The 72,089-nt window shown below is 44.5% G+C and overlaps 1 protein-coding gene across 1 annotated transcript; it reads left to right on the top strand.

Moving 5' to 3' along the window:
- Positions 1–38,912: 38,912 nt before the first annotated feature.
- LOC311116021 (dual 3',5'-cyclic-AMP and -GMP phosphodiesterase 11A-like) lies at positions 38,913–70,140 on the top strand (the record flags this gene model as incomplete). Its single annotated transcript, XM_084191148.1, has 21 exons — positions 38,913–39,692; positions 41,873–42,031; positions 43,261–43,350; positions 45,964–46,104; positions 46,442–46,506; positions 48,263–48,383; positions 48,887–48,962; positions 49,090–49,157; positions 49,448–49,540; positions 52,499–52,549; positions 52,737–52,883; positions 53,237–53,344; positions 59,439–59,548; positions 59,729–59,819; positions 59,933–60,033; positions 60,304–60,381; positions 60,486–60,549; positions 60,679–60,753; positions 64,973–65,056; positions 65,289–65,469; positions 69,896–70,140. 21 exons carry the CDS (start codon positions 38,913–38,915, stop codon positions 70,138–70,140), a joined length of 2,928 nt encoding a protein of 975 aa, XP_084047274.1.
- Between the last annotated feature and the right edge of the window lie 1,949 nt (positions 70,141–72,089).

Here is a 72,089-nt window from a genome sequence, read left to right as displayed (position 1 = left end):
CCACTGGCCTAAAATGGAGGGTTGGAGGGAGTGTGGAGGGGTGTGCGGTAGCGAGGGTCTCTTAGATTGGATGACTAGCCCTTAGTGTAAGAGAGGGCCAAACTGACTGGGGCCAAACCAGACTTAGAGCAGTGAAGTGGGCTGGGGCCAAACTGACTGGGGCCAAATCAGACTTAGAGCAGTGAAGGGGGCTAAATCTGTGATGGAAAAGAGAGAGAGAAGACTGGGGCCAAAGTCTTACAGATGAATGGTTTCTTTCCTCCCCTAAAAATAGCCTGTTCTACATGTTAAGTAAACAGTAGTGCACTAAATAGGGAATAGGGTGTCATTTGGGACTCATCCAATGTTAAGTAAAGACGCCTGGTGTTGTTGGCACTGGACCCATAACAATCTAGTTAGAGATCATCTACCCAGAGACAAAACAACACATTCAACATCCAACTTTGTGATTCAGACCATAAAGTTATTCTATGCTCAAAGTAAATGCTTAATCACGTTTTTTAAAAGGTTGCTCTAGTCTGGTGAAGACTAGACAAGCACAAGTGGTGTTGCCTTCCACGGCACACGTTCAGTGTGAGGGACTTTAATACAACCACCCTGCTTTCTGAGAGCAAAGGATTTACTCTCACTGTTTCTGTGTGATAGTACTAAAGGCATGTGTCCAAAAGTGGGCTGTTTCAGTCTGTTTTGTAGTAGGCAACACCCAGCCTATGACTCACAGAAACACACATCTCAGAGAAGAACCACCACAGAACAGCACTCCTGGGAAACAGAGTGGTGTTTACAAAAATGACAGGGCTTAAGCTCTGAAGGCAGCTGCTGCTCCGCTATTACGTGCAACAGTTCCAGGGATGTAAAATAGTATACTCCCACTCTGAAGACACTGTGAGAAGAGAGTTACAGGGATGTAAAATACTATACTCCCACTCTGAAGACACTGTGAGAAGAGAGTTCCAGGGATGTAAAATATTATACTCCCACTCTGAAGACACTGTGAGAAGAGAGTTACAGGGATGTAAATACTATACTCCCACTCTGAAGACACTGTGAGAAGAGAGTTACAGGGATGTAAATACTATACTCCCACTCTGAAGACACTGTGAGAAGAGAGTTACAGGGATGTAAATACTATACTCCCACTCTGAAGACACTGTGAGAAGAGAGTTACAGGGATGTAAATACTATACTCCCACTCTGAAGACACTGTGAGAAGAAAGTTACAGGGATGTAAAATACTATACTCCCACTCTGAAGACACTGTGAGAAGAGAGTTACAGGGATGTAAAATACTATACTCCCACTCTGAAGACACTGTGAGAAGAGAGTTACAGGGATGTAAAATACTATACTCCCACTCTGAAGACACTGTGAGAAGAGAGTTACAGGGATGTAAAATACTATACTCCCACTCTGAAGACACTGTGAGAAATAAAAACAGCAGCAGGGTTCACTTTGTGACCTTTGAGGTAAATCCACTTTAAAAATTGACTCACAACACTTTCAGAGGAAAAAAACATATACGGTTGCTTTCACAGAGAGAGAGAGAGAGAGATACAGGAAGTGACCTATTTCAAATCAAATCACCAAATCAAATCAAATCTTATTTGTCACATGCTTCGTAGACATGCTTTCTTACGGGTCCTTTTCCAACAATGCAGAGTTAAGATAATGCAAAAACATTTAATAACAAATATAAATAGTGACACGAGGAAAGAATACACAGTGAAAAACAATAACAAGTAAAAAATAACATGGCTATATACAGGGAGAACCAGTACTGAGTTGATGTGCAGGATAAATACGATGTAATTGAGGTAGTTATGTACATATTACAAAAAAGGGTAAATGCAGGTAGTCCGGGTAGCCATTTGATTAGCTAGCTTGCCGTGCAGTATCAAAGAAAACAGTCTATGGCTTGAGTGGCTGGAGTCTTTGACAATTTTTGGGACCTTCCTCTGACACCGCCTGGTATAGAGGTCCTTCCTCTTCTCTGTGTCACGGAGGCTCTCCGCACTGCTAAAGCTAACTCTCTCTCCTCTGCTCTTGTCCTTCTAGACCTGTCTGCTGCCTTTGATACTGTGAACCATCAGATCCTCCTCTCCACCCTCTCCGAGCTGGGCATCTCCGGCGCGGCTCACTCTTGGATTGCGTCCTACCTGACCGGTCGCTCCTACCAAGTGGCGTGGCGAGAAGCTGTCTCCGCACCACGTGCTCTCACCACTGGTGTCCCCCAGGGCTCAGTTCTAGGCCCTCTCCTATTCTCGCTATACACCAAGTCACTTGGCTCTGTCATATCCTCACATGGCCTCTCCTATCATTGCTACGCTGACGACACACAACTAATCTTCTCCTTTCCCCCTTCTGATAACCAGGTGGCGAATCGCATCTCTGCATGTCTGGCAGACATATCAGTATGGATGACGGATCACCACCTCAAGCTGAACCTTGGCAAGACGGAGCTGCTCTTCCTCCCGGGGAAGGACTGCCTGTTCCATGATCTCGCCATCACGGTTGACAACTCCATTGTGTCCTCCTCCCAGAGTGCGAAGAGCCTTGGCGTGACCCTGGACAACACCCTGTCGTTCTCCGCTAACATCAAGGCAGTGACCCGATCCTGTAGGTTCATGCTCTACAACATTCGGAGAGTACGACCCTGCCTTACACAGGAAGCGGCACAGGTCCTAATCCAGGCACTTGTCATCTCCCGTCTGGATTACTGCAACTCGCTGTTGGCTGGGCTCCCTGCCTGTGCCATTAAACCCCTACAACTCATCCAGAATGCCGCAGCCCGTCTGGTGTTCAACCTTCCCAAGTTCTCTCACGTCACCCGCTCCTCCGCACACTCCACTGGCTTCCAGTTGAAGCTCGCATCTGCTACAAGACCATGGTGCTTGCCTACGGAGCTGTGAGGGGAACGGCACCTCCGTACCTTCAGGCCCTGATCAGTCCCTACACCCAAACGAGGGCATTGCGTTCATCCACCTCTGGCCTGCTGGCTCCCCTACCTCTGCGGAAGCATAGTTCCCGCTCAGCCCAGTCAAAACTGTTCGCTGCTCTGGCACCCCAATGGTGGAACAAGCTCCCTCACGACGCCAGGACAGCGGAGTCACTCACCACCTTCCGGAGACATTTGAAACCCCACCTCTTTAAGGAATACCTGGGATAGGATAAAGTAATCCTTCTACCCCCCCTTACCCCAACCCCCCCCCCAAAAAAAAAAAACATAAAAAAAAACAAAACATTGTAAAGTGGTTATCCCACTGGCTATAAGGTGAATGCACCTATTTGTAAGTCGCTCTGGATAAGAGCGTCTTCTAAATGACGTAAATGTAAATGTAAATGGATGGCAGGGAGCTCGGCCCCAGTGATGTACTGGGCCGTACTCACCACCCTCTGTAGCGCCTTGCGGTCGGGTGCCTTGCAGTTGCCGTACCAAGCAGTGAAGCAGCCAGTCAAGATGCTCTCAGTGGTGCAGCTGTATAACTTTTTGAGGATCTGAGAGCCCATGCCAAATCTTTTCAGCCTCCTGAGGGGGAAGAGGCGCTGTCGTGCCCTCTTCACAACTGTGTTGGTGTGTGTGGACCATGTTAATTCCTTAGTGATGTGGACTAAGTTCTCGACCCGCTCCACTACAGCCCCATCGATGTGGATGGGGGCGTTCTCGCCCCTCCGTTTCCTGTAGTCCACGATCAGCTCCTTTGTGTTGCTGAAGTTGAGGGAGAGGTTGTTGTCCTGGAACCAAACTGCCAGGTCTCTGACCGCCTCCCTATAGGCTACCTCATCGTTGTTGGTGATCAGTCCTACCACCATTGTGTCATCAGCAAACTTGATGATGGTGTTGGAGTCGTGCGCGGCCACGGGCACAATACAGGAGGGGACTAAGCACACACCCCTGAGGGGCCCCCGTGTTGATGGTCAGTGTGTTGTTGCCTACCCTCACCCACGAGGGGCGTCCAGCACTCAGTTGCAGAGGAAGGTGTTCAATCCCAGGGTCCTGAGCTTGGTGATAAGCTTGGAGGGGACTATGGTGTTGAATGCTGAGCTGTAGTCAATGAACAGCATCCTTACATAGGTGTTCCTTTAGTCCAGCTGGGTGAGGGCAGTGTGGAGTGCAATAAAGATTGCGTCATCTGTGGATCTGTTGGGGCGGTATGCAAATTGGAGTGGGTCCAGGGTGTCTGGGATGAAGGTGTTGATGTGAGCCATGACCAGCCTTTCAAAGCATTTCATTTCTACAGATGTGATTACTACGGGGCCATAGTCATTTAGGCAGGTTATCTTGGCGTTCTTGGACCACAGGAGAGAGGACCACAGGGTTACTGCCAAGATGAAGTTGTTCAATCTGAACTGACCATGATTAGGACAGGCCCTCTGCATAGCTAAGTAAAGCATAATGTCAACCTCTGTAGAATAACAGTAAATAGACCATGGTGTGGTTTCCAATAATTGCTGGCTCAAAATGCCTTTCAGGCTCGAAGCTTGATCAGGCCATAAAGAACTACAAAGGGGACGGTGGCCCACACATTTCCAATTCATGTAAGACTAGATCACTCAAGAGTTCACTCAAGAGTTGACTGCATTATTTAAACACCATCATTTTACTGACTGTCTGAGAAAGAAGGGAGTTTTCCATCCACTACAGACTGACACTGGAGCGGACATTCCAATGTAGCTAGATTGTGTCCCAAATGGTACCCTATTCCCTATATAGTGCACTATTTTTGACCAGGGCTTTTTTAATGAGTTTAAAATCACCAGAATCCAGGGATAATTCTCCACTGGGGAAAAAACTCACTTAAGGAGCTTATGTGCTTTACACAAGGTGTGAAACGTTCCCTCAGGACTACATGTAATCCTTGATGAAACGGTATTGTCAAAATGAAAGGAATTCAATTGAAATGGAAATTTCCTCAAAGAGGCCAACTAGCCTGAGGCCTTTATATACGGTCTTGTAAGATGTGAGGACAATTAAAAACAGCAACGTGGGTGGCTGGCAGGCTGCAGCATTCACCAAGGCTGACAGACACGTTTGTCGTGGTAACTAACCACCTTGGCAACATCCCAAATGGCACCCTATTCCCTATCTAGTGTCCATAGGGCTCTGGACAAAAGTAGGGCACTATAAAAGGAATAGGGTGCTATTTGGGACATAACCCTTATCTCTGACAGCTCATCTGTCTACTAACAAAGCTATAGGGGAGGAGGAATATAAGACAAAGCTATAGAGGAGGAGGAGGAGGAGCGATACAAGACACAGCTATAGAGGAGGAGGAGGAGGAGCGATACAAGACACAGCTATAGAGGAGGAGGAGGAGGAGGAGGAGGAGGAGGAGCGATACAAGACACAGCTATAGAGGAGGAGGAGGAGGTGGAGGAGGTGGAGGAGGAGGAGGAGGATGGACACAAGGCACAGCTATAGAGGAGGAGGAGGAGGAGGAGGAGGAGGAGGAGGAGGAGGAGGAGGAGGAGGAGGAGGAGGGATACAAGACACGCTCAGACCAGAGACCACAATCTGTATCTGCATAATAACCGGACAGAAAGCTTTCCTAAATACAGCTGTGACTGGTCTGGTACCAGAGCTATAGGATCACAGCTGTGACTGGTCTGGTACCAGAGCTATAGGATCACAGCTGTGACTGGTCTGGTACCAGAGCTATAGGATCACAGCTGTGACTGGTCTGGTACCAGAGCTATAGGATCACAGCTGTGACTGGTCTGGTACCAGAGCTATAATATCCCATCTGTGACTGGTCTGGTACCAGAGCTATAGGATCACAGCTGTGACTGATCCCATTAGCTACCATCTAACTGTTCCCACTTTAATAACACTGGATATCCCATTAGCTACCATCTAACTGTTACCATTTTAATAACAGTCATCTCATTCCTACATTACTACAGCCTTACATTACTGTGCAGGGATAATATCCACTTTGTCTGTGCTATTACATTAACACAGAAGCACTGCAGAGAAACGAGGAACCCATCATTCCTTTAAGAGGAGGGTCGGAAGTGTGTGTGTGTGCGTGTGTGTGTGTGTTTGTGTGTGTCTTTGTGTGGTGTGTGGGAAGAAGTGGGTGTCCGGCATCCCAAAAAGCAGTAGGCTGTCAAACCGGCGTACACAGACACAGACAGACAGACAGGGAGGGAGGCAGAGGGCTGGAAGCAGAGTAGCTAACCGTTGAGTGCGGCACTCTTTTAAGAGGTTATTACTGACCTACAGCAATATAACTCAATGTTTTTTCCATCTGCTCAACAGCTGATATCGATGTTTTCATAGCCAAGATGGAGATCAGGCCAGAGTGGTCATTAATTCATGGCATTATCTGCTCTCTCCGAAGGATACAACTTCCCACTTCCCAGCCAAGGCCTTGTTATGAAAGTAACTTTTGGAGTCCAGATACATTATGGAGATGTTCAGAGAATGAGCCTGCTGACTGGCTGACTGGCTGACTGGCTGGCTGGCTGGCTGGCTGGCTGACTGACTGACTGGCTGACTGGCTGACTGGCTGGCTGGCTGGCTGACTGACTGGCTGACTGGCTGGCTGACTGGCTGACTGACTGACTGACTGGCTGACTGGCTGGCTGGCTGGCTGGCTGGCTGGCTGGCTGACTGACTGGCTGACTGGCTGGCTGGCTGGCTGACTGACTGGCTGACTGGCTGACTGGCTGGCTGGCTGGCTGGCTGACTGACTGGCTGACTGGCTGGCTGGCTGGCTGACTGACTGGCTGACCGGCTGACTGGCTGGCTGGCTGGCTGGCTGGCTGGCTGACTGGCTGGCTGACTGGCTGACTGGCTGACTGGCAGACTGGCTGGCTGACTGGCTGACTGGCTAACTGGCTGGCTGGCTGGCTGGCTGGCTGGCTGGCTGACTGGCTGACTGGCTGACTGGCTGACTGGCAGACTGGCTGGCTGACTGGCTGGCTGGCTGACTGACTGGCTGACTGGCTGGCTGACTGGCTGACTGACTGACTGGCTGACTGGCTGACTGGCTGACTGGCTGGCTGGCTGGCTGGCTGGCTGGCTGACTGACTGGCTGACTGGCTGGCTGGCTGGCTGGCTGACTGACTGGCTGACTGGCTGACTGGCTGACTGGCTGGCTGGCTGGCTGGCTGGCTGGCTGACTGGCTGACTGGCTGGCTGGCTGACTGACTGACTGGCTGACTGGCTGACTGGCTGGCTGGCTGGCTGGCTGACTGGCTGGCTGACTGGCTGACTGGCTGACTGGCAGACTGGCTGGCTGACTGGCTGACTGGCTAACTGGCTGGCTGGCTGGCTGGCTGGCTGGCTGGCTGACTGGCTGACTGGCTGACTGGCTGACTGGCAGACTGGCTGGCTGACTGGCTGACTGGCTAACTGGCTGGCTGGCTGGCTGGCTGGCTGGCTGGCTGGCTGGCTGACTGGCTGGCTGACTGGCTGGCTGCTGACGTCTTCTAAGATTACAGTCTATATTGTTTCCTCTTTCCTGACCTTTCCTCTCAGTCCTGAGTCTGACCACGTCCCAAATGGCACCCTATTCCCTGTATAGTGAACTACTACTAAGTAGTGCACTATGTAGGAATAGGGTGGAGGTGACGATAACGGCAGTGCCAAGAGATCGATGGGAATGGAATTCTGAATGGAGAACTGCAGTCAGATAATTCTAGACGAAGCCATTATGACTGGGGCCTGTAGTGATCCATCCAATACTGATGTGATTACGGCTGAGGAAGAGCTATAGGCTGCCATCCGTCCAACCGTTCACAACACGACACATTACTCCCTTATTGTTGCATCTCACCAAACTCTGACTAAAAGTCCGGCCCATATGTATCAAGTGTCACAGAGGAGGAGTGCTGATTTGGGATCACCTTTGGCTGATCCCCCAGATCAGAAAGTGTGTAAAGTCCACCTGAGCTTTCAGTAAGTTACTGTATGTATCACTGCAGCTACCTCGCTCTCCAACCAAGGTGCATGAACTGAGGAGCAAACTGAAGTGAATAGGAAATTCCTCTTGAAGGACAGTGGAACTTGATAAAAATACATATTTTTATTTTTAAACTGACGCATTTCTACACGTTCCATTGTCCTCCAAGTGTTGCACTATGCAGTACTGTATCAATCTCTACAGAAGCACAGCTAGATAAGTTTTGTTCTCTCCCTGTCTGTCCCTTGTGGGTGGAGCCTGTCGGCTACACCTGGAGCACTCATTAATCACACCCCCATCCATCGCCTCTAACCTCCTCTGTCCCCCTCTCTGTCTCTGTCGGTCCCCCTCTCTGTCCTCCTCTGTCCCCCTCTCTGTCCCTGTCGGTCCCCCTCTCTATCCTCCTCTGTCCCCCTCTCTGTCTCTGTCGGTCCCCCTCTCTATCCTCCTCTGTCCCCCTCTCTGTCCCTGTCGGTCCCCCTCTCTGTCCTCCTCTGTCCTCCTCTCTGTCCCTGTCGGTCCCCCTCTCTGTCCTCCTCTCTGTCCCTGTCGGTCCCCCTCTCTATCCTCCTCTGTCCCCCTCTCTGTCCCTGTCGGTCCCCCTCTCTGTCCTCCTCTGTCCTCCTCTCTGTCCCTGTCGGTCCCCCTCTCTGTCCTCCTCTGTCCCCCTCTCTGTCCCTGTCGGTCCCCCTCTCTATCCTCCTCTGTCCCCCTCTCTGTCCCTGTCGGTCCCCCTCTCTATCCTCCTCTGTCCCCCTCTCTGTCCCTGTCGGTCCCCCTCTCTGTCCTCCTCTGTCCCCCTCTCTGTCCCTGTCGGTCCCCCTCTCTATCCTCCTCTCGTCCCTGTCGGTCCCCCTCTCTATCCTCCTCTGTCCCCCTCTCTGTCTCTGTCGGTCCCCCTCTCTGTCCTCCTCTGTCCCCTTCTCTGTCCCTGTCGGTCCCCCTCTCTATCCTCCTCTGTCCCCCTCTCTGTCCCTGTCGGTCCACCTCTCTATCCTCCTCTGTCCCCCTCTCTGTCCCTGTCGGTCCCCCTCTCTGTCCTCCTCTGTCCCCCTCTCTGTCCTCCTCTGTCCTCCTCTCTGTCCCTGTCGGTCCCCCTCTCTGTCCTCCTCTCTGTCCCTGTCGGTCCCCCTCTCTATCCTCCTCTGTCCCCCTCTCTGTCCCTGTCGGTCCCCCTCTCTGTCCTCCTCTGTCCCCCTCTCTGTCCCTGTCGGTCCCCCTCTCTATCCTCCTCTGTCCCCCTCTCTGTCCCTGTCAGTCCCCCTGTCTGTCCTCCTCTGTCCCCCTCTCTGTCCCTGTCGGTCCCCCTCTCTGTCCTCCTCTGTCCCCCTCTCTGTCCCTGTCGGTCCCCCTCTCTATCCTCCTCTGTCCCCCTCTCTGTCCCTGTCAGTCCCCCTCTCTATCCTCCTCTGTCCCTATCTGTCCCCCTTTCTGTCCTCAACACAGACTAAACCAGTCCACCTGAAGCAGGAAGAAGGAAGTAGAGCAAATAAAACTCTCCACAGAACCCACCTGGCTGGTGAGGACACAACTTTCCAGTGAGGGCACAACAAACTGTGTGTCCCGGCCCCGCATGAGTAGGATTACACTTCCTCTGTTAGTCTAGGTAAACACTGTGCAGGCCAAATCACACAACAGCATGATCCTAACATAGATAGGCCTTGATGAGCACACCCACACACACACAGACACACAGACATAGACACACACACACACACACAGACACACACACACACAGACACACAGACACACAGACATAGACACACACACACACACACACACACACCAGACACACACACACAGACACATAGACACACACACACAGACACACAGACACAGACACACACAGACACACACACACAGACACACACAGACACACACACAGACACACACACACACACACACAGACACACAAACACAGACACACACACACACACACACACACACACACACACACACACAGACAGACACAAACACACACACACACAGACACACACACACACACAGACACACAGACACACACACACACACACACAGACACACATAAACATAGACACAGACACACAACCACAGACACACACAGACACACACAGAGAGACACACGGAGACACACACATTCACACAGACAGACACAGACACACACACACACACACACACACACACACACACACACACACACACACACACACACACACACACAGACACACATAATGACAAACAAGCCAGGTCCCACCATGTTATGCTGCATATTTCCTCAGGACATATCTCTTGACCAGGGGGGATAATGGCGTGTGTGTGTGTGTGTGTGTGTGCGCACGCGCATGTGTGTATCAGCGAGAGAGAAAACTCCTGAGGCCCTTCGGTGGGCGCTGCGCGTGGACAGTCTGCGGGACTCATTCCAATAACCAAATCAGACTACTGCCGGCTGACTGGAGAGCTCAGTGTGGATACTGCTTTTACTATCACATTTTAGAAGTTTTAAATGCAGTTTTTCAAACTTTCAATGTCTGTTGAAGGGTTGGATGATGTCTCCAGTCTTCAGCCTAGAGAGGGTGAGTATGGTCATATTTCATCTACTATATGTTTCTCAGTCTCACATGGAACAGGGGGTGAGTAGGGGTGAGATGGGGTGAGAGAAACAAAGAGAGTGTCTTAGTGATGTCTGGGATGCCCTCTGATGCATGATGGTTGGGCTGGGAGTCACGATGCTACACAAAGCTGCTTCACATCCTGTCAATGAACCACATCCTCCTCCCCTCGTCTCTGTCTCTCTGTCTCTCTGTCTCTCTCTCTCTCTCTCTCTCTCTCTCTCTCTGTCTCTCTCTCCGTCTCTCTGTCTCTGTCTCTCTCTCTGTCTCTCTGTCTCTGTTTCTCTCTGTCTCTCTGTGTCTCTCTGTGTCTCTGTCTCTCTGTCTCTCTGTCTCTGTCTCTCTCTCTATCTCTCTGTCTCTGTTTCTCTCTGTCTCTCTGTGTCTCTCTGTGTCTCTGTCTCTCTCCGTCTCTCTCTCTCTCTGTCTCTCTCTCTGTCTCTCTCTCTGTCTCTGTCTCTCTGTCTCTCTGTCTCTGTCTCTCTCTCTGTCTCTGTCTCTCTCTCTGTCTCTCTGGCTGTGTCTCTCTGGCTATGTCTCTCTCTCTGTTTCTGTCTCTCTGTCTCTGTATCTCTGTCTCTCTCTCTCTGTCTCTCTATCTCTGGGAAACATATGTTTTTTTGCCAAAGCAAGTGAAATAGATAATAAACAATAGTGAAATAAACAATACAAAAATGAACAGTAAAGTTTCAAAGGAATTGAGACATTTCAAATGTCATATTATGGCTATATACAGTGTTGTAATGATGAGCAAATAGTTAAAGTACAAAAGGGATTTGGTTGGGTCTAAATGTGTTGCTGTCCTGGGGCTCTGTTGGGTCTGTTTGTGAACAGAGCCCCAGGACCAGCTTGCTTAAGGGACTCTTCTCCAGGTTAATCTCTCTGTAGGTGATGGCTTTTAGGTGGTTGTAGAATTTAACAGCTCTTTTCTGGATTTTGATAATTAGCAGGTATCGGCCTAATTCTGCTCTGCATGCATTATTTTGTGTTTTACGTTCTACGCGGGGGATATTGTTGCAGAATTCTGCATGCAGAGTCTCAATTTGGTGTTTGTCCCATTTTGTGAATTATTGGGTGGTGAGCGGACCCCAGACCTCACAACCATAAAGGGCAATGGGTTCTATAACTGATTCAAGTATTTTTTGCCAGATCGTAATTGGTATGTCGAATTCTATGTTCCTTTTGATGGCGTAGAAGGCCCTTCTTGCCTTGTCTCTCAGATCGTTCACAGCTTCTCTCCCTCACTTTCTCTCTTCTCTCCCTCACTCTACCCACACCCTCCCTCCCTCTCTCTCTCTCAGTTTGACTGGTCCTCCTCTCCTTTGTTAGACTCAGGGCTCATTACAGACTCACACAGCTTAACTTACACTCACTCACTAATAGACGAGTGAGAACAGAACCTGTCCATTTCAACAGACAACAGTGTCCAGATTTCTCTATTGAGGCTTCTGCCAAATGTAAGTGAGAGCTGGTCTATATATATATATATGAGCTGGTCTATATCACACACTGTAGTTGGAGAAAACGTGGGAAGTTATGCTGCTTTAAAAGTTGATCAACTTGTTATCCCACTGAAAAGACAAGCAGGAGAATATGCCTTTTGAAAGATTTTGGTCAGATTTTCACTCTTCCTGGAGAGTTTTTATTTTGTTGTTCATACCAGTTTTTAATTAAGGCACATGAAAGTTCACATGTTCAAGAAGGCCTTTCTGCAACAAACAAACAAACAAAAACAAAAACAAAAAAAGTATATTTAAAAAAATAATAATAATAATTACGGCCCTACTGTGAAGTAGGAAGCAGCGTCAAACGCCTCAGATCCGGTAACCAGTCACGTTGTGTTGTGTTGTGTTGGGTTGGGTTGGGCTGTGCTGAGCTGAGGTGTGGTGTTGTGTTCCACTTATGACTAAGCAGGTGCTCTCAGAAATGGGCCTCCACAACTCTCATTGAGTTTGACTACAGTCCTTGCGTGTCATTCTGAGTTGTTAATAGCCTAAATAAATAAAAACCTTCCAGAATGTAAGATTAGGACTTAGGGATTCTGCAGCTGTAGCTTTCTGACTTTCATTTCCACTAAGAAGGTAAAAGGATATTGGTCAATCTGTTGAACCATGACAGGCAGGGGACGGAGACACTGAGGCATCACAAATGGCATCCTATTTCCTACATAATGCACTGCTTTTGACCAGAGCGCTATGGGACCTGGTCAAAAGTAGTGCACTATAAAGGGAACAGGGTGCCATGTGGGACACAGATCCTGCCTCTGGCCTCTGGATCCTGGTATGAGAAACTGGCATCATCAGGCAGTCAGTCAGTCACTGTCCTGCCCTGCCTGAGGCCCTTCTGTCTGTTAACAGCCCTGTTACTGCTGCTGCTCAGTGCTCAGTCACACAGAGGGAAATGAACGGTGGCTGGATGGCTCACACATCAACACAAATACCCAGAGACACTCACAGCATAGTCTCCATCCATCCTGACCCTGAACCACCCTTCAAGATAACTTGCATGCTGGATGTATTGTCACAATGGCAGTTTCTGCACCCTCAAAACCTAATAACCTACTTTTGTTTGACTGATCTACATTGGTAATTTGATTAGCTATTGTCCTCTTGAAATCCCTTTAAGAGTACAATAGTAGTTACAAATCCACTTAGTTTCAAGTATTCTTTTTCAAGTGTAAACGTGTTCTAAACGATCACAGAACTAGGACGGAAGAGCATAGAATTGAAGTAAAGTGGAGCAGTGGAAATCATCTGTAATGCTACCAAATCCCCCCTAAGTACTGTAAGTAAGCAGTGATAAATGTAGTATAAATAGAATCCATTTCCTTTTCCAATTCCGTTTCTGGACAGTTAGTTATTTACATAGCCTGACTGACTCAGTATAGTATTTCCCACATCTTAAAGCTGCAATATGTAACTTGTTGGGCGACCTGACCAAATTCACATAGAAATGTGTGTTATAGATCTGTCATTCTCATTGAAAGCAAGTCTAAGAAGCGGTATATCTGTTCTACGTGAGCTATTTCTATGCTTCCCGTTCTTAACTTTTAGTTTTTTGCGTCTTTTACTTTCGGTTTTGTACAACAGTTTGTTATTGAAAATATATTTCACAGCGGTTTAGATGGTACAATGATTTTCTACGCCATACATTGCTTGTTTTGTCACATAAACTGAAATTAGGCAAACTATAATAATTTTAGCAACCAGGAAATGCCATTGCGATTTCTGCATATTGCACCTCAGTCAAGCGTCAAGCCTTAGGGCTAACAGAAACTAACTGCCACTTTTCTGCAGTAGAATATTTAAATGTTGTGACAATGGGAACTCTGTGAATCCGAAAGTCGGTGCTAACCCTACTCTGGAGCAGTTCCTTTGGCTAACGGTGGTGTTATCCCACTTTAGCACGTGCAAGGTGAACAGTCGCTTAGCCCTGGGCTAAGATCTCTTTTAGCTCCGGGCTAAGTGTAAGAAAGCAAAGAAATTGAAAATCTCATTGGGATGCAGATGTTCTTTTTGAAGGCAGCGTTCTATTTGCAGCAGTTGTATTGCTGTTTCAGGTAGTGATCAGATCCCAGCACTATGAAGCAGCCTGCTGTGGCGTTTCTCTTCCTAGAACCACCGTCATTCTTTTCTCTCCATTTCCATCACTTTATCATCCCCTCCAAAGCCCAGGGGCTGCGTCTCAAATGGCTCCCATCTACCTATTTAGTGCATTACTTTTTTTTATACCCATAGGGCTCTGGTCAAAAGTAGTGCACTATATTGTCAGAGCAGCTTACAGATCACTGCACCTGTACACAGCCCATCTGAAATTAGCCCGCCCAACTACCTCATCCCCATATTGTTATTTATTTTGCTCATTTGCACCCCAGTATCTCTATTTGCACATCATCTCTTGCACATCTATCATTCCAGTGTTAATCCTAAATTGTAATTATTTTGCACTATGGCCTTTTATTGCCTTACCTCCATAACTTGCTACATTTGCACACACTGTATATATATTTTCTGTTGTATTTTTGACTTTATGTTTTGTTTACCCCATATGTAACTCTGTGTTGTTGTTTTTATCGCACTGCTTTGCTTTATCTTGGCCAGGTCGCAGTTGTAAATGAGAACTTGTTCTCAACTGGCTTACATGGTTAAATGAAGGTGAAATAAAAAATATAGGGAACAGTGTGCCCAAGACCTCACTCTGATGCAGATAACAAGACGCAGAACTGAAGAAGCTTCCTTCTAGCAGCGTTCTGAGTGACTCATTTACATAATCTACTGCGCTGGCTGGAGATACTGGGAGGGAGTGGTCGCTTCACTTAGCCTACAGCTTAATAACAATCCTACCGCCTGAGGGATCACACAGTTCAAATATCGAAGAATCTGAGTGAAAATACTGATATTTTCACAGAGCTAGAAGAAGTAAATGTGAAAATCGCCCCTTCTGTAATTCCAACTCTGCTTAATACAAATACTGTATGGCTGATTCAGTTCCAGGTGGCCATGCAGGGTCTGCTCACTGCAAAGCTTTTCAAAAACCATCTACAATACAACAGAGGTTGTGAGACACACTTTTCATTAAAGTTTCAATATGGTTTTATAATGGTAAAGTCCTAGAGGTGAACTTATGTAGCCTTTTTAAAGTACTAAAAACTCTACATTATTGAACAACTTGAGAGCTGGAATCTTTTAATGTCTTTTAATAATTCAGAAGATACTAGTCGTGGAAAACAGGGGCCAATTGTGCGCCGCCCTATGGGACTCCCAAACACGGCCAGCTGTGATACAGCCCAGGATCCAACCCGGGTCTGTAGTGACGCCTCCAGCACTGTGATGCAGTGCCTTAGAACACTGCGCTACTCGGGAGGCCCATAGTGCACTATATAGGGCAGGGTGGACATAACAGACTGTAAAGCTCCACGTGATTTTAATTTTGGAAATCTGTTACCAAGTATTCCCAAGCATAATAGAAAGACGTGATCGCATACAAATGTAAGCAAGATTTGAAATTCTACTTTTTTTGTCAAACATTATATCTGTTTAAGCTTTTTGCGGTCAATTTGTAATCTACAAATTATTTGTTATTATCTTCCGACCCCCTGACCATCCGGTCAATAAATAAATATACAGTAGTTGATGATCCCTAATATAGGGAATAGGGTGCCATTTAGGACAACAACCTTTCACTCCACAGAGTTCAGGAGAGGAGAGCAGCCTGTCACTCCATAGAGTAGAAGAGAGGAGAGCAGCCTGTCACTCCACAGAGTAGAGGAGAGCAGCCTGTCACTCCATAGAGTAGAAGAGAGGAGAGCAGCCTGTCACTCCACAGAGTAGAGGAGAGGAGAGCAGCCTGTCACTCCACAGAGTAGAGGAGAATTGAGCAGCCTGTCACTCCACAAAGTTCAGGAGAGGAGAGCAGCCTGTCACTCCACAGAGTAGAGGAGAGGAGAGCAGCCTGTCACTCCACAGAGTAGAGGAGAGGAGAGCAGCCTGTCACTCCACAGAGTAGAGGAGAGGAGAGCAGCCTGTCACTCCACAGAGTAGAGGAGAGGAGAGAAGCCTGTCACTCCACAGAGTTCAGGAGAGGAGAGCAGCCTGTCACTCCATAGAGTTCAGGAGAGGAGAGCAGCCTGTCACTCCACAGAGTAGAGGAGAGGAGAGCAGCCTGTCACTCCACAGAGTAGAGGAGAGGAGCGCAGCCTGTCACTCCACAGAGTTCAGGAGAGGAGAGCAGCCTGTCACTCCACAGAGTAGAGGAGAGGAGAGCAGCCTGTCACTCCACAGAGTAGAGGAGAGGAGAGCAGCCTGTCACTCCACAGAGTAGAGGAGAGGAGAGCAGCCTGTCACTCCACAGAGTAGAGGAGAGGAGAGCAAGTGATACCACCACCACAATGTGACTGATAAGCTTGGACTGAGCCATGAGGCAAGAGGAAGAATTACTGGATGTTTATGTGATCGCTCATATGAATCCTAATGAGTAGAAATATGATTATGACTCCCTCACTAACAGTGGAGGCTGCTGAGGGGAGGACGGCTCATAATAATGTCTGGAACAGAGTCAATGGAATGGTATCACCACATGGAAACCATGTGTTTGGTGTATTTGATACCATTCCACCTATTCCGCTCCAGCCATTCCAACGAGCCTGTCCTCCCCAATTAAAGTGCCACCAACCTCCTGTGCTCACTTATCACATTGGTGTAGGCCTAAATCTCCATTCATTAATCACAAAATGAATTGAGTCACGATAACAGATTTCACAGATCAGAACTTCAACAGATCAGAGTAGCAGCGGTAAGTTACACCCACGCATCCCTCCCTAGCGAGACTGCTATCCACCGCCCTGAAACCACACTCACCTGTACGCTTGAGTCCCAAATGGCACCCTGTTCCTTATATAGTGCACTACTTTTGACGAGGGCCCACAGGTCTCTGGTCAAATGTAGTGCACTAGGTAGGGTATAGGGTTCCCTTTTGGACGCGATCTACATTTCTGACCGCCATGCACCCACCCTCACAGAAGAAGGCAACACCTGCCACTGTGCATTACGGTATTATTGTCAACAGCTGCTCTGCTCATCCACCTGCCTACACATCGGCCACCTACATTCACAAATATCCTTTCTGTCTCTTCAAATACGCAGCATGGACACTAGAGTCGTGCTAAGCTTGTCACAAACAGTTTTTTATTTAACCTTTTTTAAACCAGGAATAGACCCTTGAGGTTACAAACCTCTTTTGTGAGGGGGACCTGGAGTTAACCTGGGGTTATAGCTCTAATAGTAATTGGTTACAGCTACTAAATATAGGTCTGAAGAGACTCACACTGAAAGTGGATCCACATCACTAAAATGACACATATTACCCACACGGCCACATTGCCATGGCTGACACCTAATTCACACATCAGTGTCCATGGTAACTAGGCTAACTATGACTGTACCATTGTCTGATTCATCTCTGTGGCTGATATCCTGAGGTATGGCTGAGGCTGCCTCCCAAATGGCACTCTATTTCCTACATAGTGCACTACTTTTGGCAAGGGCCCATAGGACTCTGGTCAAAAGTAGTGCACTATGTAGGGAATAGGGTGCCGTTTTAGCCTCAAATTGGGTTGCAGGAAACGTCTGTTGAACAGAGGGCAATGCAACACGATGCAGACGCACAATAGAGTGAGTAGGTGACCTGGAAAACTGCAGTAGTCATCCAGCCTCCAGCGGTTAAAGCTGCTGTGAGGCTGCTGCTGCAGGCAGGGGATGGAAATGAGGGGTTAAGAAGACAAATGCACCCTATTCCCTATACATTGCACTACTTTTGAGCATAGTCCTATAGGACTATGCACAAAAAAAGGAATGGGGTGCCGTTTGGGACACACAAGAGAAAGAGACCCTCTACTGTGCCTCACACAACATATCCATATAATATGGAATTATGTTGCCATTATTGCATATTATACAGTACATGACCAAAAGTATGTGGACACCTGCTCGTCGAACATCTCATTCCAAAATCATGGGCATTAATATGGAGTTGGTCCCCCCTTTGCTGCTACAACAGCCTCCACTCTTCTGAGAAGGCGTTCCACTAGATGTTGGAACATTGCTGCCGGGACTTGTTCCAATTCAGCCACAAGAGCATTAGTGAGGTCGGGCACTGTGAGGTCGCAGTCGGGGTTCCAATTCATCCCAAAGGTGTTCGATGGGTTGAGGTCAGGGCTCTGTGCAGGCCAGTCAAGTTCTTCCACACTGATCTCGACAAACCATTTCTGTATGGACCTCGCTTTGTGCACGGGGGCATTGTCATGTTGAAACAGGAAAGGTCCTTCCCCAAACTGTTGCCACAAAGTTGGAAGCACAGAATTGTCTAGAATGTCATTGCATGCTGTAGCATTAAGATTTCCTTCACTGGAACTATTGGGACTAGCCCAAACCATGAAAAACAGCCCCAGACCATTATTCCTTGGCATTGGGCATGGTGATCTTAGGCTTGCGTGCGGCTGCTCGGCCATGGAAACACATTTCATGAAGCTCCCGACGAACAGTTCTTATGCTGACGTTGCTTGCAGAGGCAGTTTGGAAATCAGTAGTGAGTGTTGCAACCGAGGACAGACGATTTTTACGCGGTACGCGCTTCAGCACTCGCCGGTCCCGTTCTGTGAGCTTATGTGGCGTACCATTTCGCGGCTGAGCCGTTGTTGCTGCTAGACGTTTCCACTTCACAATAACAGCACTTACAGTAGACCGGGGCAGCTCTAGCAGGGCAGAAATTTGACGAACTGACTTATTGGAACGGTGGCATCCTATGATGGTGCCATGTTGAAAGTCACTGAGCTCTTCAGTAAGGCCATTCTACTGCCAATGTTTGTCTATGGAGATTGCATGGCTGTGTGCTCGATGTTATTCACCTGTCAGAAACGGGTGTGGCTGAAATAGCCGAATCCACTCATTTGAAGGGGTGTCCACATACTTTTGTATATATGGTGTATAATAATCACAACCTATGGTCTCCATGTCAGCTCAACAGTAATGGAAGACTCTAGCATGTAAAGGACTATGGTGAACTAAAGCTGTTTAGACTGAATATTACAGTGAAGGTGATCTCAAGGACTGAGCTACGTACTCCAATCCCCACTTTTTTTATATCCAGGATATTGTTCACATTCAGTTAAGTCTAGGGCTGCATCGCAAATGGCACCTGGTCAAAGTCAATCCACTACATAGGGAATAAGGTGCCATTTGGGACACAGCCCTAGACTTAACTGAATGTGAACAATATCCTGGATATAAAAAAAGTGGGGATTGGAGTACGTAGCTCAGTCCTTGAGGTCACCTTCACTGGGGTCTAGAGTGCACACTACACAAAAATGCAAAGCAGGCAAAGAAAGCACACACACGACCTACCTCACAGGTCGTGTAAACACCTACCAACACACAGCACCTGAGAAAAGCTCCACTGTTGATGAGACTGAAGTGAACAGTGTTGGAGAGGCTTGCTGGTTAGAATACCTGACTGAGCAGAGAGATTCTGGTAAATGCTTTAACCTCATTATGTGTTGCGGAAATGTACCGGAATGTATATGGTGCAGTGGTCTCTGTGTAGAAAATACGCAATTTACAAAGTTAGAGTCTGATAGTGATATGCCATTCATTTATACTAATGTGTTGTTCTTACAACCACAACCACAAGGTCAAGGTCAATAATTATAATTATATAATAATAATAACACTATTGTCTGAAATGCATACGGGCTGGGGACACACCTCCCTGTAATATCAAATCACATTTTTTGGGTCGCATACACATATTTAGCAGATGTTATTGTGGGTGTAGCGAAATGCTTGGGGCATATTACACACACACACACACACACACACACACACACACACACACACACACACACACACACACACTAATAAATTATTCACACTATTCATAAGTTTGCCACTTCCGTGCCTGATTGATTCATTGCTGCTTAGATTCTGTGATGACTGTAATATTGAAGTACACATGTACAGTAATGAAACTAGCATGGAAGATATGGATCATCCACTACATATTAAAAGGATGTTCCAAAGGAGAGGAGTTTCCATGGAAACAATAAAGGATCCATGGGTATTTTGCCTCCTGATAAAAATCTGAAAGTATTAAAAGAGCAACTAGTTGAACAGAGAGTTTGATGAGTTTTGAGTTTTCATATCATCTTTGAGAGAAGTCTCTCCAATCACTGTTTCATACATGATCTGAAATTATCATGAAGGCCTAAAGTTATATTCTATTCTAATCTATTTTATTCGATTACATTTCATTCTACTATATTCACCTGAGCAATAACAGTCTGGTGGTAAGTAGTTATAGAGTAGTCTAATAACAGCATAAGGTCAATTGAATAATGTATGTGCTGCATTTAGTTGGAACAGGAGGATAGCCAACTGCACAACGAAGCCCGGTAGCCTAGAATTAGCCTGGAATTAGGCTATTCACAGAAAGAAAGGTAGGCTGCTGCAAGTGAAACTGTGAAGCGGTGTGCTTTGCTGGAGCATTGGAACAGCACTTGAGTTGGAAGGATTATGCGCAGGTAAAACAAATAGGCTTACTATAAAGTCGTAACAAATCAGTTAAAATACTGTCATATGCCTAAATACTGAATATCGGTCAGGCTACATCAGACGGATTAGCATAAAGTATATAGGCCTACTGACAATACATTACAACAACATGGGACTCACCTTTGCAAAGTTTCTACTGAGATTTCGAATGCCGAGAAATGATGAACGAAAGCAAAATGTGTGCGCTGAACTTAATGTGTTATTACGTAATATAATAAATAGGTATAAATAAATTAAAAACAAAGCTTTAAAATTACAACTTCAACCTATAGTACTAGTAGCTTTCTTCCAGTCTCCAGACTGACACCATCATGAATTGAATGTTTCTGAAGTGCGTGCAGCCGTAGCCAGCCTCCGTCTCCGTTAAGCGGTTTATGGGGGGGCGGGGCGACGTGTAAATGACAAGAACTGTCTCAAATCAGAACACTGAACCGTGGTGGACGTCTCATGTTCAGAGGCGGGATTGGGTACCGTTGACAGCATCTTTTCCGTGACGTAGCTAGTCATCATGAGAGAGCACCGAATTGTCCCAGGTATTCTTTACAAGTAGGCCTTCATTGTAAATAAGAATTTGTTCTTAACTGACTTGCCTAGTTAAATAAAGGTTCAATGCATTCTGAGGATGGCTTAGGTAAACGCATTGAATATGTCCCAAATGGCACCAAATTCCCTTTCTAGTGCACAACTTTTGACCGGGCCCATAGTGCCCATAGAGCTCTGGTCAAAATTAGTGCACTATATATAGGGAATAGGGTACAATGCCATTTGTCATTTGGGATGTAGGCAGTGGTGTAAAGTACTTAATTAAAAAATACTTTAAAGTACTACTTAAGTAGTTTTCTGGGGTATCTGTACTTTACTATTTATATTTTTGACAACTTTTACTTTTACTTCACTAAATTACTAAAGAAAAGTATGTACTTTTTACTCCATACATTTTCCCTGACACTCAAAAGTATTTGTTACATTTTGACAGGAAAATGGTCCAATTCACACACTTATCAAGAGAACATCCCTCGTCATCCCTACTGCCTCTGATCTGGCGGACTCACTAAACACAAATGCTTCAATTGTAAATTATGTCTGAGTGTTGTAGTGTGCCCCAGGCTATCCATCTGGCTTGCTTAAAATAAGGAATTTGAAATGGTTTATACTTGTACTTTTACTTTTGATACTTAAGTACATTTTAGCAATTCCATTTACTTTTAATACTGAAGTATATTTAAAATCAAATACTTTTAGACTTTTACTCAAGTAGTATTTTACTGGGTGACTTTCACTTTTACTTGAGTCATTTTCTATTAAGGTATCTTTACTTTTACTCAAGTATGATAATTGAGTACTTTTTCCACCACTGGATGTAGACATAAATGCATACAAACAAACAAACAAATTCTAACATGCGTCCTTTGTCCTGATATTGTCCACATTCTGATTGTGCCCACTTTTTCAGAAAGGTGTAGACGATTAAAAGACACATTGTGATCTGATTGTGATCAGATCTTCCTGACCACCTCCAGAGGTAGTCAGGCACCCATTGTGTCTGGATATCAATCAAGTGTAAAGAGATCTGGATGGTCAAACCCATTTAAATCATCATTATACTGGTCTCTAAAACCATTGACATGTAGCACCATTGACTAATGGCATCAGTAACTGTCTAAAATGTATATGTAAATGTGTATTATTTTTGAAATAATATCTGTGAACTAACTTGCATACAGGGAGGCACCAGCTAATCTGGTCACAATGCGGACACAGAGGATGGATAAGAGACAGATTTTAGTACCATGTGTAAACGTGACAAACCTTGATCAGATAGTCGCTGGATCATATTGATCAGATCACAAGGTGTACGAAAGGCATGTTACACAACTTCTGTAAGTAGATAGGCTAAAATGTGTTTGACCTCTAACGTGCGTTCCCAAACTTGCCCGTCTCTGTGATTGATAATGGACAGGTGTTCATTCAGCATAGGCTACTCTGAGGTAAGGCCACTTACTCACCATCTTAAACAGTTACACCAGACACGTTTAGCATATGAGCAGTTACAACCCCACCTCTCAATCTGTGGTTGCAGATGTGTTTGTTTTGTTGTTTTTGATTGGTATAAGTGTGTGCCTAACGCCCTGATTAAACAATCACTGCCCCTTCAACGGTGGGGAATGTGAAAGACCTTCCCCTGGAGTTGCTCAATACATGGTGTGCTCCCACTGGCACCATGACTACACATGAAGGAGCATGATGCATATTTGTGGCCTCACCTGTCTCCTTGAGATTATACCTAGTCCTTATTCATGCCAATTATTTCAAAGCATAACATGTAAACAATCATCAGCATTACTGGTAATGATACCTTGTTGCCATCGGCCACTGTTTCCCAGGCAATAAACTTGAGCCTGCCCCTGGGTGGTGTGCTGGTTTATATTGTGAATGACTCCACTAACTTGTTTCCTTTTTAGATGTTTTCATTTGAACATTTTATTGACAGATTTAGGATAGATCCGTATCACATTCTGCACATGTGTGTTTCTGTACTTCTACTTTACTCACACAGTTTTGCGGTCACCCTCCCTTCACATTTCTCACTGTCAATTGTGAATGATAATTCTCCAAGTTTTACCAGTGAAACATCCGTGCAGTATCTGCATGCAAACCATTTGATTTCAATCAGTTTCATGGGAATATGCATTTCAATCTTCTTAGTGCCTTAGGCCTACAGTGTTGTTCTGAGATAGTGGGGTCAAAGGTCACTTGTCTGAGGTCAGCTGAGCATCCTATGAGATGCTTCGAGAAACTACCCACAGTTCTAAAGACCAGAGACAGTTGGGAAATGCTGACCTACACTGCCATCTACTGGACAAATGGTATCAGAACCACTGATGTATCGGAGAAGATGTTGCTGTCATTGGAGGACATTATGGTCATAAACCTATTAAAAACAATCTCTATATTTTCTATGTGAATGAAAGTGATTTAGACAGTGAATTGGCACTACAAATATAGCCTATGATCTAGATAAAACAACTTCAAGAGATTTAAAGTTATTTCACATGCAATCTTATAAAACTATAATTCATAACTATTATGGGTTTTATTTGAATTAACATCAGTACATGATCAGTGATCAAGTAGATCCCTCCAGATCCCTCCTGTACTCTGAGCATCATTTCTTAGAGAGCATGTTGCCGAGAAAGATGGAATGACAAATTGCTGTAGAACGCTCAAGGACATTCCGCTCCAGGATGACTCACTGGCATGGAACACAGAACAGTCTTTTGTGTCAAGCTGTTAAGCCAATCTGACTGGCTGACTGCTAACACATGGTGTTGGAGGTGAAAAGGTATTTTTCTCTCTCAGATGCTGCTGCTGGACAGAAGGTCAATGCAGCACTTGTAGTGTGAAAATATGGATTCTGTATATGGGTCTGTATCTGGCTACACATCAAAGAATATCCCTGAGGTGGACTCCTATACCCCAGAAAGTAATTCAACTGTAGATTTCTTTACACTTTTTAATGGACCATAAAATGTGTCCCTTTCATGTGTTCACCTGTCATTCCATCTTTCATGTGTTCACCTGTCATTCCATCTCTTAATTGTGTCATGAATTGTGACACATACACTCAAAGCATGCAAACTAATTCTGGATGATTTTATTTGAAAGATCTGCACATGGAAAGATAGATATAATAAGCAAAACATGTCAGCAGCTTTGAGTAAGCTACAGTATATGTTTGGATTTACCATCATGAAGAGATAACATTGTAGACCTTAGACCCATCCAACTCACTAAGCCCTCTGATGTCTTCCACTCCCTACAGACTGTGGGCATAGTGGTAGGCCTACATTACAGTGCTCAGTTGTGGAAATAGTAGGAGTTGAAGCCGTAGAAGCGGTGCTTTCTCCCGGTGTGTACATTGTCCTGCAGGTTGACCGTGCCCCCCTGGAGGGAGCTGTGGAAGAGGCGGTGGACCTCCGACTTACTGAAGGAGTCCTGGAGCTCCAGCAGGGCCAACTGGCACCGGCCCCTGCCCCTCTCCCCTGGGTGGGTGGAAGGCAAGGCATGGGGACGGGGTTGGATACAGGGGTTGGAGATACTGCGAGGGATGGGGATCTCTCTGTTATGCCACTCCTGATCCTGTTCTTCAAGGGTCTGATTGGCAGTCGACTCAGAACCCAGAACTAAATTCCCGCTTGAGCGCCAGTTACGGATGTTGGGAGAGACCAGATCAGCAGCAGTCTCAGATTCATATGCCGCCCCTGTGTTGTTAGTAGCCAATGCTGACGCTGGCTGGCTCAGGCTGAACGGGTTACCCCCTGATGCTGTGTAGCTCTGCTTCTTGCTGCTAGGAACGTCCTCGTAGTATACCTCACTCTGGGGGTTATTCTCTTTGGTAACCTCTGTGGTCTCATTCAGGGGAGGATGGGAAAGCTGGCGGCTGCACAATGCCAGAGAGCTCTCCATGTCTGTGACCTTCTCCACCGCTCCCTTCTCCAGGGAGGCTCTGGGAGCCTGGCTGCTCTGCTGGGGGTCTGATGCCCCTGGCCCTGGGTGGTGGAGCCCCTCTCTGGCCTCCGTGACCTGGCACTCACACCTCTCCTCCCCACACCTCTCACACCTGGAGCCTTGATCTTGAAGGTGGTGACTAGGGAACACATACCCAGACACCTGAGCAGGCTCAGGCTCAGACACATCTACAGCCGCAGGCCTGGCTAGACTGAGCTCTGAGTGGCCATCCTAAGGAGAGTGGTTCCCCTGTATCCCCTGATGACCATGGTGACCAGACATGGTTCCCAGAGGCACAGCAGGGTGATTCTGTGTGTAGGTCTGGTCTGCGTTGAGGGACTCTGCTGCTGGGGCAGTGACAGGAGGGTGGTAGGTGCTCTCCACAGTACGACGGCCCTGGCGTATTCTGGCCTTGCGCCCGTCTCGTGGTTAAGAGGGCACCAGGACGGGGTAGGATCGCTCCCTCTGAGAGAGACAAGCACTGGTTTGTTAGGAGGAGGTTTGTCTAGTTCAGTCATCAAAGTAAAGAGATACTGAAGAAAAACGGTGTGCTTGCTTAAGCTGTCTAAAAGTATTTTTACAGTAGTTGGGGAAGTTTAAGAAGTTTTAGAGGCTAATGTGTTATTTTAGGGAAGCAGTTAAATGTATTAAAACTGTTGCACTGTGTATTCAGGTGATTCATACGTTACTGTACGTACCAGATGTGTTGTGTAGGGAGTCATCTTCCCAGTGATCATGTCAATGGGGTTCTCAAGGAAGTCATCCAACCTCAAGGGATTAGTAGGCCCAGTTCCTGGAGTCAAAATATATAAACTCTGTTAACAAACTAACTGTTTGCAAAAGTGTGTTGATGCTGTTTCTCAGGGATGGGGAACTGTGATGGGGGTGGGGGCCACAAGAAATCTGAACTCATCATGAGGGGCCGCAGGGGCTCGCGGTCTGCGTACCCACATCCATTCCCACACATGCAGTCAGAGCCGGCCACCAGAAAATGTTGCAGTTTTACAACTCATTTCACACAATTCTACTAATTTTGCCATGGGGAGAAGATACATTTTCAGTTTTACAGTTCATTTACTGCAATTCTACACATTTTTCCATAGGTGGAGATAAATGCTTACATTTAATATGATATCTGAGTGAGAGTGACTAACCAAATCAATGGGGGCCCCCGGCCGGTAATTTGACCATGATTACTACAAGTTTAGATAGCTGGCTAGACTAACTTACCAATCTAAAAAATGGTAGCGGACATGGGCTAATTGACTGACTGTAAATTACTAACATAACAAGAGAAAAACTGCTGATGTACAACCAAATTTCAAAATGTCACCTTGTGTATTCTACTATTCTAACTCTCAACAGTAAGTTGAGACCCCGACTGAGTTCCTAAAAACATTGAATAATAACAACTGGTAAATTGATCCGCGGGCCGCCAGTTCCCTTTTCTAACTAGTCTGGAGTATTACTCCATTTGCATCTGGATGTGTGTCAAATGGCACCCTATTCCCTATAGAGTACACCTCTTTTGACCAGAGCCCTATGGACTACATAGGATGCCTTTTGGGATACAGCCTGTGTGTTTGGGGCTCTGCTCTGTATACCCGTGTAGTGAAGCTGGTAGGAGGTGACCCAGTGGGACTTCTCTACGTTGCGGAGCATGTTGGCTGTTGGTTCAGACAGTGTGACGTTCCAGTCACGCAGGGTAGGGTTGGGAAACACTGTCTTCTGGCCCTTAGGGTAGAATGCCTGGGTCTGGGCCTCAGGGTGCTGAGAGAGAGACAGAGATAAAGGGGAGGCAGGACAGGTGACCTTCTTCCTTGGGTTGTTTCTCAAATGGAACCCTATTCCCTTAATAGTGCACCACTTTTGACCAGGGCCCTGGAATAGGGCATCATTAAGGAATAGGGTACCATTTGGGATGCATCCCTAGTCATTCACTTCAGTGGGAACATACATTTATTGGGCTTCCGAGGTCAAATGAGATGAAATATAACATGAAGGATCTTATTCTGCCTCCCAAATAGCACTCTATTCCCTATGTAGTGCACTCTATAGGGAATAGTGTACTATTTGGGACGCAGTTGTTTCTGTGTACAGTGAGAGGGAAACCTAGCTAAATGACTGTACTGTAGCTACTCACATCCAGGAAGCCATGATGTCCTGGCCATGAGATAGTTTTCTTCCTGGTTGTCATGGGTGTCTCCAGTACCTCATGACGAAGAGGACCCCCTGTGATTGAAGACAAGACACTTCATCTGGGAATGAGGCTTGTGCTTGTGTGTGTGACCTTACACAGGCCAGCACGCAGACACACACACACACACACACACACACACACAGAGACCTGTATAAACACCACTTTTTGTCTTTCTCAGCACGATGACCTCTGGAGCAGAGGCCGGGACGAGAGGGTTCAGGGGTCGTAGGGACGCAGCTCTCACGCCTGTGTCGGGGTCGTCTGGTGAGCGGAACGTTGGGAACAGGGCGAAGTGGGAGATGTGGGCCTGATACGGATGTTCCTTTGGAATCGGAACCTTTATCATTAGCTCTCTGTAGGGAAGGAGGGCATAGCAGTGAAGGAAGGAGAGATGTTACCACTTTATTGAAGCAGTTATTGTAAAAGGATATTAACACTATAAACTGTATCCTCCTTTATCCTCTTTCTGTTGGGAGGGCAGAGCAGTAAAGGACACAGAGACTACATTTCATATACAGTAAGCAGTTAGACGGATATTAATCCTATACATTCTATAATGATCTTACTGTTGAGGGGGATGGCATATCAATTAAGAAAGCAGAGACCAACTTTATACAAGCAGTTACTGTAGAACAGGGGTCTCCAACCATGTTCCTGGAGAGCTACCCTCCTGTAGGTTTTCGCTCCAACCCCTGTTGTAAAAACCTTCTTCAGCTTATCAACCAGCTAATTATTAGAATCAGGTGTGCTAGATTGGGGTTGGAGTGAAAACTTACAAGATGGTAGCTCTCCAGGAACAGGGTTGGAGAGCCCTGCTGTAGAAGGATATTACAGTAGTACTGTAACAGTTACTTTATAAGGATATTACAGTAGTACTGTAACAGTTACTTTATAAGGATATTACAGTAGTACTGTAACAGTTACTGTAGAATGATATTACAGTAGTACAGTAACAGTTACTGTAGAAGGATATTACAGTAGTACTGTAACAATTACTGTAGAATGATATTACAGTAGTACTGTAACAGTTACTGTAGAAGGATATTACAGTAGTAATGTAACCGTTACTGTAGAAGGATATTCCAGTAGTACTGTAACAGTCACTGTAGAAGGATATTACAGTAGTACTGTAACAGTTACTGTAGAAGGATATTCCAGTAGTACTGTAACAGTTACTGTAGAAGGATATTACAGTAGTACTGTAACAGTTACTGTAGAAGGATATTACAGTAGTATGGTAACAGTTACTGTAGAATGATATTACAGTAGTACTGTAACAGTCACTGTAGAAGGATATTACAGTAGTACTGTAACAGTTACTGTAGAAGGATATTACAGTAGTACGGTAACAGTTACTGTAGAAGGATATTACAGTAGTAATGTAACAGTTACTGTAGAAGGATATTCCAGTAGTACTGTAACAGTTACTGTAGAAGGATATTACAGTAGTAATGTAACAGTTACTGAAGAAGGATATTACAGTAGTACTGTAACAGTTACTGTAGAAGGATATTACAGTAGTACGGTAACAGTTACTGTAGAAGGATATTACAGTAGTACAGTAACAATTAAGAATGAGAAACTGATCTAGATCACAAAATGAGAACTTACGCGATGTTGATGTCCGTTGGTTTTGGAATACTGAAAAGAGATGTTTGTAAAATAAGAGGGATAATGAATAAGAACGTTATGTTGGTGTAAAACTGATTTCAGCTATGGTACAGTGATGAACTGCAGCGTTCCGTCCCAAATGGCATCCTATTTCCTTTATAGTGCACTACTTTTGACCACAGCCCTATGGGCCCAGGTCAAAAATAGTGCACCATATAGTATGTAAAAGGCAACCTACAGCTGGTCGTTGAGGCGGACGTTACTTTTCTTGGTAGGCGTAAGGTCATAAAACTGTTGAACGGTGATGTTCCTGTGAAGACATACCAGTTTAAAGGAAAATAACCAAAGTTGCGTCTCAAATGGAACCCTATTCCTTATACAGCGCACTACTGGTCAAAAGGAGTGCATAGCATAGGGAATAGGGTGCCATTTGGGGAACAAACCAACAAATACAGCATACCCTTGGTATCAATCCACAATCTCACAATTACTCGAAAGCAAGGATTTTGGCCCACACTTGGAATAATTTGAGAGAGCATTTTCTGAATGCTACTGAATGCTAGATACTCGGAGGGGTTAAAATAAAGCAGAAGACAAGTTTCCGTCAGCCATCGTGTACATTAGACCAATAAAAAGTAATCTTCCTAATCCTAATCTTACTCAGGTGGGACGGCTCCTCCGTAGCTTAAGTGGCGATGGCCCTTGATGACGGCCGGGGTGTGTTTACCCTTCTGGGAGGAGGAGGAGGACGCCATCTTGTGGCTGGAGTGCTGGCTCAGTCTACGATGAGGGCGACCCAACGGGATGACCCTGCTGTTACTGGGTACTCTGGGAAGTGGTGGGACTCGGCTGCTAGGGCCTCTGGGAAGAGGACTGCAAGAGGACATTTAAACCTGTTGCTGAGGAGCAAGTCAAGGGGTGTGTACCAAATGGCACCCTATGCCCTATTTGGACAGGTCAAAAGTAGTGCACTGTAAATGGAATAGGGTGGCATTTGGGATGCAGACTAGGGTTCCCAACGACACTCCTGTTCAGATGTTACCCGCTAACATTCCCATGTGACACCATTCCTAACATATATGACAGTCAAGTCCATGACAGACAAAAGTATTTATTTCCATCAGCTGAACTACATGTAGTTCCCATAGTGCACCAATACATAATGTACAACATATACAGTACAATAACCAAATATACTGTAGTGCACTGGCAAACAAAATGGAGTCATGCAGGAGGATAAGATAGCTATTCTCTTACCTGGGCAGAGGTGGAGAGTGAGGCTGCTGCTTACACCGTGGTGGTGGCCTCCTGCTCTGTACGTGTTTCAGCTCCTTGTTCTGTTTGTACATGTAAGTCTCCTCTTTCAGTCGCTGGAGGAGGGAGAAGTAGTCATCCAGCGATGGCGGGTCTTTCTGGGGCACAGAGACAGGGTAAACCCCCCTGGCCTGGTGCAGGCGTTTCAGGAGGGGCAAGGAGGAGGAGGACCTCTGTTTGTGAGACAGGAGTAAGGGACTCCTCCCTATGTGTCTGTGGACAGTGGGACGTTGCTGAATCCCTAGGCTGGTCATAGTGACGATGACGTTGTCTTCAACAGTAGGCTAGCGTCCGCAACAGGATCTGGGTTAGTGACACCCTATCCACTGTCTAGGCCAGCTCCAGGGCTGCCTGAGAAGCACACAGGCTTGGTCTCTGTGTCTGTGCTCTCAGCAGGACCTGTATGATACAGGAAGTTACTACTGTGAGATAAATACTTGAGCACTGTCTGCAAACTATCAGAGATTTACCTTCATCCATTTCTTATAATGTCCCATGTCTGCCAAGAGGCCTGTTAGTAGATCCTGCATACAAAACTGTCAACAATGTATTAGTCCGCGACTATCATGTAGAGACCTATGGAAATGTAATGAATAATAGTGTCAAATAATGAATTATGCTAATTGATCAATTCCAGCTAGAGCAATCAGTGCTGAGAATACAGAGCCAAGTCTCCCCAGGGATAATATTACAGCGTCACAGCTCAGTGAAGCAGCATCGAGAAGAATGACCAGCTTCACAAAGCCTGAAACCCAAACAGGTTAGCATGAGGCCGTGTCTAACGACAACAGATAGGTTCAGTGACAGAGGTGGGCTCTGATTACTGCATGGCTACTCGTGTTCCTCCATGCACGCACAGACACACACACAGACACAGACACACAAACACACCTGTAAACTGTAAAATTGCATTAAATACCCAGGCCATATGTCACACTGTATAGACTTCATTATCCGTGCTTTTATTTATGTAGGGCTACACTCACCTGCATTGGCCACATAACATTAGAATGATAGAATACACACATAGCTAGAATACTATACATTTAATTCGTTCTATTTATGTTATTAAACATTCGCACACAACTGACTACAGTACGTTCTAATTGTATGTTCGTTTCACATGCAGGCCTATGTGTTGTTTTTCTCCACAAGACATCATAGACTGACCCAGAATAAATTGTGTCAAGGGGGTAATGTACTTCAGCGCGAAGAGGCCTACCGACCTTATGTTCACAACGGCAACGCCATTGTTAGGTTTAGATCGGAAAGAACTGTCAGAGTTGTATGAAACCGAGGCCTCGCTGTCGCTGAGATGTTCTTTGCTGTCCGTACAGGTTTGAGGCAGTACAATCATGCCTTGTTGATTACATCAGAGCATGTCACCTTCTCTTGTCACAATGGAATCGGAATCAAAGGCTGGATTTCGCGGCGTTGAAAATAATCTCTCCTTTAGCTGTCCATGGTACTGAATCTATGTGAGGTTCGGTTTGTGCCAGAAAACACAAGAACGGCTTTTGTTCAGGAGCAATGGGCCTAGTTTATGGATAAATTATTCATAGAATCAAGAATAGAAGTAGTATTTTCTTTGCTTACTAATTTTATAAATTGGTCAATGCGAGGGGTGTTTTATTGATTTGAACCTTGCCAACCTTGTTAAAAACAGGCGCTCTCCCACTCACCGTTTCAATTCACACAGCGTCTATCAATAAAAACACAGACCCACCGTGAAACACAACACACTTCTAGGCTACAATGCCCTGCCCTTATTCTAGAATCTAGCCCACCGTTCCATCCCCCGCATGCCCCATAATCAATACAATACCAATGGACGTGACATGGTTTGCATACCAAATGGCACCCTATACCCTATAAGTAGACTTAGAAGTCTACTTCCTAAGTTTGAGTTATTCACTGCGTTAGCACACTCCGCCAACCCTGATGTTCTAGCAGTGTCTGAATCCTGGCTTAGGAAGGCCACCAAAAATTCAGAAATGTCCATCCCCAACTACAACATTTTCCTTCTAGATAGAACTGCCAAAGGGGGTGGAGTTGCAATCTACTGTAGAGATCTATCATACTATCCAGGTCTGTGCCCAAACAGTTTGAGCTTCTACTTCTAAAAATCCACCTTTCCAGAAATAAGTCTCTCACTGTTGCCGCTTGCTACAGACCCCCCTCAGACCCCAGCTGTGCCCTGGATACCATATGTGAATTGATTGCCCCCCATTTATCCTCAGAGTTCGTACTGCTTGGTGACCTACATTGGGATATGCTTAACACCCCGACCATCCTACAATCCAAACTAGATGCCCTCAATCTCACACGAATTATCAAGGAACCTACCAGGTACAACCCTAAATCCGTAAACATGGGTACCCTCATAGATATTGTAGTAACTAAATAATGATGCTAATTATGCTGTGAGAACAAGGAATCCGCTGACACTGTACTTTGATTATAAAGGTGTATTATATCAAAAGATTTCAGCGTCAATTTACAGACTTCTGCAGGCATCTGGAGAACAACCGACCCAATCTAATATGTTGTTACTCCCCTCCTTTGCCCCAACCAAGGTATGTATAATCTGTGACATGATATGGGTGGTTTCCCCTACAGACCAATCCCAGGACTCCACATAACAGACTTCCTCTGTTTTAGGGTGCCCCTATAGAAATGCTCTCCAGATGCTTCCTCAAGCCGAGTCAACATCCTCTAAGACACCATTTGCAAACGTTAGCAAAGTCATAAATCGCTTAGACACTACAATATCATCCTGACTAACTTAACCTCTAAATACACCTCCACTGTCTTCAACCAGGATCTCAGCGATCACTGCCTTATTGCCTGTGTCCGTAACGGGTCCGCGGTCAAACGACCACCCCTCATCACTGTCAAACGCTCCCTAAAACACTTTAGCGAGCAGGCCTTCCTAATTGACCTGGCCCAGGTATCCTGGATGGATATAGATCTCATTCCGTCAGTAGAGGATGCCTGGTTGTTCTTTAAAAGTAATTTCCTCTCAATCTTAAATAAACATGCCCCATTCAAAAAAGACAGAACTAAGAACAGATATAGCCCCTGGTTTTCCTCAGACTTGACTGCCCTTGACCAGCACAAAAACAAATCTGGACCCCTACAAACCATCTGGGCTAGACAATCTGGACCCTTTCTTTCTAAAACTAGCCGCCAAAATTGTCGCAACCCCTATTACTAGCCTGTTCAACCTCTCTTTCGTAACGTCTGAGATCCCCAGAGATTGGAAAGCTGCCGCGGTCATCCCCCTCTTCAAAGGGGGTGACACTCTAGATCCAAACTGTTACAGACCTATATCCATCCTGCCCTGCCTTTCGAAGGTTTTTGAAAGCCAAGTTAACAAACAGATCACCGACCATTTCGAATCCCACCGTACCTTCTCCGCTATGCAATCCGGTTTCCGAGCTGGTCATGGGTGCATCTCAGCCACGCTCAAGGTCCTAAACGATATTATAACCGCGATCGATAATAGACAGTACTGTGCAGCCGTCTTCATCGACCTGGCCAAGGCTTTCGACTCTGTCAACCACCGCATTCATATTGGCAGACTAAATAGCCTTGGTTTCTCAAATGACTGCCTCGCCTGGTTCACCAACTACTTCTCAGATAGAGTTCAATGTGTTAAATCGGAGGGCCTGTTGTCTGGACCTATGGCAGTCTCTATGGGGGTACCACAGGGTTCAATTCTTGGGCCGACTCTTTTCTTTGTGTATATCAATGATGTCGCTCTTGCTGCTGGTGACTCTCAGATCCACCTCTACGCAGACGACACCATTTTGTATACATCTGGCCCTTCATTGGACACTGTGTTAACAGTGCCATACAACACTCCTTCAGTAGCCTCCAACTGCTCTTAAACACTAGTAAAACTAAATGCATGCTCTTCAATCGAACGCTGCTGGCACCCGCCCACCCGACTAGAATCACTACTCTCGACGGGTCTGACCTAGATTATGTGGACAACTACAAATACCTAGGTGTCTGGTTAGACGGTAAACTCTCCTTCCAGACTCACATTAAGAATCTCCAATCTAAAGTTAAATCTAGAATCGGCTTCCTATTTCGCAACAAAGCCTCCTTCATTCATGCTGCCAAACATGCCCTCGTAAAACTGACTATCCTACCGATCCTTGACTTCGGCAATGTCATTTACAAAATAGCCTCCAACACTCTACTCAGCAAATTGGATGTAGTCTATCACAGTGCCATCCGTTTTGTCACCAAATCCCCATATACTACCCACCACTGTGACCTGTACGCTCTTGTTGGCTGGTCCTCACTACATATTCGTCGCCAAACCCACTGGCTCCAGGCCATCTATAAATCACTGCTAGGCAAATCCCCGCCTTATCTTAGCTCATTGGTCACCATAGCAACACCCACCCGTAGTATGCGCTCCAGCAGGTATATCTCACTGGTCATCCCCAAAGCCAACACCTCCTTTGGCCGCCATTCCTTCCAGTTGTCTGCTGCCAATGACTGGAACGAATTGCAAAAATCTCTGAAGCTGGACTCTTATCTCCCTCACTAACTTTAAGGATCAGTTGTCAGAGCACCTTACCGATCACTGCACCTGTACACAGCCCATCTGAAATTAGCCCACCCAACTACCTCATCCCAATATTGTTATTTATTTTGCTCATTTGCACCCCAGTATCTCTATTTGCACATCATCTCTTGCACATCTAGCATTCCAGTGTTAATACTAATCGTAATTATTTTGCACTTTAGCCTATTTATTGCCTTACCTCCATAACTTGCTACATTTGCACACACTGTATATATATTTTCTGTTGTATTTTTGACTTTATGTTTTGTTTTACCCCATATGTAACTCTGTGTTGTTGTTTTTATCGCACTGCTTTGCTTTATCTTGGCCAGGTCGCAGTTGTAAATGAGAACTTGTTCTCAACTGGCTTACCTGGTTAAATAAATATAACAAATTAAAAAAATAATGACCTATGGGCCCAGGTCAAAAGTAGTGCACTACATAGGAAATAGGGTGCCATTTGGGATTCAGCCATGGAGTGCTTGCCAAGAAGCCTAGGCAGGCCTGGTTTACCAGCTGTTTTAAGGAACCATATTCAGCATTAGCTCTTTAATTGGGATTCTCTTGAGATCTTGTCCAAAGTCTCAGCAAAACACAGATATGTATCACTTCATGCAGCAGACCCAAGTCTAAGTCTGCATCCCAAATAGCACCCTATTCTCTATTTAGTGCACTTTTTTGGGGCCAATAGGCTCCCGTAGGGCTCTGTCAAACGTAGCGCACTATATAGGGAATAGGGTGCCACTTGCCTTGGGACACACCCACTGACAAATGGCACCCTATTCCCAATATAGTGCACTACTACCTACCTATGGACTCAGGTGAAAGGTAGTGCACTTTAAAGGGAATAGGGTGCCATTTGGGACACACCCATCTTAGTCCAGTGACCAATTAGCCTGTTCAGCCTCAGCGGAAGAGCCGCGCTGCTCTCTGGATTACATTTCCTGCTGCTGCATTATACATGTTAAATAGATGCAGAGATTTCTCCAGGCTCTGTCGGCTCTGCTTGTTGTTAATACCCAATATATTTTAGAGGTGGTTTGATTAGCTCACTACACACTGGTGTCAAACTAAGCCGTTGCCTGCGGGGCTGAAAACATACCAGTGTTGTGTTATACAGTAGATCTATCTATCTATCTATCTATCTATCTATCTATCTATCTATCTATCTATCTATCTATCTATCTATCTATCTATCTATCTATCTATCTATCTATCTATCTAATCTGTCTGTCTGTCTGTCTGTCTGTCTGTCTGTCTGTCTGTCTGTCTGTCTGTCTGTCTGTCTGTCTGTCTGTCTGTCTGTCTGTCTGTCTGTCTGTCTGTCTGTCTGTCTGTCTGTCTGTCTGTCTGTCTGTCTGTCTGTCTGTCTGTCTGTCTGTCTGTCTGTCTGTCTGTCTGTCTGTCTGTCTGTCTGTCTGTCTGTCTGTCTGTCTGTCTATATATCTATCTGCCTGCCTGCCTGCCTGCTTGCCTGTCTGTCTGTCTGTCTGTTGCATCCATGTATAACTAGATCCCTCCATGTTGTTCAGTGTAGTTCAGGCCTCATTAGCCACATGTGCATGACATTACAATTAATTAAGCAACAGCTATTGTACATAGCCTAGTGATGAGCGTTTACATTGTTACAACATGTTGCAACAGCCGCCAACCCCCTGAGGCATCATCACACCACTTCACGTCTCCTCTGCTCTGTACCAGATCTCAAAGACAATTAAGAGGGGCGGACTGGAACCAGAAATCAGGCAGGGCATTTCTAACACACCGGCCCATTTATTCCCATCGAGGTCCCCATACTACACACTTTTTTCCAAGAGGCCCTCATTATTAGCCAAATAATGATAATTCTGTCAAAACACCAAATTTAGACAGGCCCACATGGGCTAAAGGAAGATGGTAGAGCCCATCTGCCCTATGGTCAGTCCATTTCTGTCTCATGGACAATGGAGACCATACATACTAGAGCAGCTATATGATGGAGACATCTCTCTCTCTCTCTGTGTGTTGCTGAGAATGATAGGAGCCTGATGCCAGCTCAAAGCAATCCAGCTAGACTAGTTTCCAGTTTCCAGGAGAATAAAGTGAATATTTTAAAGCACATTTCAAACACAGAACTAATCTATGGAGAGCTGGAGTGTGTGCGTGTGTGCGTGTGTGTGCGTATGTGTGTGCATGCATGTATTCATGAGCAGTGTGGTTGTGTGAAAGCAGCTTTCTGATAGCCCTGGAAGAAGGACTAGAGATGGAGACACAAGGCCACTGGACTACAGCCCTGTTTATTAAGAAGGACTAAAGATGGAGACACAAGGCCACTGGACTACAGACCATCATTACTATTAGTCCTACCACTCTGCCTTTAGTCATCACCATCATTACTATTAGTCCTACCACTCAGCTTTTAGACATCACCATCATTCCTATTAGTCCTACCACTCAGCCTTTAGTCATCACCATCATTACTATTAGTCCTACCACTCAGCCTTTAGTCATCACCATCATTACTATTAGTCCTACCACTTGGCCTTTAGTCATCACCATCCTTACTATTAGTCCTACCACTCAGCCTTTAGTCATCACCGTCATTACTATTAGTCCTACCACTCAGCCTTTAGTCATCACCATCATTACTATTAGTCCTACCACTCAGCCTTTAGTCATCACCATCATTACTATTAGTCCTACCACTTGGCCTTTAGTCATCACCATCATTACTATTAGTCCTACCACTTGGCCTTTAGTCACCACCGTCATTACTATTAGTCCTACCACTTGGCCTTTAGTCATCATCATCATTACTATTAGTCCTACCACTCAGCCTTTAGTCACCACCGTCATTACAATTAGTCCTACCACTCAACCTTTAGTCACCACCGTCATTACTATTGGTCTTACCACTTGGCCTTTAGTCATCACCATAATTGCTATTAGTCCTACCACTCAGCATTTAGTCACCACCGTCATTGCTATTAGTCCTACCACTCAGCATTTAGTCATCACCATCATTACGATTAGTCATACCACTTGGCCTTTAGTCACCACCGTCATTACTATTAGTCATACCACTTTTTCTGTTGCATATGATCAACTATTGTTGTTTATCCAGTAAGAGTCCCAAATGGCACGCTATTCCCCATATGGTACACTACTTTTTACCTGAGCCTACATAGTTTTAGAGGCAAAACATAGTGTTTTAATAATGTCATTAAAACTAATTGTGCTCTATAAACTTCAAAGTTGGTGTTCCATTGCTCAGACCAGGGGGAGGATTATTGATCTGTTTTATAAAGTGGTAATTGGCTTCTCAAGGTGTGCAGGGGTGTCTAGTGTGTGTCTACGAAGGAGAACTTGGACATTAATATTAATTTTCTCTCTTATTTTTCTCCCTCTCACAACACACACACACACACACAACACACACACACACACAAATAATATATTTGGCTGCAGTCACTATAAAATGATTCAAAGGAAATGTAATTTAAAATTCTAATTCATTTGAAATTGGAGCCCTGTAAAGAGAGCGAGCCTTTGTCTGAAATGGCACCCTATTTATTCATCATAGGCCCTGGCAAAAAGCAGTGCACTAAATATGGAATATAGTGCCACTTCAGGTGTCCCTGGCTTATGAAGAGAGAGAGAGCATCAACTTCTACTGCTACAGGCACGCGGACAGTGCTTTCCTCCTGATCTGCAGCACGCGGACAGTGCTTTCCTCCTGATCTGCATTGTATAAGCTACAGAATCACCAGGGCATCTGGTGCTGTAGTCTTAGCTGACTGACACATAGCCCTTCAGCTTGCGACACTCGGCGTCATCAATTTAGTCTCAAGAAGTAAACAGAATTCATTAATATTTAATACCCTAGCTGAAAATCTCTGCTCGCAGCATTCCATAGAAGAGGACGACGATGGATTGTTTTAAATGGGTAGCAGGGAGTACATGAAGAGCTGAAAGGCATCCTATCGGTCTCTCTTTCTCTCTCTCTCTACAGAACCTGAAGAACCGTCTGCTCCAGAGCACCTCATGAATTGTCTTGGTAATTCCAGTTATCCTGATATTATTCTGCTTCTTCTTAGGGTCTTTTCTGTTTTCCCGATGACTACCTTTGACTTCTCCGACGTGGAAGCGTTTTTGGACTGCCACCCGGACCTCTTTGAGGAGTATGTCGTGCGTAAAGGAAAATCCGATACAGTGAGCAGGTGGTTGAAGGACCAACAGCCGCCCAAAGTCTCCCTAGCCGAGGAAAAGCGTGGCGGAGTGGCCAGGGACCCCCTCTGGCCGACCAACACTGACGGTCTCCGGCGCCGCTCCTCCCACATGGAGCTCCGACGGAACTTCGCCCGGTCCAAAGCCACCACCACGCACAGAACCTACGACGAGCACGCCAGTCACAGGGAACACGATGATTCCCAGTCCAGCATGAGACGCCGCGCGCTGCTGCGCAAAGCTAGTTCCTTGCCGCCAACCACCGGGCACATTCTGAGCGCCCTTCTCGAATCCAGGGTCAATGTGCCCCAGTATGCTTCCAGTGCCATCGACTACAAATACAGACTGAAGGAGACCAACGAGAGGGAGTTCTTCCTTGAGTTGGTGAAAGATGTCTCCAATGACCTGGACATGACCAACCTGAGTTATAAGATCCTAATCAATGTGTGTATCCTGGTGGATGCGGATAGGTGCTCGCTGTTCCTAGTTGAGGGACCCTCTCACAAGAGAACGCTCGTGTCTAAGTTATTCGATGTGCACTCGGGCACCACGGTGCTACCCTCCTCGAGCACTCTGAACTCTAACGAGGTGCAGGTGCCGTGGGGAAAGGGCATCATCGGATACGTGGCAGAGCATGGGGAGACTGTAAACATACCCAATGCATATGAGGTAAACATTATCCATTTGGAAACATCAGGTTTCCTAAATTAGACCTATCACTGCAAACCCTAAATGCAAAATTCGAATATTTCATTTTTATTCAATGCTATTATTGGGATATAGAAACGAAATACCATTAAATTAAAAGTGTGTGAATCCTCTATGGATACAGTGCCTTCAGAAAGTATTCACACCCCTTGACTTTTTTCACATTTTGTTGTGTTACAAAGTGGGATTAAAATTGATTTAACTGTCTTTTTTTTGTCAACGATCTACAGAAAATACTCTGTAATGTCAAAGTGGAAGAAAAAATCTGAAACGGCATCCTATCAGTCTCTCTCTCTCTCTACATAACCTGAAGAACTGTCTGCTCCGGAGCACATCATGAATTGACTTGGTAACTCCAGTTATCCTGATATTCTTCTGATTATTTTTAAGGTCTTGAAAATTATAATTCCACTTTGACATTATGGGGTATTGTGTGTAGGCCAGTGACACAAATAATCTAAATGTAATCCGTTTTAAATGCAGGCTGTAACACCATTTTTTAGGGAAAAAGTCAAGGGGTGTGAATCAGGACACAGCTTTCATCCACACATCATCACCATGACAATTATTGTAGCAAAAATATTATGGGTAATTATTACAATTACATCAAAGAAAATACAGCCCATCCACCATCGTTTCCTCCATAGACAGGGATATGAAAACCATGGACATTTAATTCCCTGCAAGGCTGCAAGCTCCATCTCTCTCCGTCACTGGAGTCCCACCCACCAGTTGCGCGCGCTATACATCATTATATCCTGTCGATGGGCGCCTCGCGAGGCAAAGGCAACAAGTTGACGTCGGTCCGGCCTCGTGGGGTCTATTACTGCAATGAGTGCGCGTACATGTCAACTTAGAGACACTGTCGGGAACTAGGCTACTGGCGGGATCTAGGCAACCAGGAATAGAGCCGCCTCGTGTGATTTTGACAGATATTAAGCCCAGTCCTGGGACCCAGTGGACCAATTTATTTGACCTGTGTCCGTCCCAAATGGCACCATATTCCCTTCATAGTGCACTACTTTTGAAAAATATAGTGCAGGCCCTGGTTAAAAGTAGTGCACTAGATGGGCAGTAGGGCCTCATTTGGGATACAATTTTGGATTAATAGCAATAAGGTATACAGGTAACTGTCGAAATAAAGGAAACACTTGAGTAAATGAGGGATACAAGTATATTGAAACCAGGTGTGATAGCTGAGTTAATTAAGCAATTAACATCCCATAATGCTTAGGGTCATGTATAAAAATGCCCAGCTGCCCATTATTTTGGCTACCATGGCTAGAAGAAGAGATCTCAGTGACTTTGAAAGAGGGGTCTCAAAGGAGTATAGGGGGTTTTAAAGGGAGTGTGTGTGTGTGTGTGTGTGTATGTATGTGTGTGTGTCTGTCTGTCTGTCTCAGTCCGTCTCAGTCCCCAGATCTCAACCGAATTGAACACTTATGAGAGATTCTGGAGCGGCGCCTGAGACAGCGTTTTTCACCACCATCAACAAAACTCCAAATTATGGAATTGTCGTGGATGAATTTTAAAAAATTGAAATAATGTTGTATTGTCACATGCACCTGGATAGTTGCAGTGAAATGTGTTGTTTTACAGGGTCAGCCATAGTAGTACGGCGCCCCTGGAGCAAATGAGGGTTAAGTGCCTTGCTCAACAGCAAATCGACAGATTTTCCACCTTGTTGGCTTGGGTATTGGAACCAGCCACCTTTCGGTTACTGGCCCAACGCCCTCCAATAGAGTTCCAGACACTTGTAGAATCTATGCCAAGGCTCATTGAAGCTGTTCATGGCCCAAAACCCTATTAAGACACTTTATGTTGGTGTTTCCTATATTTTGGCAGTTACCTGTAGGTCTGTGGTGCACTGCACGCTGCACATGAGAACACCATTTAGCGCTTGCTGCGGTGCTGTAGGCTACTTTAACACAGTGTTTTGATCAATACTAACTAGGCTACAGTCATTCTCTAAAACCTCTAACCTCCATTCTCTAAAGAATGAATGATCTTTCCTCCCATCAAATCTATTCTGTTGGTTCAGGTTGATTTCTGAATTCAAAAACAATGTGTGCAAGTGTTATTAGTATGTGTGTGTGTACAGAATTTGTGACATTTCCTCTCCTATACGTCTCGTCCTGTAGGACCATCGGTTCAGTGATGAGATAGACAAGCTGACCGGCTATAAGACCCAGTCCATCCTGTGTATGACCATCTGTAACAGTGATGGAGAGGTCATAGGGGTTGTGCAGGCCATCAACAAGAACCCTATTGGAACACCTTTTACTGAGGACGATGAGAAGGTCAGAGTTCAAAATACTATTTGAAATAATTTCAAATACTTTAGCTGGGCTTGATTGGTAGTCGTAAAACTAAACTTCCTATACAATGAGAATTCATTATTGTCACTGACAGCATCTCCACTACCTCCACCAGAGGGAGATCAGTGTTATTGTCTCAGAACCAAGCTTTTTTGTTTTAGCTGGAAGATTATTATTTCACATACAGGACTATCAAATAAGAACTAACCCCAATACAAATGTTGCAGCTATAGGGCTTTCACTAATGTAGATATTTTGCACATATTGGTCCTGTGTAACCATGTCCTGTCAATTCGTTTTTTCTCTCTAAGTAGCCAGTTGATTTTTGTTGTGTTGTCCCAAATGGCACCCTATTCCCAACATGGTGCACTACTTTTGACCAGAACTCTATGGGCCCTGGTCAAAAGTAGTGCACTACATAGGGAATAGGGTGATTAAGGAATAGCGTGCCATTGGGATTAGCGATGGAGTCCTAATTAATTCCCACCAGGTGGCAGGATTTAGTTAAACAAGACCGTCAACTCTTTCAACACTTTATGCATTAGAAGTTCAAAAGAGTGATAGATACAGACTCATTTATATGAAGAAGTGCAATTCTTGGCAACCCCTTGTTATGCATGCTATTTGTGATGCATGCTATTTGCAAATCTGTTTGAACCTACTCTTTGTGGGAAATGGCAGCACATATCAAAGAGTTGGGTTGAGACATAGGTTTAGTGTGTGTTGGAAAATAGGTCTAGGTCTGCTGTCTTTGAATGGCCGACCGTCTGTTTAACAGAAAACCAATTAAAAAAGACTCAATCTTACTTATGTGACTGCTTGCTGTCTAGCACATTCAGAAGACCTACTTAATACATGAGTCATTCCTTTACTAAGTCAATACTCCATTAAGAGGAAAGCAACCAGGTGTGTTAATAGACGTTGAAGAAAAGAAGAACGCTATCAAGGGTAAACTAGCCACCTACACACACACACACATACACACACACACACACACACACACACACACACACACACACACAGATAAACTAGATGGCCAAAGAAGTTTGTTCAATACCACTGATGGATTTTGTGGCTTGGCTGTTTTGAAGGAACACATTACAGTTGAGATCAGACTGCAACCACTGAATTATAGATGTTGTTTTTCCTTTTTATCATTTAGCCTCAGAACTATAACTATTTTTCTCTTCTCCTTTGCTTTCCCCCATCAGGTGCTGCAGATGTATCTACCGTTTTGCGGAATATCCATCTCCAATGCCAAGTTGTTTTCAGAGTCTCGGAAGGAGTATGAGAGGAGCAGAGTGAGTTGGCTCATACTCTCTTAGAAAAAAGGGTTTCAAAAGGGTTCTTCGGCTGTCCCCATAGGAGAACCCTTTTTGGTTCCAGGTAGAACCCTTTTGGGTTCCATGTAGAACTCTCTGTGGAAAGGGTTCTACATGGAACCAAAAAGGGATCTACCTTGAACCAAAAGGGTTCTACCTGGAACCAAAAATGGTTATTTAAAGGGTTCTCCTATGGGGACAGCTGAAGAACCCTTTTAGGTTCTATATACAGTGCATTCGGAAAGTATTCAGACCCCTTCACTTCTTCCACATTTTGTTACGTTACAGCCTTATTCTAAAATTGATTAAAACGTTTTTTTCCCCCTCATCAATCTGCACACAATACCCCATAATGACAAAGCAAAAACAGGTTTATAGCTATTTCAAAAATAAATAAACGGAAATATCACATTTACATAAGTATTCAGACCCTTTACTCAGTACTTTGTTGAAGCACCTTTGGCAGTGATTACAGACTCAAATCTTCTTGGGTACGACGCTACAAGCTTGGCACACCTGTATTTGGGGAGTTTCTCCCATTCATCTCTGCAGATCCTCTCAAGCTCTGTCAGGATGAGATGGGAAGCTTCGCTGCACAGCTATTTTCAGGTCTCTCCAGAGATGTTTCATCGGGTTCAAGTCCGGGCTCTGGCTGGGCCACACAAGGACATTCAGAGACTTGTCCCGAAGCCACTCCTGCGTTGTCTTGGCTGTGTGCTTAGGGTTGTTGTCCTGTTGGAAGGTGAACCTTCACCCCAGTCTGAGGTCCTGAGTGCTCTGGAGCAGGTTTTCATCAAGGATCTCCCTGTACTTTGCTCCGTTAACCTTTCCCTCGATCTTGACTAGTCTCCCAGTCCCTGCCGCTGAAAAACATCCTCACATCATGATGCTGCCACCACCATGCTTCCCCGTAGGGATGGTATTGGCCAGGTGATGAGCGGTGCCTGTTTCCTCCAGACGTGACACTTGGCATTCAGGCCAAAGAGTTCAATCTTGGTTTCATCAGACCAGAGAATCTGGTTTCTCATAGTCTGAGAGTCCTTTAGGTGCCTTTTGGTAAACTCCAAGCGGGCTGTCATGTGCCTTTTACTGAGGAGTGGCTTCATTCTGGCCACTCTACCATAAAGGCCTGACTGGTGGAAAGCTGCAGAGATGGTTGTCCTTCTGGAAGGTTCTCCCATCTCCACAGAGGAACTTGGGAGCTCTGTCAGAGTGACCATCGGGTTCTTGGTCACCTCCCTGACCAAGGCCCTTCTCACTGATTGCTCAGTTTGGCCGGGCAGCAAGCTCTTGGAAAAGTCTTGGTGGTTCCAAAGTTCTTCCATTTAAGAATGATGGAGGCCACTGTGTTCTTGGAGACCTACAATGCTGCAGACATTTTTTGGTACACTTCCCCAGATCTGTGCCTCAACACAATCCTGTCTCGGAGCTCTACGGACAATTCCTTCGACCTCATGGCTTGGTTTTTGCTCTGACATGCACTGTAAACTGTGGGACCTTATATAGACAGGTATGTGCCTTTCCAAATCATGTCCAATCAATTGAATTTACCACAGGTGGACTACATTCAAGTTGTAGAAACATCTCAAGGATGATCAATGGAAACAGGATGCACCTGAGCTCAATTTCGAGTCTCATAGCAAAGGGTCTGAATACTTATGTAAATACTGTCTTTTAAGTTTTATAAATTTGCAAACATTTCTAAAACCCTGTTTTCGCTTTATCATTATGGGTTATAATGTGTAGATTGATGCAGATTTTTATTTAATTAATCAATTTTAGAATACAGCTGTAACGTAACAAAATGTGGAAAAGGTGAAGGGGTCTGAATACTTTCCGAATGCACTGGAGCACCTTTTTTTGTCTCTTACATAGTCTGTCTGTCTCTCACATAGTCTGTCTGTCTCTCACATAGCCTGTCTGTCTCTCACATAGTCTGTCTGTCTCTCACATAGCCTGTCTGTCTCTCACATAGTCTGTCTGTCTCTCACATAGTATGTCTGTCTCTCACATAGCCTTTATGTCTCTCACATAGCCTGTCTGTCTCTCACATAGTCTGTCTGTCGCTCACATAGTCTGTCTGTCTCTCCAATAGTCTGTCTGTCTCTCACATAGTCTGTCTGTCTCTCACATAGTCTGTCTGTCTCTCACATAGCCTGTCTGTCTTTCACATAGCCTCTCTGTCTCTCACATAGCCTGTCTGTCTCTCACATAGCCTGTCTGTCTCTCACATAGTCTGTCTGTCTCTCACATAGCCTGTCAGTCTCTCACATAGCCTCTCTTTCTCTCACATAGCCTGTCTGTCTCTCACATAGCCTGTATGTCTCTCACATAGCCTCTCTGTCTCTCACATAGCCTGTCTGTCTCTCACATAGTCTGTCTGTCTCTCACATAGCCTGTCTGTCTCTCACATAGCCTCTCTGTCTCTCACATAGCCTGTCTGTCTCTCACATAGCCTGTATGTCTCTCAACGATAGGAGCAGAAAGAGTGGGCTCACATAGCCAGTCACTACACCGTTCTCCAGATACTCTCTCTCTCAATTTCTTAGACAAATAGAGAGAGTGGTCAGTGTTGTTGTTGTGCTCCCCCAGGCTCTGCTAGAGGTGGTGAATGACCTGTTTGAGGAGCAGACAGACCTGGAGAAGATAGTGAGGAAGATCATGCAGAGAGCTGTGACCCTGCTGCAGTGTGAACGCTGCTCTGTGTTGCTGCTGGAGGACATACACTCACCTGTGAGACTGACCTCTCCCCTCTTCTCCTCTGCCTCCTTCTCCCGGCTCCTCTCACCTCCTCTCCTCTGCTTCCTTCTCCCGGCTCCTCTCACCTCCTCTCCTCTGCTTCCTTCTCCCGGCTCCTCTCACCTCCTCTCCTCTGCTAAACAATACACTCACCTGTCAACAATAGACCTCATCTCCTCCTCTATTTTCCTCATTTCTCCTTCCTTCTGTTTTCCCTCCAATTCTTCCCTCTCCAACATCCTCCCTTTCCAATTCTTCCCTCACCAATTCTTCCCTCAACAATTCTTCCCTCTCCAATTCTTCCCTTTCCAATTCTATGTCTTTTATGTAGGTGGTAAAGTTCTCTAAGACCTTTGAGCTCATGTCTCCCCTGTGTAACATGGACCGTGACATCAGGTGAAGTCCTCGCTGCTTGGGACAAGATATTTTAATAGTTATACATACAGTTGAAGTCGGAAGTTTACATACACCTTAGCCAAATACATTTAAACTTAGTTTTTCACAATTCCTGACATTTAATCCTAGTAAAAATTAGGACAGTTAGGATCACCACTTTATTTTAAGAATGTGAAATGTCAGAATAATAGTATAGAGAATTATTTATTTAAGCTTTTATTTCTTTCATCACATTCATCAGAAGTTTACACTCATTTAGTATTTGGTAGCATTGCCTTTAAATTGTTTAACTTGGGTCAAACGTTTCGGGTAGCCTTCCACAAGCTTCCCACAATAAATTGGGTGAATTTTGGCCCATTCCTCCTGACAGAGCTGGTGTAACTGAGTCAGGTTTGTAGGCGTCCTTGCTCGCACACGCTTTTTCAGTTCTGCCCACAAATGTTCTATTGGATTGAGGTCAGGGCTTTGTGATGGCCACTCCAATACCTTGACTTTGTTGTCCTTAAGCCATTTTGCCACAACTTTGGAAGTATTCTTGGGGTCATTGTCCATTTGGAAGACCCATTTGCGACCAAGCTTTAACTTCCTGACTGATGTCTTGAGATGTTGCTTCAATATATCCACATCCTTTTCGTTCCTCATGATGCCATCTATTTTGTGAAATGCACCAGTCCCTCCTGCAGCAAAGCACCCCCACAGCATGATGCTGCCACCCCAGTGCTTCACGGTTGGGATGGTGATCTTTGTCTTGCAATGAACCCCCTTTTTCCTCCAAACATAACGATGGTCATTATGGCCAAACAGTTATATTTTTGTTTCATCAGACCAGAGGACATTTCTCCAAAAAGTACGATCTTTGTCCCCATGTGCAGTTGCAAACCGTAGTCTGGCTTTTTTATGGCGGTTTTGGAGCAGTGGCTTCTTCCTTGCTGAGCGGCCTTTCAGGTTATGTCGATATAGGACTCGTTTTACTGTGGATATAGATACTTTTGTACATGTTTCCTCCAGCATCTTCACAAGGTACTTTGCTGTTGTTCTGGGATTGATTTGCACTTTTTCGCACCAAAGTACGTTCATCTCTAGGAGACAGAACGCGTCTCCTTCCTGAGCGGTATGACGGCTGCGTGGTCCCATGGTGTTTATACTTGCGTACTATTGTTTGTACAGATGAACGTGGTACCTTCAGGCGTTTGGAAATTGCTCCCAAGGATGAACCAGACTTGTGGAGGTCTACAATTCTTTTCTGAGGTCTTGGTTGATTTCTTTTGATTTTCCCATGATGTCAAGCAAAGAGGCACTGAGTTTGAAGGTAGGCCTTGAATACATCCACAGGTACACCTCCAATTGATTCAAATTATGTTAATTAGCCTATCAGAAGCTTCTAAAGCCATGACATCATTTTCTGGAATTTTCCAAGCTGTTTAAAGGCACAGTCAACTTAGTGTATGTAAACTTCTGACCCACTGGAATTGTGATACAGTGAATTATAAGTGAAATAATCTGTCTGTAAACAATTGTTGGAAAAATTACTTGTGTCATGCACAAAGTAAATGTCCTAACCGACTTGCCAAAACTATAGTTTGTTAACAAGAATGTGTGGAGTGGTTGAAAAACGAGTTTTAATGACTCCAACCTAAGTGCATGTAAACATCCGACTTCAATTGTAACAATTGATAGGAAAGACTGACATCTGCCTGTAACCCCAATCCATGTATTTAGCATTTCTTGAGAGTGTGTGTCTCTTTGACAAAGTCAGCATGGAGAAGCTGTCCTGCTCTGATTGGCTGATCAATAACAGCATTGCTGAACTGGTGGCGTCCACAGGACTGCCTGTCAACATCAGTGACGTCTGTCAGGACCCCCGCTTCGATGCTGAGGTGTGGCACCAATCACTCACAATCACACACCCACACGGACACACACACACACACACTTTTGGACACACACGTTCGCACACACACACGCAGGCACGCACGTACAGACGTAGGATCTTAATTTGAGCCAGTTTGCTACAGCAGGAAAATAATCCTGAAGAAACAGGAAATGTGAATTATTATGTGGATTATAATTAATGGAAATGTTTTGTAGGGGTTGATACATTTTTAGTTCCTGACAATCCTGAAATGTTAAAGTGGAAATTACAAACTTTAAAAGCTTTTTAAAAACTTGAATACACTACAGGTTTGCATTTCCTTCTGTGCAGGAACATTCTCAGCAACAAAAGAGTGACTCAATTAAGACCCTACATCTGTATGCGCACACGCACACACACGCACATACATGCACATACACGCACACCCACCACACACCACACACACACCACACACACTCAGATGCGTGGGCGTGCACACACAGTAACATTCCACTCCGTACTCCCCAGGCAGATCAAGCCTCAGGATTCCACATCAGATCAGTACTGTGTGTCCCCATCTGGAACCGGACTCATCAGATAATAGGTGGGTTCACCAGTCTGTTCACCAATCCACTGTCACTTGAAAACCACTCTGTCTTTTTACCTTTCTACTATTCCACCCATTCAATTATCATTAACAAATATTGATGTATTTTCTGCACTGTTCTAAGGGGTTGCCCAGATTCTAAATCGCCTGGACAGGAGGACATTCAATGATGCAGATCAAAGACTGTTTGAGGTGATGACTGAGGGTCTATCTATATCTATATTTATATCTAGATCTGTGTTACAGTAGATATTAGAGACCTGCCCTCTCGACTGAGGGTCTATCTATAGCTATATCTGTATTACAGTAGATATTAGAAACTTGCCCTCTAGACTGAGGGTCTATCTATATCTGTATTACAGTAGATATTAGAAACCTGCTCTCTCGACTGAGGTTCTATCTATAGCTATATCTGTATTACAGTAGATATTATAAACCTGTTTTATTGTTAGAACATTGTTCTACCCTGTGTCTCCACACAGGCGTTTGTCATATTCTGTGGGCTGGGAATCAACAACACCATGATGTACAACCAAGTGAAGAAGACCTGGGCCAAGCAGTCTGTGGCCCTGGATGTGAGCATTGATAGGTTGCGTCCCAAATGGTCAAAAGTAGCGCAATATAAAGGGCATAGGGTGCCATTTGGGACTGACCCGTGTATTCTTCTCCCCTCACTCTCTAGGCGTTTAGGATTATTTTTTTTATGTGTCTTTCCTAAACAAACACTCGCACTTGACTTTCCCCCCTACTAGCACTGACTTTACTGATAGCTACTAGCACTGACTTTACTGATAGTTACTAGCACTGACTTTACTGATAGTTACTAGCACTGACTTTACTGATAGCTACTAGCACTGACTTTACTGATAGCTACTAGCACTGACTTCACTGATAGCTACTAGACTTTACTGATAGTTACTAGCACTGACTTTACTGATAGCTACTAGCACTGACTTTACTGATAGCTACTAGCACTGACTTTACCGATAGCTACTAGCACTGACTTTACTGATAGCTACTAGCACTGACTTTACCGATAGCTACTAGCACTGACGTTACTGATAGCTACTAGCACTAACTTTACTGATAGCTACTAGCACTGACTTTACTGATAACTACTAGCACTGACTTTACTGATAGCTACTAGCACTGACTTTACTGATAGCTACTAGCACTGACTTTACTGATAGCTACTAGCTCTGACTTTACTGATAGTTACTAGCACTGACTTTACTGATAGTTACTAGCACTGACTTTACTGATAGCTACTAACACTGACTTTACTGATAGTTACTAGCACTGACTTTACTGATAGCTACTAGCACTGACTTTACCAATAGCTACTAGCACTGACTTTACTGATAGCTACTAGCTCTGACTGTACTGATAGCTACTAGCACTGACTTTACTGATAGCTACTAGCTCTGACTTTACTGATAGTTACTAGCACTGACTTTACTGATAGTTACTAGCACTGACTTTACTGATAGCTACTAGCACTAACTTTACTGATAGTTACTAGCACTGACTTTACTGATAGTTACTAGCACTGACTTTACTGATAGTTACCAGCACTGACTTTACTGATAGCTACTAGCACTAACTTTACTGATAGTTACTAGCACTGACTTTACTGATAGTTACTATCACTGACTTTACTGATAGCTACTAGCACTGACTTTACTGATAGTTACTAGCTCTGACTTTACTGATAGTTACAGGCACTGACTTTACTGATAGCTACTAGCTCTGACTTTACTGATAGTTACTAGCATTGACTTTACTGATAGTTACTAGCACTGACTTTACTGATAGCTACTAGCACTGACTTTACTGATAGCTACTAGCACTGACTTTACTGATAGCTACTAGCACTGACTTTACTGATAGCTACTAGCACTGACTTTACTGATAACTACTAGCACTGACTTTACTGATAGCTACTAGCACTGACTTTACTGATAGTTACTTTCACTGACTTTACTGATAGTTACCAGCACTGACTTTACTGATAGCTACTAGCTCTGACTTTACTGATAGCTACTAGTACTGACTTTACTGATAGCTACTAGCACATACTTTACTGATAGCTACTAGCTCTGACTTTACTGATAGTTACTAGCACGGACTTTACTGATAGTTACTAGCACTGACTTTACTGATAGCTACTAACACTGACTTTACTGATAGTTACTAGCACTGACTTTACTGATAGCTACTAGCACTGACTTTACTGATAGCTACAAGCTCTGACTTTACTGATAGTTACTAGCATTGACTTTACTGATAGTTACTAGCACTGACTTTACTGATAGCTACTAGCACTAACTTTACTGATAGTTACTAGCACTGACTTTACAGATAATTAATATCACTGACTTTACTGATAGCTACTAGCACTGACTTTACTGATAGTTACTAGCTCTGACTTTACTGATAGTTACTGGCACTGACTTTACTGATTGCTACTAGCACTGACTTTACTGATAGCTACTATCACTGACTTTACTGATAGCTACTAGCTCTGACTTTACCGATAGCTACTAACACTGATTTTACTGATAGATACTAGCACTGACTTTACTGATAGTTACTAGCACTGACTTTACTGATAGTTACTAGCTCTGACTTTACTGATAGCTACTAGCTCTGACTTTACTGATAGTTGCTAGCACTGACTTTACTGATAGTTACTAGCACTGACTTTGCTGATAATTACGTTATTGAGGAAAATGTACTTACTATGACTGAGATATGTGGTTGTCCCACCTAGATATCTTAAGATGATTGCACTAACTGTAAGTCGCTGCACTAACTCTAAGTCGCTCTGGAAGACAGCGTCTGGTAAATGACTAAAATGTAAATGTTAGCTAGCTATATGATTTTAGAGTCTAGTTGTTGGGCTTTGGGCTCCACTGTCTGTCTGTCTGTCTGTTTGTCTGAATGTATGGTCCTCAGAGTGCTTTATGAAACAGTGGAGGTAATGTGGTTAAACCGCATATCAGACTTGATGACAGGCGATATACCAGTATAGTTTTACTCCTGACATTTTTTGCAGTGTGCAATCGTTTTGTGACAGCATCTCCTCTTTGGAAATACTGAAAATAACTGAAATATTTATGGTGGGAGAGCAGAACCCTGTGTGCTGAATATAAATGTGAATGATCGGCTCGGGCAGTAGAGGATCATACTGTAAAATGCAGTCATGAGTAGTGTGAAGAAGACAATATTGAGTCTGTGGCTGCATCCCCAATGGCATCCTATTCCCTATATAGTGCATTACTTTGCGCCAGAGCCCATATCATCATGCATGTCCCACACTCACCTGCAGGGGGCCAGAGAGGTTCATGAGCAGAGAGAGAGAGAGAGAGAGAGAGAGAGAGAGAGAGAGAGAGAGAGAGAGAGAGAGAGAGAGAGAGAGAGAGAGAGAGAGAGAGAGAGAGAGAGAGAGAGAGAGAGAGAGAGAGAGAGAGAGAGAGAGAGAGGAGAGTGAGAGACCATGAGATCAATGATGATGTTTTCTCCTCCCTCAGATGCTGTCCTATCACGCCACATGCTCCAAGGTAGAGGTGGACAGACTCAAGGTATGTCTGAGAGTTACATTACATGTAGAAGAAATAGGAAAATAACCACTACAAAACTACAAGATAGTAATCGAAACAGGTGTCCATGTAGAACTCACCTAGTTACTTGCCCAGGGGTGTATTCAATAGGAACCACAGTTCACCTACTAGGACGCTCAATATTCACCCTCACGTTCTACTCACTCAGGCTGCTAAGATCCCTCTGAGCAGTGAGCTGGGTATCGAAGAGTTCCACTTCAACGACTTCTCATTGGACAACGATGCCATGATCACTGCCTCCCTCCGGATGTTTCTGGAACTCGGAGCCGTCCAGAAGTTTAAGATTGACTATGACGTGAGTGAGGTCAACAATGAGGTCAACAATGAGGTCAACAATGAGGGATAATGGAGAGGCTTTCATATTTCTCTCCAGGGTTGGAAAATTCCAGCAACTTTTCCAAAATCCCTAGGCTTTCCAGAAATCCTGGTTGGAGTATAGTAGAGTTCCTGGTTATTCTGTCCTGATTCCAGGAATCTTCCAACTGGGGTTTCTGTAAATCTTGGGAATTTTGGGAGTACCGAAATTTTGCAACCCTATTTATCTTATTTTTGAATAACTCTCTTGGTGACATCTTACAGTAACACCTGATATGAGAACAACAGCAAAACAAACATTGATTCCTTATGATTGTCCCTCCTCCCTCTCAGGTCCTGTGTCGCTGGCTGTTGACGGTGAGGAAGAACTATCGCACGGTGGCATACCATAACTGGAGGCATGCCTTCAACGTGTGCCAGTGCATGTTCGTCATGATCACAGTGAGTCAACACAATGAAAAATGCTCTATGTACACACTTAGAAAATAGGGTTCCTCAAGGGTTCTTTGGTAAGGTTGATGGTTCTATGTGGAACCGAACCTTAATGACTCAAAGATCCTGTTGAGCCCTTCAATGGTTCATTGCAGTTCAGGAAAGGGTTCTTTCATCTTTTAGTGATAATAGAAATGTAGGGGCGTGGTTTGCTCAAAGCTCTTTTTGTGTAACCGTGAGTGAGGGTGTCATTCCAGTTTATCTAATCTGTTGTGTTATATCATTACATGTCAAATTTGACTATGGCCAGTAACAGTGTCTTGCAAAAGACTCACGTAAGGCCTTGTGTCAATTGAGAACTGTTGACTAAGTCAGACGATCTCAATTCTCTCCTCAGGGACCCCCAGCTGTTCCAGAGCTAGCACACCTGATTCATCTTGTGAATTAACACTGACTAACCAGAATATAACACCATGTATGGCTCTTCAAAAGGTTCTTTGTAGAACCTTTGAGATTGAGAATGGTTCTATAAAGAACCTTTCTCCATAAAGGTTCTATAAAGAACCATTAAAAAGCGTTCTCAATAGCACCAAAAATTGTTGTAAGCATAGCGGAACCCTTTTTGGTGCTACATATAACCTTATTTTAATGGTTCTTTGTAGAACCTTAGGAAAGGGTTATAGCACCATAAAGATTCAATTTAAAACCTTATGAACATGGTTCTTTATAGAACATTCAAAAAAGGGTTCTACACTGCCTTCATCAAGTATTCACACCCCTTGACTTTTTCCACATTTTGTTGTGTTACAGCCTGAATTTAAAATTGATTAAATTAAGATTTTGTGTCACTTGCCTACACACAATACCCCATAATGTCAAAGTGGAGTTATGTTTTTTGAAACTTTTAGAAATTAATAAAACATTGAAGGCTGAAATGTCTTGAGTCAATAAGTATTCAACCCCTTTGTTATGGCAAGCCTAAATAAGTTCAGGAGTAAAAATGTGCTTAACAAGTCACATAATAAGTTGCATGGACTCACTCTGTGTGCAATACTAGTGTTTAACATGATTTTTTAATGACTACCTCATCTCTGTACCCCACACATATAATTATCTTTAAGGTCCCTCAGTCGAGCAGTGAATTTCAAACACAGATTCAGCCACAAAGACCAGGGAGGTTTTCCAATGCCTCGCAAAGGGCACCTATTAGTAGATGGGTAAAAAAAAAGAAGACATTGAATATCCCTTTGAGCATGGTGAAGTTATTAATTACACTTTGGATGGTGTCTCAATACACCCAGTCACTACAAAGATACATGCATTCTTCCTAACTCAATTGCCGGAGAGGAAGGAAACCGCTCAGGGATTTCACCATGAGGCCAATGGGGACTTTACAGAGTTTAAAGGCTCCACAATACTAACCTAAATGGCAGAGTGAAAAGAAGGAATCCTGTACAGAATAAAACATATTCCAAAACATGCACCCTGTTTGCAATAATGCACTAAAGTAAAACTGCAAAAAATGTGGCATGAACTTTATGTCCTGAATACGAAGCGTTATGTTTGGGGGCAAATCCAACACAACACATCACTGAGTACCACTGACATCCAATCAATTATTATTATTAATTATCCATAAAGTTCATATTTTCAAGCATGGTGGTGGCTGCATCATGTTATGGGTATACTTGTCATCGGCAAGGACTAGGTAGTTTTTTAGGATAAAAACAAACGGAATAGAGCTAAGCACAGGCAAAATCCTAGAGGAAAACCTGGTTCAGTCTGCTTTCCAACAGACACTGGGAATCAAATTCACCTTTGAGCAGGACAATAACCTAAAACACTATGTCAAATATACACTAGAATTGCTTACCAATACGACATTGAATGTTCCTGAGTGGCCTAACTTTTGACTTAAATTGGCTTGAAAAACTATGGCAAGACTTGAAAATGGCTGTCTAGCAATGATCAACAACCAGCTTGACAGAGCTTGAATAATTTAAAAAAGAATAATGTGCAAATATTGTACAATCCAGGTTTGCAAAGCTCTTAGAGACTTACCCAGAAAGACTCACAGCTGTAATCGCTGCCAAAGGTGTTTCTAACATGTATTGACTCAGCAGTGTGAATACTACAGTATTTCTGTATTTCATTTTCAATACATTTGAGAGAAAAAAATTCATAAAAACATGTTTCCACTTTGTTACTTGTGTGTAGCCTTAAATGTTTTATTAATTTGTAAAAGTTTCAAAAAACATAATTCCACTTTTACATTATGGGGTATTGTGTGTAGGCAAGTGACACAAAATCTCAATTTAATCAATTTTGAATTCAGGCTGTAACACAACAAAATGTGGAATAAGTCAAGGGGTATGAATACTTTCCGAAGGCACCAAAAAGGGGTCTGGTATGGTTGCAAGCCAAATAACCCTTATTTGGCCCTATATAAAAAAAAGAAATGGTGTATTGTATAATGAAACTGTTTTGTTCACATTGTTCCTCAATTTGTTTCTTCACTAAGCCGATTAAAGTAAAAGTTAACCAATTAAAGGAGTCAATGGTTCTGTCCCAAATTACCTATTTTTTGCACCACTTTTGACAAGGGATGGGACAAAAGTAGACTAAGTGGTACTACTTTTTCCACATTTTGTTATGTTACAGCCTTATTCTAAAATGGATTCAATTGTTTTTCCCCCCTCATCAATCTACACACAATACCCAATAATGACAAAGCAAAAACTGTTTTTTCTTTCAATTTTAGCAAATGTATAAAAAAAATTAAAAAACAGCAATATCATATTTACATAAATATTCAAACCCTTTACTCAGTACTTTGTTGAAGCACCTTTGGCAGCGATTACAGCCTCGAGTCTTCTTGGGTATGACGCTACAAGCTTGGCACACCTGTTTTTGGTGAGTTTCTCCCATTCTTCTCTGTAGATCCTCTCAAGCTCTGTCAGGTTGGATGCACAGCTATTTTCAGGTCTCTCCAGAGATGTTCAATCGGGTTCGTCTGGGCTCTGGCTGGGCCACTCAAGGATATTCAGAGACTTGTCCCGAATCCACTCCTGCATTATCTTGGCTGTGTGCTTAGGGTCGTTGTCCTGTTGGAAGGTGAACCTTCACCCCAGTCTGAGGTCCTGAGCACTCTGGAGCAGGTTTTCATCAAGGATCTCTCTGTACTTTGCTCCGTTAATCTTTCCCTCAATCCTGACTAGTCTCCCAGTCCCTGCCACTGAAAAACATCCCCACAGCATGATGCTGCCACCACCATGCTTCACCGTAGGGATGGTGCCAGGTTTCCTCCAGACGTGACGCTTGGCATTCAGGCCAAAGAGTTCAATCTTGGTTTCATCAGACCAGAGAATCTTGTTTCTCATGGTCTGACAGCCTTTTGGCAAACTCCAAGCGGGCTGTCATGTGCCTTTTACTGAGGAGTGGCTTCCGTCTGGCCACTCTACCATAAAGGTCTGATTGGTGGAGTGCTGCAGAGATGGTTGTCCTTCTGGAAGATTCTCCAATCTCCACAGAGGAACCTTAGAGCTCTGTCAGAGTGACCATCGGGTTCTTGGTCACCTCCCTGACCAAGGCCCTTCTCCCCCGATTGCTCAGTTTGGCCGGGCGGCCAGCTTTAGGAAGAGTCTTGGAAGAGTCTTGGTGGTTCTGAACTTCTTCCATTTAAGAATGATGGAGGCCACTGTGTTCTTGGGGACCTTCAATGCTGCATAAATGTTTTGATACACTCCCCAGATCTGTGCCTCAACACAATCCTGTATCGGAGCTCTACGGCCAATTCCTTCGACCTCGGCTTGGTTTTTGCTCTGACATGCACTGTGGGACCTTATATCTGTGGGACCTTATATAGACAGGTGTGTGCCTTTCCAAATATTGTCCAATCAATTTAATTTACCACAGATGGACTCCAATCAAGTTTTAGAAACATCTCAAGGATGGTCAATGGAAACAGGATGCACCTGAGCTCAATTTCGAGTCTCATAGCAAAGGGTCTGAATACTTATGTAAATAAGGTATATCTGTTTTTTATTTTTAATAAATATGCAAGAATTTCTACAAACCTGTTATTGTTTTGTCATTATGGGGTATTGTGTGTATATTAATGAGGATTTATTTTATTTTATCCATTTTAGAATAATTCTGTAACATAACAAAATCTGGAAAAAGTGGAGGGGTCTGAATAGAGTGCCATTTGGGACACAAGCAGTTTCCATACTTCCATACCTCCATACTTCCATACCTCTGTGTCCGCAGACGGCTGGTTTCCATACCTCCATACTTCCATACCTCTGTGTCCGCAGACGGCTGGTTTCCATACCTCCATACTTCCATACCTCTGTGTCCGCAGACGGCTGGTTTCCATACCTCCATACTTCCATACCTCTGTGTCCGCAGACGGCTGGTTTCCATACCTCCATACTTCCATACCTCTGTGTCCGCAGACGGCTGGTTTCCATACCTCCATACTTCCATACCTCTGTGTCCGCAGACGGCTGGTTTCCATACCTCCATACTTCCATACCTCTGTGTCCGCAGACGGCTGGTTTCCATACCTCCATACTTCCATACCTCTGTGTCCGCAGACGGCTGGTTTCCATACCTCCATACTTCCATACCTCTGTGTCCGCAGACGGCTGGTTTCCATACCTCCATACTTCCATACCTCTGTGTCCGCAGACGGCTGGTTTCCATACCTCCATACTTCCATACCTCTGTGTCCGCAGACGGCTGGTTTCCATACCTCCATACTTCCATACCTCTGTGTCCGCAGACGGCTGGTTTCCATACCTCCATACTTCCATACCTCTGTGTCCGCAGACGGCTGGTTTCCATACCTCCATACTTCCATACCTCTGTGTCCGCAGACGGCTGGTTTCCATACCTCCATACTTCCATACCTCTGTGTCCGCAGACGGCTGGTTTCCATACCTCCATACTTCCATACCTCTGTGTCCGCAGACGGCTGGTTTCCATACCTCCATACTTCCATACCTCTGTGTCCGCAGACGGCTGGTTTCCATACCTCCATACTTCCATACCTCTGTGTCCGCAGACGGCTGGTTTCCATACCTCCATACTTCCATACCTCTGTGTCCGCAGACGGCTGGGTTTCCATACCTCCATACTTCCATACCTCTGTGTCCGCAGACGGCTGGTTTCCATACCTCCATACTTCCATACCTCTGTGTCCGCAGACGGCTGGTTTCCATACCTCCATACTTCCATACCTCTGTGTCCGCAGACGGCTGGTTTCCATACCTCCATACTTCCATACCTCTGTGTCCGCAGACGGCTGGTTTCCATACCTCCATACTTCCATACCTCTGTGTCCGCAGACGGCTGGTTTCCATACCTCCATACTTCCATACCTCTGTGTCCGCAGACGGCTGGTTTCCATACCTCCATACTTCCATACCTCTGTGTCCGCAGACGGCTGGTTTCCATACCTCCATACTTCCATACCTCTGTGTCCGCAGACGGCTGGTTTCCATACCTCCATACTTCCATACCTCTGTGTCCGCAGACGGCTGGTTTCCATACCTCCATACTTCCATACCTCTGTGTCCGCAGACGGCTGGTTTCCATACCTCCATACTTCCATACCTCTGTGTCCGCAGACGGCTGGTTTCCATACCTCCATACTTCCATACCTCTGTGTCCGCAGACGGCTGGTTTCCATACCTCCATACTTCCATACCTCTGTGTCCGCAGACGGCTGGTTTCCATACCTCCATACTTCCATACCTCTGTGTCCGCAGACGGCTGGTTTCCATACCTCCATACTTCCATACCTCTGTGTCCGCAGACGGCTGGTTTCCATACCTCCATACTTCCATACCTCTGTGTCCGCAGACGGCTGGTTTCCATACCTCCATACTTCCATACCTCTGTGTCCGCAGACGGCTGGTTTCCATACCTCCATACTTCCATACCTCTGTGTCCGCAGACGGCTGGTTTCCATACCTCCATACTTCCATACCTCTGTGTCCGCAGACGGCTGGTTTCCATACCTCCATACTTCCATACCTCTGTGTCCGCAGACGGCTGGTTTCCATACCTCCATACTTCCATACCTCTGTGTCCGCAGACGGCTGGTTTCCAGGATGTTCTGTCGGATGCGGAGACCCTGGCATTGATGGTGGGTTGTCTCTGCCATGACTTAGACCACCGTGGCACCAACAACGCCTTCCAGGCCAAGTGAGTCACCTCGGCTGAGCCCCACAGAGAAATGTAAAAAAAAAAAAATATTAGTCTGATCAACCAGTCAGTCAGTGAGTCAATCTATCTGCACGTCCACCTGCCTGTCCGTCCATCTCTCTGTTATTCAATCAATCAATTAGTGCAATCAGTTGACCGTCCCTCTGCTGCTTCCTACAGGACTGGCTCTGCTCTGGCCCTGCTCTACGGGACATCAGCCACCCTGGAACACCATCACTTCAACCATGCAGTCATGATCCTACAGAGTGAGGTGACCTTGGCTACCATCACCTTTACTTAAGAGCTTCCATTTATTGCTCAATCTTGACATTCACCACCCATTTATTACCTGAAAATATGTATTTTTCTCATGTTTTCCAACAGGGTCATAATATCTTTGCCAACCTGTGTTCCAAAGAGTACAGTAGTATGATGCAGCTGCTGAAACAAGCCATCCTCTCTACTGACCTCACCCTGCACTTCCAGTAAGTCTTCCAACTTCCACATACAGTTGTAGAAGAGATACTTGATTTTTATATCTTTAATAATCACTACTAGCCTGGTCCCAGATCTGTTTGTGCTCTTGCCAACTCCATTGCTCATTGTCAAGCCAAATTGGCATGATAATGAGTGACAAGTAGCTGACATGATAGCACAAACAGGCCGGCACTCAGGCTACCTCCCATCTGCTTGCCATTGAACCCCCCTCCTTTTCCTTGTATCTGTTTTGTGACTCTATCTATGCTCCTAAACAGGCGGAGGAGCAAGTTCTTTGACTGTGTTCTGTCTGGAGAGTTCAGCTGGACAGACGAGTCTCACAGAGAACTTCTCAGGTCCTTCCATCTTTATTACTTATTTATTGAACAAATTGTCAACAATCTCCTTATGTGGAGACTTGTTTTGGTTCTAAACAACCCCTGACCCCTTTCTTCACCAGGTCTATGCTGATGACAGCATGTGACTTGGGTGCAGTGACTCGCCCCTGGGAGATCTCCAAACAGGTGAAACTTTACAAAACTTCTGGCTGTGTCCCAAATGGCACCCTAATCCCTTTATAGTGTACTCGTTTTGACCAGGGCCTATAGGGTCATCATTGACATCATTGACATAACGTTGAAATCCCCCTGCAGGTTGCGGAGTTGGTGACCAGTGAGTTTTTCGAGCAAGGTGACAGGGAGAGGTCTGAGCTCAAGTTGACTCCAGCGGTAAGCAGTACACAGTACTATTGTAACACTTCCCTTCAAACTATACTTCCCTTCACACTACACTTCCCTTCAAACTACACTTCCCTTCAAACCATACTTCCCTTCAAACTACACTTCCCTTCAAACTACACTTCCCTTCAAACTACACTTCATTTTAAACTTCACTTCCCTTCCAACTACACCTCCCTTCAAAATAAACTTCCCTTCAAAGTCAGATCATCAACTTTGATATTAGTGCTCCATCCACTACTACCTTGATTCACTTGTGTCCAAACACCATCAATGCAACTTTCGCCTGCACAGCATTTAGGAAGTAAACTTTTATATTTCGTTCTGCTGATTCTCAGTATCTTTCTATCCCCTTTGGTTCCCAAAAGTTAGCCTTGATGTGGGGAGTTCTTTCTTTTGATATTCAACTGTTGGGATGAAATGACTAAAGCTAGTTAAGTGATTAGGAGTGCCTTTCATGGTGGATGATACTGTAACAGCAGTCTCTCTCTCTCTCTCTCTCTCTCTCTCTCTTCTCTCTCTCTCTCTCTCTCTCTCTCTCTCTCTCTCTCTCTCTCTCTCTCTCTCTCTCTCTCTCTCTCTCTCTCTCTCTCTCTCTCTCTCTCTCTCTCTCTCTCTCTCTCTCTCTCTCTCTCTCTCTCTCTCTCTCTCTCTCTCTCTCTCTCTCTCTCTCTCTCTCTCTCATCTCTCTCTCTCTCTCTCTCTCTCTCTCTCTCTCTCTCTCTCTCTCTCTCTCTCTCTCTCTCTCTCTCTAATTTCATTTAAGGGCTTTATTGGCATGGGAAACGTGTGTTAACATTGCCAAAGCAAGTGAAGTAGATAGTAAACAAAAGTGAAATAAACAATAAATATTAACAGTAAACATTACACTCAGAAGTTTCAAAAGAATAAAGACATTTCAAATGTCATATTATGTATATATACAGTGTTGTAACAATGTGCAAATAGTTAAGTACAAATGGGAAAATAAATAAACATAAATATGGGTTGTATTTACAATGTGTTTGTTCTTCACTGGTTGCACTTTTCTTGTGGCAACAGGTCACAAATCTTGCAGCTGTGATGACACACTGTGGTTTTTCACCCAGTAGATAAGGGAGTTTATCAAAATTGGGTTTGTTTTCAAATTCTTTGTGGATCGCTGTAATCTGAGGGAAATATGTGTCTCTAATATGGTCATACATTTGGCAGGAGGTTAGGAAGTGCAGCTCAGTTTCCACCTCATTTTGTGGGCAGTGTGCACATAGCCTGTCTTCTCTTGAGAGCCAGGTCTGCCTACGGCGGCCTTTCTCAATAGCAAGGCTATGCTCACTGAGTCTGTACATAGTCAAAGCTTTCCTTAAGTTTGGGTCAGTCACAGTGGTCAGGTATTCTGCCACTGTGTACTCTCTGTTTAGGGCCAAATAGCATTCTAGTTTGCTCTGTTTTTTTGTTTGTTCTTTCCAATGTGTCAAGTAATTCTCTTTTTGTTTTCTCATGATTTGGTTGGGTCTAATTGTTTGGTTGGGTCTAATTGTGTTGTTGTTGTTGTTGTTGTCCTGGGCTGTGTGGGGTCTGTTTGTGTTTGTGAACAGAGCCCCAGGGCAAGCTTACTTAGGGGACTCTTCTCCAAGTTCATCTCTCTGTAGGTGATGGCTTTGTTATGGAAGGTTTGGGAATCGCTTCCTTTTAAGTGGTTATAGAATTTAACGGCTCTTTTCTGGATTTTGATAATTAGCGGGTATTGGCCTAATTCTGCTCTGCATGCATTATTTGGTGTTTTACGTTGTACACGGAGGATGTTTTTGCAGAATTCTGCATGCAGAGTCTCAATTTGGTGTTTGTCCCATTTTGTGAATTCTTGGTTGGTGAGCGGACCCCAGACCTCAGAACCATAAAGGGCAATGGGTTCTATAACTGATTCAAGTATTTTTAGCCAGATCCTAATTGGTATGTCAAATTTTATGTTCCTTTTGATGGCATAGAAGGCCCTTCTTGCCTTGTCTCTCAGATCGTTCACAGCTTTGTGGAAGTTACCTGTGGCGCTGATGTTTAGGCCGAGGTATGTATAGTTTTTTGTGTGCTCTAGGGCAACGGTGTCTAGATGGAATTTGTATTTGTGGTCCTGGCAACTGGACCTTTTTTGGAACACCATTATTTTTGTCTTACTGAGATTTACTGTCAGGGCCCAGGTCTGACAGAATCTGTGCAGAAGATCTAGGTGCTGCTGTAGGCCCTCCTTGGTTGGTGACAGAAGCACCAGATCATCAGCAAACAGAAGACATTTGACTTCAGATTCTAGTAGGGTGAGGCCGGGTGCTGCAGACTGTTCTAGTGCCCTCGCCAATTCGTTGATATATATGTTGAAGAGGGTGGGGCTTAAACTGAATCCCTGTCTCACCCCACGGCCCTGTGGAAAGAAATGTGTGTGTTTTTTGCCAATTTTAACCGCACACTTGTTGTTTGTGTACATGGATTTTATAATGTCGTATGTTTTTCCCCCAACCCCACTTTCCATCAATTTGTATAGCAGACCCTCATGCCAAATTGAGTCAAAAGCTTTTTTGAAATCAACAAAGCATGAGAAGACTTTGCCTTTGTTTTGGTTTGTTTGTTTGTCAATTAGGGTGTGCAGGGTGAATACGTGGTCTGTCGTACGGTAATTTGGTAAAAAGCCAATTTGACATTTGCTCATTACATTGTTTTCACTGAGGAAATGAACTAGTCTGCTGTTAATGATAATGCTGAGGATTTTCCCAAGGTTACTGTTGACGCATATCCCACGGTAATTATTGGGGATATATAATTATTATCAGTCCTTGGTTCCAAATATTGGGGAAGATGCCAGAGCTAAGGATGATGTTAAAGAGTTTAAGTATAGCTAATTGAAATTTGTGGTCTGTATATTTTATCATTTCATTGAGGATACCATCAACACCACAGGACTTTTTGGGTTGGAGGGTTTGTATTTTGTCCTGTAGTTCATTCAATGTAATTGGAGAATCCAGTGGGTTCTGGTAGTCTTTAATAGTTGATTCTAAGATTTGCATTTGATCATGTATATTTTTTTGCTGTTTGTTCTCTGTTATAGGACCAAAAAGATTGGAGAAGTGGTTTACCCATACATCTCCGTTTTGGATAGATAGCTCTTCGTGTTGTTGTTTGTTTAGTGTTTTCCAATTTTCCCAGAAGTGGTTAGAGTCTATGGATTCTTCAATTACATTGAGCTGATTTCTGACATGCTGTTCCTTCTTTTTCCGTAGTGTATTTCTGTATTGTTTTAGTGATTCACCATAGTGAAGGCGTAGGCTCAGGTTTTCTGGGTCTCTATGTTTTTGGTTGGATAGGTTTCTCAATTTCTTTCTTAGGTTTTTGCATTCTTCATCAAACCATTTATCACTGTTATTACTTTTCTTTGGTTTTCTGTTAGAGATTTTTAGATTTGATAGGGAAGCTGAGAGGTCAAATATACTGTTTAGGTTTTCTACTGCCAAGTTTACACCTTCACTATTACAGTGGAACGTTTTGTCCAGGAAGTTGTCTAGAATGGATTGAATTTGTTGTTTCCTAATTGTTTTTTGGTAGGTTTCAACACTACTTTCCTTCCATCTATAGCATTTCTTAATATTATTCAGTTCCTTTGGCTTTGATGCCTCATGATTGTGTATTGCTCTGTTCAAGTAGACTGTGATTTTGCTGTGGTCTGATAGGGGTGTCAGTGGGCTGACTGTGAACGCTCTGAGAGACTCTGGGTTGAGGTCAGTGATAAAGTAGTCTACAGTACTACTGCCAAGAGATGAGCTATAGGTGTACCTACCATAGGAGTCCCCTCGAAGCCTACCATTGACTATGTACATACCCAGTGTGCGACAGAGCTGCAGGAGTCGTGACCCGTTTTTGTTGGTTATGTTGTCGTAGTTGTGCCTAGGGGGGCATATGGGGGAGGGAATGCTGTCACCTCCAGGTAGGTGCTTGTCCCCCTGTGTGCTGAGGGTGTCAGGTTCTTGTCCAGTTCTGGCATTTAGGTCGCCATAGACTAGTACATGTCCCTGGGTCTGGAAATGATTGATTTCCCTCTCCAGGATGGAGAAACTGTCTTCATTAAAGTATGGGGATTCTAGTGGGGGGATATAGGTAGCACACAGGAGGACATTTTTCTCAGTTGAGATAATTTCCTTTTGAATTTCTAACCAAATGTAAAATCTCTCTCTCTCTCTCTCTCTCTCTCCAGGCCATCTTTGACCGTAATCGAAAAGACGAGCTGCCCGCCCTACAGTTGGAGTGGATAGATGGGATCTGTCAGCCCCTCTACCAGGTAAGGGACTCACCTGTGCTGTCTGTTACTGAAACACCAAGTTAAAGGAGGACTCCAATGCAATAAAATCTATGTACATTCATTTAGCCTGTACCTGTATGTTTTCACAGTATGATGTCTTCTGAAATGACTTTATTTTATCCCTTTTTCAGTCCTCCTGTATGAAATTAGCATATGTGTGTATATGATACAGCCCCTTCTAAGTCAGTCTCCCACACTGTCTCCCCTCTAGGCTCTGGTGAAGCTAAACGTGAAGCTGAAGCCTATGGTTGATGGGATAGCAGCCAATCGCATTAAGTGGAAGGAGCTGGGCTCGTCCTATCAGCAGCACACACACAGAACCACAGAGACCAATCAGAGTCCTGGCTCTGAGTCAAGACCCAACCCAGAGACCAATCAAAATTCAGACTCCAGTCAGAAGTCGCAACTAGAGTTTGGGTCAAATTCAGTATTTGATCAGACGTCAGTTCTTACTACAGAGCCTAATGGTCATTCAGAGTTTGGGTCAAATTCAGAATCTGATCAGAAGTCAGTTCTTTCTACAGAGTCTATTGGTCATCTGGGGTCAGATGGGAGTATATGGTCTGGTCAGCTGTCTCAAGGGCAGGGGGCTGAGGTTTGAAGAGAGAGGGAGGGGGAGAGAGAAGGAGGGATTAGAGAGGGAGGGGGAATTAGGAGATAGGGAGGGGGAGAGAGGAGTGGGGGGTGGTGGCTGTGTGGTAATGTAGTTTCTGTAACTCAATTTGATCTAGTTGGGGTATTGAAAAGTTCAGTTTTTTACACTTTATTTACAGCTTGTGGACACTTCAGTGGATTACGTGTTGATCTTCATGACGTTGTAATTACAAGAACATTGAGTGGGAAACATCCATTAATGTTAGATTCATGCTCACACCTGCATTGCACAGCTCTTGTGAAATGTAGGAATGCTGTCCACGTGATAAACCTACTGTTTGTTAAAGCTTGTGCATCGATGGCCTGGCTTTGAAACCAAAGATGTCCAGTAACCAATGCCTTCATGTACAAGTAATCACTGTGATCTCTCTCTCTCTCTTTCACGCTCCCTTTCCCTCTCTGTATGTTTATGTCAGCTACTTGAGTAGCTGTCAGAGGTGGATGATGTTGTTCCTGAATGTTTATGTCAGCTACTTGAGTAGCTGTCAGAGGTGGATGATGTTGTTCCTGAATGTTTGTCAGCTACTTGAGTAGCTGTCAGAGGGGGAATGCCATGTCTATGTCTGAGTACCAAATGGCAACTTAAACCGTCAAAAGTAGTGCACTATATAGGGAATAGGGTACCATTTGGGACGCAGCGTATGACAAACCTTTTGGTTGCATGCGTTTATTGCACCTATTAGTGTAGTCAGCCTGTGGCTGAACGTTTGCTCTGTTCAATGTGTGGATGCATGATATCGATACTAGTTGTGTACAGTATATGTGTATTCATTTATTTGTCAAATGTTTCTGTAGAATTGAAGTATGCTGAGGTTTCTGCAATACAAATTGGACAGCATGCTGATATGTTTTGAAAATGGCCGTTCTATTGTTGACACTGGATATTGTGTAGATACTGTGTACATAATGAATTTTTATGTTCCTGACTCCTGGTTTGATGTTGCATCAAGCGGAGGCTAGTATTTGATTTTTGTGTACAGTGAGGGAAAAAAGTATTTGATCCCCTGCTGATTTTGTACATTTGCCCACTGACAAAGAAATGATCAGTCTATAATTTTAATGGTAGGTTTATTTGAACAGTGAGAGACAGAATAACAACAAAGAAATCCAGAAAAACGCATGTCAAAAATGTTATAAATTGATTTGCATTTTAATGAGGGAAATAAGTATTTGACCCCCTCTCAATCAGAAAGATTTCTGGCTCCCAGGTGTCTTTTATACAGGTAACGAGCTGAGATTAGGAGCACACTCTTAAAGGGAGTGCTCCTAATCTCAGCTTGTTACCTGTATAAAAGACACCTGTCCACAGAAGCAATCAATCAATCAGATTCCAAACTCTCCACCATGGCCAAGACCAAATAGCTCTCCAAGGATGTCAGGGACAAGATTGTAGACCTACACAAGGCTGGAATGGGCTACAAGACCATCGCCAAGCAGCTTGGTGAGAAGGTGACAACAGTTGGTGCGATTATTCGCAAATGGAAGAAACACAAAATAACTGTCAATCTCCCTCGGCCTGGGGCTCCATGCAAGATCTCACCTTGTGGAGTTGCAATGATAATGAGAATGGTGAGGAATCAGCCCAGAACTACACGGGAGGATCTTGTCAATGATCTCAAGGCAGCTGGGACCATAGTCACCAAGAAAACAATTGGTAACACACTACGCCGTGAAGGACTGAAATCCTGCAGCGCCCGCATGGTCCCCCTGCTCAAGAAAGCACATATACAGGCCCGTCTGAAGTTTGCCAATGAACATCTGAATGATTCAGAGGAGAACTGGGTGAAAGTGTTGTGGTCAGATGAGACCAAAATCGAGCTCTTTGGCATCAACTCAACTCGCCGTATTTGGAGGAAGAGGAATGCTGCCTATGACCCCAAGAACACCATCCCCACGTCAAACATGGAGGTGGAAACATTATGCTTTGGGGGTGTTTTTCTGCTAAGGGGACAGGACATCTTCACCGCATCAAAGGGACAATGGACAGGGCCATGTACCATCAAATCTTGGGTGAGAACCTCCTTCCCTCAGCCAGGGCATTGAAAATGGGTTGTGGATGGGTATTCCAGCATGACAATGACCCAAAACACACAGCCAAGGCAACAAAGGAGTGGCTCAAGAAGAAGCACATTAAGGTCCTGGAGTGGCCTAGCCAGTCTCCAGACTTTAATCCTATAGAATATCTGTGGAGGGAGCTGAAGGTTCGAGTTGCCAAACGTCAGCCTAGAAACCTTAATGACTTGGAGAAGATCTGCAAAGAGGAGTGGGACAAAATCCCTCCTGAGATGTGTGCAGACCTGGTGGCCAACTACAAGAAACGTCTGACCTCTGTGATTGCCAACAAGGGTTTTGCCACCAAGTACTAAGTCATGTTTTGCAGAGGGGTCAAATACTTATTTCCCTCATTAAAATGCAAATCAATTTATAACATTTTTGACATGCGTTTTTCTGGATTTTTTTGTTGTTATTCTGTCTCTCACTGTTCAAATAGACCTACCATTAAAATTATAGACTGATCATGTCTTTGTCAGTGGGCCAACGTACAAAATCAGCAGGGGATCAAATACTTTTTTCCCTCACTGTATTTCCCAGAATGCAAACCCTCTTACTCCAATGTTGATTTTATTCACTGATGAGAGTAGGGAGATATGTACTGGTGGTGGTATACTGTACTGTTTTAAGTGTTACTATACATACAGACTCAGTTTTCTATTTTAGATAGCAACTCTGTACCAGAATTCAAACGTCCAATATTTTCATATATTAGGCTCTATATTGCTGAATGAGGAATACACAATTTGCATTTTCGCTCACCGTTTCTACATTCTGCACTAATACGTTATACTTTAATGAAAGATTGAGAGAAATTGTGCAATGAAAAGGTTCGATAGAATTTATGTCTGTCTTCCTCAGGTGGTTTTGTAAATAAATAAAAAGCACTGGCATGCGAAAAGATTGCTTTGTGTGGTTTGTGCTAAAAATTATGAAGTATATGATCTATTTAATGCGTTATTGTTAGGGTTATTTGATGTAGTAGGGCAAAAACAATGATCACCATGATACTGCACAGTTACGGAATATCAGGGTATTATTAAATAGACAAAATCCACAAGAATGCACCTCTTACAATTACTGTAGGGTGAATTCAGAAAGAGCAGGACATCATATAAACTGGGACAGCTTAATCCTGACTCGTTTAGTTCTCTGAAAGAGAAAATCTAAACTATTGTGACTAAGCCATTGCAGAGAAACCACCTGATCAAAATCACATCACTTCAGTGGTGTGACATATTAGAGTGGGGCGGAGCAAGCTTTAAACAGGGAGCAGGGATGGGCAAAACGTACAAAATGCAATTACAAAATACCACAAGGATCAATGTATCAAAATGTAATTGAATTGTCATCGGGGTACAATTCGGACTAATAATGGTGTCCCAGTTTATCTAACCTGCTGGCCCAGTCTACCAAATGCAAACTGAAAATATGATTTTGACTCAGTGTACACAAATGTGTGTCATGCCTCCTATGAATATATCAATATTTGTTTTTGTATGTGATTAGGAAACATCTTGATGATTTCAGAAATGTATCATGTGTTGGGCTAATATGTTGGATAGATGTCTAAAAAGGTTCCAGAAGTATCATGACTCAGGATGAGACCCAGATGCAGACACGTGAGGTAGATGGTTCAACACGGAGAAAGACGCTGGCACGACTTGACGGGAAACAGAAGGCAAAGGACAGTGAGACACATGTTTTATCTTGGACACATGAAACGTAGGATGGATATGGAGGGTGCGGGGCAACAGAAGATGAACAGCAGAGGGGCCAAGGCTTTTAGAGACAGGGAAAGGGCTGATGAAATGGGGGGAAAGTTTGCAGGTCTCCACCCAGAGGGGCAGATCCCGAGTAGACAGCCATACCCTCTGCCCGAGATGATAGCGGGGAGCCGGGGTTTGGTGGCGGTTCGCTTGTCGACGATACCTGGAGGTGGTTTTAAGAAGAGCGGACTGGGCTCTGGGCTGAGGGTATGTTGACCTCTTCCTCTTGCTCAGGGAAGAGTGGGGGCTATAACTCACGGAGTACTCGAAGGGCGAGAGACTAGTGCCCGAGCAGAGAAGGGTGTTCCGGGTGCACTCCACCCACACGAGTTGCTGGCTCCAGGTGGTGGGGTTGGTCGAGCAGAGGCACCGAAGAGTCGTCTCCGGGTCCTGATTGGCACGCTCCGACTGGCCGTTAGATTGAGGATGAAACCCGGAGGACAAGCTGGCCGACGAACCAATGAGGGTGCAGAACGCCTTCCAGAATTGGGACGAGAACTGAGGACCACGATCGGAGACTATGTCGACCGGAAGTCCGTGAATTCGGAAGACGTGCTGTACCATGAGTTGGGCCGTCTCCTAGGCTGAGGGTAACTTGGGAAGGGGGATGAAATGGGCGGCTTTGGAAAACCTATCCACCACCGTAAGGATGGTGGTGTTGCCATCAGACGGAGGGAGACCAGTGACAAAGTCCAGGGATATATGGGACCAGGGGTGATGAGGAACAGGGAGTGGTTGAAGGAGGCCAGCCGGAGCTTGCCGCGGAGTTTTATTCTGTTGTATTTTGAGGCTTAGAGGTTTTGTGGTTGGAATTGCAGTATGTATTTAGTTTGGGAATTTAGATCTGAGCTAGCAACTTTTGATGGACTGGTTTCATCTGGACAAACAAAAAAGGTTGCTTAGCAACTGGATACCAACTCATTCTGTAAAGGAAAATTAGTGATACAGTTCCAATATCTGCATAATCATTGTGATTGAAGGATAGCTGTGAGGGTGATCAAATACTCTCTTCTCCTCGAGCTCATTAATGATAGAATGTTCATATTTGAGTCTGGCAATGACAAGGAGTGGCAAGGAGTGGAATGTTAAATAGAGACCTGTACACAAGACTACCTAACATGGTGTCCATTCTAAAACCTGGCCGAACTCTTTATAGACCCAGTCGGTATTAGATAGAATGTCGTGACCCTGCCTGCCTGTGGGGAAAACAACCTGTGGTTACCTAGGTTACCCCATTGGCTCACAGCAAAAATGTCACCTTTTTCAAATGCAATTTTCTTGTTGTCTGCTTGTTTTAGTCAATTACAAAACTACATTTAAGAAAAGTATAACATGGCTAAAGATTACTTTTCAACATTGCCTGCTCCCTAGAGTTCTCACTACTTAGAAACACTTTATATTGTGCTTCCCTCATGTCCCTTTTCATGACAATGCTAGCAGCCACTTGAGCGAGTGAGTGCTAGCTAGCTACCTACCGGAACATTAATAAGCTAGCCAAGACCAACAACACAAACAAACAGACTATACAGCTACAAGTAGTGAGAGGACTTACAAACGGACTGTACAAACAAGTTAAATGTCTTACCTATGATGAAATGTTTCCCACACATAGCTATGTGTAGCCTACTTGGACACCACATCCCCACATTTCCCACTTTCCCACACCGAATAGCCTGAAGCCACAGGGCTCTTCTTTCAGGCTCTATTTCCCTACAGAGGGAGCATTGTGAACCGTAGTTTGAGATATTTGACCTGTCTACATATACATTGAACAACACAGCAGCTTTTCGGCATGTTTCTTTTATTTCTATATAACGAAAAATCCACAGCAGAGTTGCCTCTTTTACAATGGAGGTCAATAGGAAATAATGTTGGTTTTCCCCAATTTGTGGGCGTGCTCGAGAGGAATTCTTTATTATTACCTGAATACCGACTTGAACTATGGCCCAGAGTTAAGAACACACAATGGACAATGCATGGAATTAAAATTGATAGGACATTTCCATGGTAATTTGGAATGTTATATCAGCTGATGCTGGTTTGCCATGGTAATATAGAATGTTAATTCAAATGATGCGAAGTAACTGATGTGGCTCATGGATTTTTGTTGTTGTTTGAAATGTCAGTTGAGTTGACACAACAAATCACAGCATAGATTGAGTGGAACACCTGCTATTGCTTCTTGCTTTGCTCCCAATAACACTCACAATGGCTGCCAGTCCACTGATAATGGCGTATTCATTTGAATGGGGAGGCCCGTTCTACTCTTTCTAATTCTGTGATTTCACATTTGACCATGGAAGGAGGACCACGCAAAGGATCCGCCAAGTGGTGGTTCTACTACTGTTTTCTGTGCTGTGCCTCCCTTGATGTGTACGACGGCCCAATCATCTTTAATGGAAGACTGCGATCAGACGATGAAAAACCAGAATTTATTGAGGACCTGGACAACATTGCTGACAAGAGAGACACAGAAACTGATGGCCATAGTCGGTCTGATACAAGAGGATCAACCACAGAAGTAGTCGACCAAGAAA

The sequence above is a fragment of the Coregonus lavaretus genome (genome assembly GCF_964263955.1).
Source record: "Coregonus lavaretus genome assembly, contig: HAP1_SCAFFOLD_2382, whole genome shotgun sequence".
Classification (NCBI taxonomy): domain Eukaryota; kingdom Metazoa; phylum Chordata; class Actinopteri; order Salmoniformes; family Salmonidae; genus Coregonus; species Coregonus lavaretus.
The sequence above is the reverse complement of the archived record's forward strand: the minus strand, read 5'-3'. Positions and strand labels throughout refer to the sequence as shown.